Source organism: Oncorhynchus mykiss, chromosome 5 (genome assembly GCF_013265735.2).
Source record: "Oncorhynchus mykiss isolate Arlee chromosome 5, USDA_OmykA_1.1, whole genome shotgun sequence".
In the NCBI taxonomy this organism is placed as follows: domain Eukaryota; kingdom Metazoa; phylum Chordata; class Actinopteri; order Salmoniformes; family Salmonidae; genus Oncorhynchus; species Oncorhynchus mykiss.
Window position 1 is genome coordinate 58151684 of NC_048569.1, and position 72089 is coordinate 58223772.

The 72089-nt window shown below is 40.9% G+C and overlaps 3 protein-coding genes across 3 annotated transcripts; 2 read left to right on the plus strand and 1 right to left on the minus strand.

Annotated features, from left to right (window-relative positions):
- Positions 1-6837: 6837 nt before the first annotated feature.
- LOC110524140 (transcription factor jun-D) lies at positions 6838-8451 on the plus strand. The gene has a single exon (XM_021603503.2). The coding sequence runs from the start codon at positions 7143-7145 to the stop codon at positions 7962-7964; it is 822 nt and encodes a 273-aa protein (XP_021459178.1). The 5' UTR covers positions 6838-7142; the 3' UTR covers positions 7965-8451.
- Positions 8452-12234: 3783 nt separating this feature from the next.
- Positions 12235-35366, minus strand: LOC110524141 (ras-related protein Rab-3A). Its single transcript, XM_021603504.2, has 5 exons — positions 35283-35366; positions 20636-20860; positions 16398-16516; positions 13466-13590; positions 12235-13047 (listed from the first exon to the last, which is right to left on the minus strand). Exons 2-5 carry the CDS (start codon positions 20858-20860, stop codon positions 12857-12859), a joined length of 660 nt encoding a protein of 219 aa, XP_021459179.1. The 5' UTR covers positions 35283-35366; the 3' UTR covers positions 12235-12856.
- A 12337-nt stretch (positions 35367-47703) lies between these two features.
- On the plus strand, positions 47704-53687 carry LOC110524142 (nuclear pore complex protein DDB_G0274915). Its single transcript, XM_021603505.2, has 4 exons — positions 47704-47985; positions 51216-51599; positions 51845-52005; positions 52349-53687. Exons 1-4 carry the CDS (start codon positions 47925-47927, stop codon positions 52400-52402), a joined length of 660 nt encoding a protein of 219 aa, XP_021459180.2. The 5' UTR covers positions 47704-47924; the 3' UTR covers positions 52403-53687.
- Positions 53688-72089: the final 18402 nt, after the last annotated feature.

Here is a 72089-nt window from a genome sequence, read left to right on the forward strand (position 1 = left end):
AGAATAGATGCCAGGCGGTATCTGAAAAAGCCCCCAAAAATTGACCAAGACTCCAGCCATCTGAGACATGGACTGTTTTCAATGCTGCCGTCCAACAAGCAGTACCAGTGCATCAAGGCTCAGACAAAGAGACAGCTTCTATCCCCTGGCCATAAGACTAACAACTACTGCTCTCCCTCTCCCACAGACTATCCACACTGACTATATGCCCATTTACAAGTTTCTACCCACTCAGACAACTCAGACACAACCTACGTTGCTGCTAAAATGATTGATTTTCTGTCTTACTCCATTACACTACTGTCCATTGATTATTGATTGCCATTACATTGGTATTGATACAGTGCCTTGCGAAAGTATTCGGCCCCCTTGAACTTTGCGACCTTTTGCCACATTTCAGGCTTCAAACATAAAGATATAAAACTGTATTTTTTTGGTGAAGAATCAACAACAAGTGGGACAGAATCATGAAGTGGAACGACATTTATTGGATATTTCAAACTTTTTTAACAAATCAAAAACGGAAAAATTGGGCGTGCAAAATTATTCAGCCCCCTTAAGTTAATACTTTGTAGCGCCACCTTTTGCTGCGATTACAGCTGTAAGTCGCTTGGGGTATGTCTCTATCAGTTTTGCACATCGAGAGACTGAAATTCTTTCCCATTCCTCCTTGCAAAACAGCTCGAGCTCAGTGAGGTTGGATGGAGAGCATTTGTGAACAGCAGTTTTCAGTTCTTTCCACAGATTCTCGATTGGATTCAGGTCTGGACTTTGACTTGGCCATTCTAACACCTGGATATGTTTATTTTTGAACCATTCTATTGTAGATTTTGCTTTATGTTTTGGATCATTGTCTTGTTGGAAGACAAATCTCCGTCCCAGTCTCAGGTCTTTTGCAGACTCCATCAGGTTTTCTTCCAGAATGGTCCTGAATTTGGCTCCATCCATCTTCCCATCAATTTTAACCATCTTCCCTGTCCCTGCTGAAGAAAAGCAGGCCCAAACCATGATGCTGCCACCACCATGTTTGACAGTGGGGATGGTGTGTTCAGGGTGTTGCTTTTACGCCAAACATAACGTTTTGCATTGTTGCCAAAAAGTTCAATTTTGGTTTCATCTGACCAGAGCACCTTCTTCCGCATGTTTGGTGTGTCTCCCAGGTGGCTTGTGGCAAACTTTAAACGCCACATTTATGGATATCTTTAAGAAATGGCTTTCTTCTTGCCACTCTTCCATAAAGGCCAGATTTGTGCAATATACGACTGATTGTTGTCCTATGGACAGAGTCTCCCACCTCAGCTGTAGATCTCTGCAGTTCATCCAGAGTGATCATGGGCCTCTTGGCTGCATCTCTGATCAGTCTTCTCCTTGTATGAGTTGAAAGTTTAGAGGGACGGCCAGGTCTTGGTAGATTTGCAGTGGTCTGATACTCCTTCCATTTCAATATTATCGCTTGCACAGTGCTCCTTGGGATGTTTAAAGCTTGGGAAATCTTTTTGTATCCAAATCCGGCTTTAAACTTCTTCACAACAGTATCTCGGACCTGCCTGGTGTGTCCCTTGTTCTTCATGATGCTCTCTGCGCTTTTAACGGACCTCTGAGACTATCACAGTGCAGGTGCATTTATTCGGAGACTTGATTACACACAGGTGGATTGTATTTATCATCATTAGTCATTTAGGTCAACATTGGATCATTCAGAGATCCTCACTGAACTTCTGGAGAGAGTTTGCTGCACTGAAAGTAAAGGGGCTGAATAATTTTGCACGCCCAATTTTTGATATGTTAAAAAAGTTTGAAATATCCAATAAATGTTGTTCCACTTCATGATTGTGTCCCACTTGTTGTTGATTCTTCACAAAAAAATACAGTTTTATATCTTTATGTTTGAAGCCTGAAATGTGGCAAAAGGTCGCAAAGTTCAAGGGGGCCGAATACTTTCGCAAGGCACTGTATATGTATCCTGCTACTGGTCACTATAACTCTTGTTTACATGTATATACAGTACCAGTCAAAAATTTGGACACTTAAAAAAAAATCACCTTTACTTAACCAGGTAGGCCAGTTGAGAACAAGTTCTCATTTACAACTGCGACCTGGCCAAGATAAAGCAAAGCAGTGCGACACAAAAACACAGAGTTACACATGGGATAAACAAACGTACAGTCAATAACACAATAGAAAAATCTATATACAGTGTGTGCAAATATAGTAAGATTAGGGAGGTAAGGCAATAAATAGGCCATAGTGGCGACATAATTACAATTTAGCAATTAACACTGGAGTGATAGATGTGCAGAAGATGAATGTGCAAGTAGAGATACTGGAGCGCAAAGGAACAACAAAAATAAAACAATATGGGGATGAGGTAGTTGGGTGGGCTATTGACAGATGGGCTGTGTACAGGTGCAATGATCGGTAAGCTGCTCTGACAGCTGATGCTTAAAGTTAGAGAGGGAGATAAGACTCCAGCTTCAGTGGGGGGGGGGTTCAATTTGTTCCAGTCATTGGCAGCAGAGAACTGGAAGGAAAGGCAGCCAAAGGAGAAGTTGGCTTTGGGGATGACCAGTGAAATATACCTGCTGGAGCGAGTGCTACGGGTGGGTGCTGCTATGGTGACCAGTGAGCTGAGATAAGGTGGGGCTTTACCTAGCAAATACTTATAGGTGACCTGGAGCCAGTGGGTTTGTGACGAATATGACGCGAGAGCCAGCCAACGAGAGCATACAGGTCGCAGTGGTGGGTAGGGAGTTTTTCCTAGCCACCGTGCTTGTACACCTGCATTGCTTGCTATTTGGGGTTTTAGGCTGGGTTTCTGTACAGCACTGTGTGACATCAGCTGATGTAAGAAGGGCTTTATAAATACATTTTATCGATTGATTTGATAGTATATGGCGTTTTGGTGACAAAACGGATCGACTACATCCAATTTTCTGAGTAGAGTGTTGGAGGCTATTTTGTAAATGACATTGCCGAAGTCGAGGATTGGTAGGATAGTCAGCTTTACGAGGGTATGTTCAGCAGCATGAGTGAAGGATGCTTTGTTGTGAAATAGGAAGCCAATTCTAGATTTAATTTTAGATTGGAGATGCTTAATGTGAGTCTGGAAGGAGAGTTTACAGTCTAACCAGACACCTAGGTATTTGTAGTTGTCCACATATTCTAAGTCAGAATCGTCCAGAGTAGTGATGCTAGACGGGTGGGCGGGTGCGGGCAACGATCGGTTGAAGAGCATGCATTTAGTTTTACTTACATTTAGTTTTACTTACATTTAAGAGCAGTTGGAGGCCACAGAAGGAGTGTTGTATGGCATTGAAGCTCGTCTGGAGGTTTGTTAACACTGTGTCCAAAGAAGGGCCAGAAGTATACAGACACAACTACTCATTCAAGGATTTTTCTTTATTTTTTACTATTTTCTACATTGTAGAATAATAGTGAAGACATCAAATATATGAAATAACACATATGGAACCATGTAGTGACCAAAACATTTTTAAACAAATAAATATATGTTTTTGATTTTAGATTCTTCAATGTAGCCACCCTTTGCCTTGATGGCAGCTTTGCACACTCTTGGCATTATCTCAATCAGCTTCACCTTGAATGCTTTTTCAACAGTCTTGGAGTTTGCACATATGCTTAGCACTTGTTGGCTGCTTTTCCTTCACTCTGTGGTCAAACTCATCCCAAACCATCTCAATTGGGTTGGGGTCAGGTGATCTGATGCAACACTCCATCACTCTCCTTCTTGGTCAAATAGCCCTTACACAGTCTGGAGGTGTGTTGAACCAAAAATCTCAAATTTGGACTCATAAGATCAAAGAACAGATTTCCACCGGTCTAATGTCCATTGCTCGTGTTTCTTGCCCCAAGCAAGTCTCTTCTAATTGGTGTCCTTTAGTAGTGTGTTTCTTTGCAGCAATTCAACCATAAAGGCCTGATTAATGAATTCTCCTCTGAACAGTAGATGTTGAGATGTGTTTGTTACTTGAACTCTGGTGAAGCATTTATTTGGGCTGCAGTCTAAGGTGTGGTTAACTCTAATGAACTAATCCTCTGAAGCAGAGGTAATTCTGGGTCTGCGTTTCCTGTGGCGGTCCTCATGAGAGCCAGTTTCATCATAGCACCTGATGGGTTTTGCGACTGCACTTGAAGAAACTTTCAATGGTCTTGAAATTTTCCGAATTGACTTACCTTCATGTCTTAAAGTAATGATGGACTGTCGTTTCTCTTTGCTTATTTAAGCTATTGTTGCCATAATATGGACTTATCCCTATTTGGTAAATACCATCTTCTGTATACCACCCCTACCTTGTCACCAGGGTTGGGGAGTAACGGATAACGTAATCCGTTACATGTAAATTATTATAATAAAAATGTAACTGTAATCTGTTACCAGCAAAAATATTGGAATCAGATTACAGATACTTTTTTAAAAACTAGATGATTACTTTGAGGATTACTTTTAAATTCAGAAAGGATGTTTGCGGAAAATAAATAAATATTTTTTCAATGCATTCAAATCAGCATTGAATAAAGGCACACTTTTAAATGTGTACAACGTGAGCGAGTCTGTCCACAGGTCTGAGACCACTATGATGACACACCAAATGTGTTTGATGGATCGCAGGAAATAGGCTTTTGGAATAGGCTTTTGTAGGCTACAATCCAAGCTATATCTTCCAATGATGTGATTGCTGTTGGCATCCAAAGATTATCCAACTAAAATAAACGCTTGGAGGTAAGGATGACAGCAGTGGTGTTGTCTTCGGCGATATGGTTTTCACTTATTATTGATATCTACAGTGCCTTGCGAAAGTATTCGGCCCCCTTGAACTTTGCGACCTTTTGCCACATTTCAGGCTTCAAACATAAAGATATAAAACTGTATTTTTTTGTGAAGAATCAACAACAAGTGGGACACAATCATGAAGTGGAACGACATTTATTGGATATTTCAAACTTTTTTAACAAATCAAAAACTGAAAAATTGGGCGTGCAAAATTATTCAGCCCCTTTACTTTCAGTGCAGCAAACTCTCTCCAGAAGTTCAGTGAGGATCTCTGAATGATCCAATGTTGACCTAAATGACTAATGATGATAAATACAATCCACCTGTGTGTAATCAAGTCTCCGTATAAATGCACCTGCACTGTGATAGTCTCAGAGGTCCGTTAAAAGCGCAGAGAGCATCATGAAGAACAAGGAACACACCAGGCAGGTCCGAGATACTGTTGTGAAGAAGTTTAAAGCCGGATTTGGATACAAAAAGATTTCCCAAGCTTTAAACATCCCAAGGAGCACTGTGCAAGCGATAATATTGAAATGGAAGGAGTATCAGACCACTGCAAATCTACCAAGACCTGGCCGTCCCTCTAAACTTTCAGCTCATACAAGGAGAAGACTGATCAGAGATGCAGCCAAGAGGCCCATGATCACTCTGGATGAACTGCAGAGATCTACAGCTAAGGTGGGAGACTCTGTCCATAGGACAACAATCAGTCGTATATTGCACAAATCTGGCCTTTATGGAAGAGTGGCAAGAAGAAAGCCATTTCTTAAAGATATCCATAAAAAGTGTTGTTTAAAGTTTGCCACAAGCCACCTGGGAGACACACCAAACATGTGGAAGAAGGTGCTCTGGTCAGATGAAACCAAAATTGAACTTTTTGGCAACAACGCAAAACGTTATGTTTGGCGTAAAAGCAACACAGCTGAACACACCATCCTCACTGTCAAACATGGTGGTGGCAGCATCATGGTTTGGGCCTGCTTTTCTTCAGCAGGGACAGGGAAGATGGTTAAAATTGATGGGAAGATGGATGGAGCCAAATACAGGACCATTCTGGAAGAAAACCTGATGGAGTCTGCAAAAGACCTAAGACTGGGACGGAGATTTGTCTTCCAACAAGACAATGATCCAAAACATAAAGCAAAATCTACAATGGAATGGTTCAAAAATAAACATATCCAGGTGTTAGAATGGCCAAGTCAAAGTCCAGACCTGAATCCAATCGAGAATCTGTGGAAAGAACTGAAAACTGCTGTTCACAAATGCTCTCCATCCAACCTCACTGAGCTCGAGCTGTTTTGCAAGGAGGAATGGGAAAAAAATTCAGTCTCTCGATGTGCAAAACTGATAGAGACATACCCCAAGCGACTTACAGCTGTAATCGCAGCAAAAGGTGGCGCTACAAAGTATTACCTTAAGGGGGCTGAATAATTTTGCACGCCCAATTTTTCAGTTTTTGATTTGTTAAAAAAGTTTGAAATATCCAATAAATGTCGTTCCACTTCATGATTGTGTCCCACTTGTTGTTGATTCTTCACAAAAAAATACAGTTTTATATCTTTATGTTTGAAGCCTGAAATGTGGCAAAAGGTCGCAAAGTTCAAGGGGGCCGAATACTTTCGCAAGGCACTGTATATATCATGTGTTTTTATAAAGCTCATTCTAAAAACCACACTCTTAGTCCTAGTATCTTCTCCATTTGCTATTTTCTTCTTACACCACACTTTTTGGACAAGGTAAAAATAATGTTATAGGGTATTTAGTGCAAAAACATTTGTCAAACAGAACTCAATGACTTGTTTTACTGTGCAAAAGCAATAGAACAGGGAAGAAAACAAGCCTTGACCAACCCCCACGCCTCCATCCAAGATTTGCTATGACATCAAACCACAATGCACCGCAGTGTTTGCAGTTTACCCGCCTTCTCCATGGCAATGGGGCTAGTACGTCCCCTTATTCAAATAAAATACGAAAAAAACGTGATTTCTGTCCAATCTGCGCGCTCTGAAGTGACATAATGGAATTTACGAGGATAGAAAAGGTAGCGGCAGCATGCGATCGCACACATTGGAACTTCTACCCCTCTAGTCGGGAGATTAACCATCGACTGTTTCTTATCAATTGTTTATTAACAAGGGAAAAAACGACAACATTTGAGGCAAAAGGTGATTTGTACCCTGAACTTGGAGAAGGGGTAGGGCAACTTTAAAAGAGCATTTGATTTAATGTGCAAATTACGCATCTTTTCCTCGACAGCAACTGAGAGGTTATGGGAACTCCTCTTTCTGTCGTAAGGCTCTGCTGACTTTTTACAGCTGCTGTCATCTTAGATTTTGTCTTTTACCAAAATATGATGAAGAATGACATTCATTTAAACCTTGTAGATGCCACTAATCTAAAGCCCCATCTCCGCGACGGCGAGAGCATTCTCAACTCCCCGGACCTTGGGCTGCTGAAACTGGCTTCCCCGGAGCTGGAGAGACTCCTCATTCAGTCCAACGGAATGGTCGTAACAACACCGACCTCTCAGTTCCTCTACCCCAAGTCAGTAACTGACGAACAGGAGTTTGCAGAGGGATTCGTCAAGGCTCTGGAGGACTTACACAAACAGAACCAGCTGAACGGGGGGACTTGCGCTCAAATGAACAGTCTCGACCTAAGTACCAACGTGGCTCCTGTCACTGTACACATGGACTTACCCGTCTATACGAACTTGAACAGTTATGGTAATGGACCTTTGGGTACCACTGTCAATTACTCCACAGACACTGTACCCTTCCCACCTCCTCCCTCTCACCATTTAGGTGGCACACAGCAGCAACAAGCACATTCCCGGTTGCAATCCTTGAAGGATGAGCCGCAGACAGTCCCTGACTTGCACAGCTTCGGCGACAGTCCACCACTGTCACCTATCAACATGGACACACAGGAGCGCATTAAAGCCGAGAGGAAAAAGCTGCGGAATAGAATTGCTGCGTCCAAGTGCCGAAAGAGGAAACTGGAGAGGATATCCAGACTCGAAGACAAAGTCAATAACCTAAAAACTCAAAACACTGACCTAGCCTCAACGGCAAGTGTACTCCGGGATCAAGTGGCTCAGCTAAAACAAAATGTTTTGAATCATGTGAACAGCGGATGCCAATTGTTGCCACATCAAGTTCAAGTGTACTAATCGCAGGACGACATTGGTCAACCAGCATAAATAAGCTCAATATCTGTTCTCTTGTTGGCTCTCAAATATCTCAATTATGCACGTAGAGCCATCGACTTTACAGACTAAAAGGACTTCGCTAATGTACATTTTCTGTTTACACATTCTTTATCATGTGTGTAAGACTGGATCAAACCAGTTCATCATTATTGTATTACTATATCATAGCCTTATACTGAATAAATACATATTTGCATGTTTATTGACAAACTCGAATGTTACCTAAGAGGGTGTCATTGGGTGCAAGTAATTTTTTTTTTTTTTTACCCCTTTTAACGTTTACAAGCAAACACCTGTACATTTTATATTCAATGCTCCAGTGTCTTATTTCAGTGTTATCTTAATGTGAAACTGTTGTCACCTTTTTGTTGCACTGAATATTTCCCTTCACATTCCTATTTTACTTGGATTCAGTTATCAAATAAACCTTGCTTGGTAATTCAAGGCACGTGTTTTGCTGTCTGTTGGTTCAGTTTTCTGATTCATTTAGAAGCAACAAAACAAGATCCTACACACCAATGTCTTCACAAGCGACAGTAAGCCTTTATGCTAGTTGCGTTTTCACAATAGGATAAATGATTGGGTGGGGCACACAAGGATATTGCTCAATACATATTTGGAAAGTCCAATAAATGATGACTTGGGTCCAACCCACCATTACAATGTATTTGATATAAATACACTTTTTAGTACAATATTCCCATGGGACACTTTTCCACTTATTTATGTGAATTTGACAAGTTTGCATATTAGCCAACTTTATTAGGCCTAAATTGACTCCTAACTCTGGCATCACGTCCGGAGAATGGATTCCATCGTGACATTGTAGCATTTAGCATATTGGATACAAACGTATCCATTCCTCGCAGGATGTCCGTTTGCTGTGATATGTCCGCGAATTGTGTATCAACATGGTGTGTTGTGCCCTCTGCTGGTGTAATACGATAGGCCTATTGCAGAAAGTTTACAGTTTACTATTACAGTTTTTTTATTTTTTTATTTCACCTTTATTTAACCAGTTAGGCTAGTTGAGAACAAGTTCTCATCTGCAACTGCGACCTGGCCAAGATTAATCAAAGCAGTTGGACACATACAACAACACAGAGTTACACGTGGAATAAACAAACATACAATCAATAATACAGTAGGAAAATCTATATACAGCATGTGCAAATGAGGTAGGATAAGAAATTGTGCTGTAGATGAGTTCATGTATTGATTAAGTATATGAAATGTCATCTAATTAGTTGTATTGTGCTGGTAGGTCTACGTATGATCATTTAGTCCAAAGCAAAAATTAAGACTACTTTTAGTTACTTTATACAGTATGAAAATGTTTGCATATGACCAAGTTGTGGTAGCACAGTTGACTGTTGGTGTTGTTTTTGTAAGTCAAACCTGTAATAATGCTTCATGGATAATTTTATGACAAGGTCATCTCCGGTATAAACACCTTAGTGTAGACAGCCTGACACCTATGAAACAGATGGTCCCAGCTTGCTTTGAACGCAGCCTCAGAGACCACTCTATAGATACCGTAGCCAGACACCTATGAGACAGTGAATAACAGATGGTCCCAGCTTGCTTTGAATTTGCAGCATCAGTACCAGGGCTATAAAAGATGTGATGTTGCAGGGGCTGGCAGGCTCCTGGAAGCAATGTTTACGAGCCAAATGAGATGGTGCAACTGCTGTGTTTGTGAGTGTGTGTCTTCTGTATTTCTATGTGAGACGCACACTACATAATGATAGTGGTGAACATGCATCAATGAGGAAAACTGCAATATTACAACAGGCCAAACTTTTATTTTTGTCATTGAATTCCACAACATGTACAGCAGATTTGGTAATGTTCACATTTTAACATTTTGACACCATATTCCCTTATTATTATAACATTAGTTGTTGTATTCCCACAATAGAAGTACAAAGTAAAAATCTATGTAAACCAAGTCAACAGTACTTTGCAGAACAGTATTCGGTGGATGCACAATAAAAATAAAAACACAAAAAAAACTATGAAATAAATTCCAAAAACAAGCAACACTTTGGATCTTTTGAAAAATTGCAATACCTTCCTGACAGCGCAAACCTTATTGGATGCCTTGAAGGTTGCCTTCGTAGCAAAGCAATGGAATAAAAACATAATCTGAAATACTCTTATTGTACTCTTCTAAATTTACACTCATGTCAAATGTTTCTTTTTCTCACAAGCTTTGGTGACATCCAAGATCCTAACAACATCTCTCACTATAAATCCACAAATTATTCCCTCTTTTTACATCTTTCCAGATTCAGTTCTATACTACCTAGGAATAGCAGCAAGGTAAAACTTACCCGACACCCTTGGTTTATTTGAGGGGGGGGGGGGGGGTATAGTACTTTATATAGTAGATCTACTGTCAGCAAGCTCTACTGTTACAGATGCTGTTCAGTAGTACTGCATATTGCTTTTTATTAAAGGAAGTGACACATTCATTCTCAAGCAGGCCTAGAACTAATGCAGATAAAATATGAGTTTCAGATTTTGTCCTTTTTTTGCAAACCTGGAGTCAATACAACACACAATCCACGCATGAAACATATGACTAAAATGCATTTACAGTTTGTTTCATAGAAATGAAGACGGCATCGGCGAGGAGGAGGACTGTTTACAGAGGGGGGTGGGGGTGTCTCTGGATACTACTGAGATGGCAGACTCACAGCCATAATATAGTAGAGCAAAATTATGTTGAAAATGTATGCTGGATTGCAATATGATCAAATATTGTTGTTATTGTATCTACAGTAGTATTATTCTAATATTATTGTTACACATTGTCATTATTGTCCCACATCAAAACTTTGGTATGACTCAGCGAAGTATACATTTGACAGTTTCATCAATTGAGGATGCTTGAATGACTGATCTATTTGTATGATTATTTCGCACTCATTCACTCTAGTAAAGACAGCCATTTATCAACAACATAGAAAAGTTCACTCGTAAACATCACAAAGGTCTTAAGGGTGGTTTCGATCGCTTGCAATGAGTAATAATATATTCTCTAATTTCAATGGAAACTTGCCTGGATTGAGACCTTGGACTGAATATCAATTCAAAGACCAGAGGCAAAAGGCCATTCAGGTTTTTCTTTCCTAAATTAAACGGTTGACTAAATTTGCGCTCAAACAGTCTCAAGGGTTAGCGTTTAATTTTACACATATTTTACTGCAAATTGTTCCAATCACATACACACTACAAACCCATAAACTCTTTGTTACATAAGACTACGCTTGTGTGCATTAAAGGTAGACTCAGCAAAATGACATTGCCACGAGCAGCATCGCAGATATTGCGATGAGTGAGATGCAAGACTTCCCCCCCACACAGTATCTGCGCATGGGTTCGGGTCAAGCTGTTTGAGCATGGTAGGTACGGGACCAAAACAGCAGAAGTTTACCGTCGCTCTTTAATGCTCTTAGTTATTGTGGATATTGGCCCTGGTTTACTTGTGCACCTACGTCATATCTACCTTTAAGTACTTACAAGCTGTGGGACAAAAACAGCCGTTGCCAAAACTGAGCAAAACATATTTTTTTAACCTGTTATTGTACAGGACACAGTATGATTTCTATATTATTTAACCTCACTTGTGCAGTCTCTTGTATCCTATTTCAAGTCATAAGGAGCCAAGTATTGCCTCTGATATAACATGCACATTGTAATTCATTATTTCTCACAAAAATACAAAATAAGATAATTGAAATGGATGTAAAAGGTGAGCGATGCTGATATACTTCAGCTATGCTCTGGTTCCGTGGCTTCAGCCTCTTTCCATGCAAACTAGCATTAATCTTAACAGCTCTTAGTGAGTGTATTTGCAAGTACCTGAGAGCGGTAGTAGGAGCAAAGATGTTTCGTGTAAATGGGCATAGGGGGATGACAATGAGATTAATTAAACCATAAATAAATTGATTCAGAGAAAATCTACAGCATTGACCTCTCATATCTTCATAGATCGTTTCTTTATGCTTTAAAAAAAAAATTTAAACATTTTTTCTAATGGATCCCTTAGATATTATATTATGCACATTATTTACATACACATTTAAACCAAACATATACAGTACCAGTAAAAAATGCCAAGAGTGTGCAAAGCTGTCATCAAGGTAAAAGGTGGCTACTTTTAAGAATCTCAAATATAACATATATTTGGATTTGTTTAACACTTTTTTGGTTACTACATGATTCCATAGTTGTTATTTCATAGTTTAAGTCTTCACTATTATTCTACAATGTAGAAAATAGTAAAAAATAAAGAAAAACCCTGGAATGAGTAGGTGTGTCCAAACTTTTGACTGGTACTGTATAAAGAATGTCTCTGTTTCTTTTTACCTCTCTATAATTTGTTTGTATTTTCCTTACTGTTTTTTTTATACGCGAAAAGCTTTACAAAGGAAAGTGGTACCAGTATACAAAACATAAGGTACATAAAACAAAAGGCTGATTGGACAAAAATTTGAGACAGGAAATTATGTTATACCAGTGACTGATGCAATCCAATATATGTTTTCTTGTATTTCACACAGACAGGGGACTTAGACAGTATATTTGCACTCGGCTTGAATATCTCTGTTTCCAAAGTATTGACCTCTTTATGACAACACATACTTTAATATGGAATTCCATCCGTCTCTAACAAAGGCTTTTATCAGAAAACCATTAGTCTGAGAAAATAAGGTAAACAATGATGAAGATTTGGGGCAGACTCTGGATAGAGAATTTAAGACCAGTGAGGACCCGAGTAAAGGAAACAGGTGTGAGGGGACCTGAGGATGAGTTGATGGTGTGTGTGGGGGGTTCGCTCAGCTTTAGCATGCACAGTCCTGTTGGGGGGGTGCGGGCTGCTCGGTGAGCTGGGGCCCCTGTTTAGCCCCTGTAACTGCCGGGTCAGCGGCATCCAAGCTCTCAGACATCTTTTCGCAGATTATGTCCACCAGCCGCTCGAACGTCTGTTTCACATTGATGTTATCTTTGGCACTGGCCTCAAAGAACTCGAACCCTGGAACATGGTGTTATAATGGTGTTGGATTTAAATGTTTACCAAACTAGCCATACGTGATCAGTAATCTTGCCCATTGGTTTCTGAAGCTATTGTGAGCAAACTTCGTGTTTTGTCATTCCTGTATGACATGATATTTGGTGGTAGCTGGGAGATCTGTGTTCAACAGCCAATTCGGCACAATTCTTTTTATGTTTGCTTATGATGCTGTTCTACCTCCTAATCGCATTTACTCTGGATAAGAACTTCTACCAAGCGATTGCAATCAAATTATACATGTTATTGTTGCTGACAACTCAGATGATAAAATCAAATCATCAGATAAGAAGTACCATTAACATCAGCAGTATCATTGAATTGTATAGCTCATGTAGTTATGGTGGGCACTGTGAGCTGGTGTTGTGTGACTTGAACTCACCCATGTGTTCAGAAAGCTGCCTGCCCCTGTCTCCTGCCACCACCCTTTCGTCCTCCATGTCACACTTGTTGCCTACTAGCAGGACCTGGGCGTTGTCCCACGAGTACGTCTTAATCTGGGTCGACCTATGGCAGCCATACAGAAAGGTTCAGTATTGGAAAAGATTACACACACACACACGCATCCAGTGGTTTTGAGCAGGTGCTTGAGGTCAAAGAGACACAATGATGATCTGAGGATCGAAACATTGTTTCAATAAACCACTCTTACTAAGAACATAGGTTGTAGTGTGCAGTCTGCAGAGACATGGTCCACTGCAGAGCCATTGAAAGCTTAGGTGACATTTTCACTGCACTTATCCAACACTCAAGGGTCATCTAAAATGAGTTTGGAATAATGCAGCTTGCGATACGATTAACGTTTATTTGGGGTTATTGTGAGTAATAGTATTTGGTTACACGCAAACTTCACCGGCTACATTATGTAAGCAAGCGTTGAAAATACATTTACACATACATGTTATTCAATCATTTTACCCACGTGAACAAGCGCCTGCTTAGCCAAACGTTAAAATAGAACTTAGTTTTATTTGAGACGCTCCTTATTGGATATCAGGAAGATACAAATCCAAGTCCCCTCCTTATTGGATATCAGGAAGATACAAACCCACGTCCCCTCCTTATTGGATATCAGGAAGATGCAAATCCAAGTCCCCTCCTTATTGGATATCAGGAAGATACAAATCCAAGTCCCCTCCTTATTGGATATCAGGAAGATACAAACCCACGTCCCCTCCTTATTGGATATCAGGAAGATACACACCCAAGTCCCCTCCTTATTGGATATCAGGAAGATACAAACCCACGTCCCCTCCTTATTGGATATCAGGAAGATACACACCCAAGTCCCCTCCTTATTGGATATCAGGAAGATACAAACCCAAGTCCCCTCCTTATTGGATATCAGGAAGATACAAACCCAAGTCCCCTCCTTATTGGATATCAGGAAGATACAAACCCAAGTCCCCTCCTTATTGGATATCAGGAAGATACAAACCCAAGTGGACGCTTTTTGTCTGGGGATAAATCGTTGTAATTAGAGAAACACACAATTTTGTCTGACTCCGGTTCAAAATTATATACTGAACAAAAATATAAAACTAAACATGTAAAGTGTTGAACCTTCATTTCATTAACTGAAATATAACATCCCAGAAATGTTCCATACGCACAAAAAGCTTATTTACTTCTACTTTTGTGTACACATTTGTTTACATCCCTGTTAGTGAGCATTTCTTCTTTGCCACGATAATCCATCCACCTGACAGGTGTGGCATATCAAGAAGCTGATTTAACGGCATGATCATTACACAGGTACACCTTGAGCTAGGGACAATAAAATGTCACTCTAAAATATGCAGTTTTGTCACAACGTAATGCCACAGATGTCTCAAGTTGAGGGAACGTGCAATTGGCATGTTGATTGCAGGAAAGTTGACCAGAGTTGTTGTCAGAACATTGAATGTTCATGTCACTACCATAAGCCACCTCCAACGTTGTTTTAGAGAATTTGGTAGAAGCGAGGTCCAACCAACAAGAGCGTACAGGTCGCAATGGTGGGTAGTGTATGGGGCTTTGGTGACAAAACGGATGGCACTGTGATAGACTGCATCCAGTTTGTTGAGTAGAATGTTTGAGACTATTTTACCAGAGGAACCAGGTGTTGTCAACTATACAACTGCCCTTGCTTCATACTCATCGCCAAACCCACTGGCTACAGGTTATCTACAAGTCTCTGCTAGGTAAAGCCCCGCCTTATCTCAGCTCACTGGTCACCATAGCAGCACCCACTTGTAGCACGCGCTCCAGCAGGCATATCTCACTGGTCACCCCCAAAGCCAATTCCTCCTTTGGTCATCTTTCCTTCCAGTTCTCTGCTGACAATGACTGGAACGAACTGCAATCATCTCTGAAGCTGGAGACTCATATCTCCCTCACTAGCTTTAAGCACCAGCTGTCAGAGCAGCTCACAGATAACCGCACCTGTACATAGCCCATCTGTAAACAGCCCATCTATCTACCTACCTACCTCATCCCCATATTGTATTTATTTATTTATTTTGCTCCTTTGCACCCCAGTATCTCTACTTACACAACTATACAGGTAACTGCCAAAATTAAGGAAACAGCGACATAGAGTCTTAATTGGGCATTGGGCCACCACAAGCCAGAACAGCTTCAATACACCTTGGCATAGATTCTACAAGTGTCTGGAACTCTATTGGAGGGATGTGACACCATTCTTCCACACGAAATTCCATCACTTGGTGGTTGATGGTGGTGGAAATCGCTGTCTCAAGAGCCACTCAAAACTCTCCCATAAGTGTTCAGTTGGGTTGAGATCTGGTGACTGAGACGGCCTAGACATATGGCTTACATATTGTTTTCATGCTCATCAAACTGTTCAGTGACCACTCGTGCCCTGTGGATGCTGGCATTGTCATCCTATGAGGGCATAGCCATGGTAGCCAAAACAATGACCAAAATAATGGCCTGCCCAGCATTTTTATAAATGACCCTAAGCATGATGGGAGGTTAGTTGCTTTATTAACTCACGAACCACACCTGTGTGGAGCCCCTGGCTTTCAATATACTTTGTATCCCCCATTTACTCAAGTGTTTCCTTTATTTTGGTAGTTACCTGTACATATAGTATATGTGTCTCAAGTCCAATGGTCTTTATTTAGAAAAGGTCAACAAATCACTTCGTAGGCCTTTCTGAAGAAAAGGTCAACAAACCTTTGGTGCCAATTGGACCTCCTCTAGTCAGGCCTGTACTGTATCAAGGAACACTGGTCTGTGTTTGTCCTCTGTTTTACTACTATTTGCCATATGGTCACATGACCACACCACATTCCTGAGCAATCACTTACCAGTCCTGCACAGCATTAAAGGACTCCTCATTGGTGATGTCATACATGAGGATGAAGCCCATGGCACCGCGGTAGTAAGCCGTGGTGATAGTCCTGTATCTCTCCTGCCCTGCCGTATCCTAGAAATATGACACACACACACACACACATACACACGGAGGTTGCATGAAAACGAGCACCACAGCCAAATTGACATGCACCACAGTCAAATTGACATTGACAGCGATCGTCCCACGCACACCAATAACGACAGAACATTAAAACCCTCCGGTGATTTCAAACAGTCTACCCGCAGACTGCTTTTGCTGCCAACAGATGATGATGGGGTATCAGTAGCTTTTACAGCTCCTGACGCATTTCCACTGTGACTTGCCAAATTTCGCCTCCCTTCCTTGGTTGGCAAGCCGGGGGGTGGAGGGGGCAGATTGAGTTACGGCCTAAGCTCTAATGAATGCTCAGGGAATGAGGCCTCCCTGACAACCCAATACTGCATCTCTCTAAACTGTGGAGCAACATCAGCCCCAATCCCCATTACACACAACACTATGCTGGTCAGGCTTTATTTTAGGGTAGTAGTCAAATTGTTGCATTTTGTATGATGTCTAGCATGCATAATGAATCCAAATACACATGTAAATATGTAAATTGGGTGAAATATGTACATTATATGGTGTGTAACAAATGTGCTTGTTTATGTTTTAGGTCATATTTGAATTATCAGCATTCACAGCTTTTTCAATTTTACTACACTTGAGTGCATGCGAAGCTGACTGTATGTTGTACTGGGAGGTGGGGGATGGGGAGCAGTGTGTGTATACGTGGTGGTGTTGGTCGGGGGGGTATAGTCATTGTCCTGGGAAAAGGCTGACCACAGATCAAGCCTTTCCTCAACACACATACACGTATCCTCTTTCACCAGCCCCCAGTGTTTAATGCACAATATGGATGTCCAGTAGAGACTGCAGTGCCCCACTGCACAAACTGGTTGAATCAACATTGATTCAACATACTTTGTCAATGTATTGTGATGTGGAATCTATGTGGGAAATACATTGGATTTGAAAAAAAGGGATCAACATAAACTGTTGTTTTGAGGGTGAAATTTCAACCACAGCTATGTCACCATGGTAACCACATTTCAACATAAACCTCCTAGAAAATATGTTGAATTTGTACCTTTAAAAATGTCAGCTTTTCAACATTATATCCACTATCAGAATTTGTTTTTAAATAGTCTGGGCATCACCTCCTACTGGAGAATTGATCTATCGACAGACCCTTTGGTCTTCCATCCAAGGTTTTAACCAAGGCCCAGCCCTGCTTAGCTATGAAATTTGTCATTGATTATTAACAATGTGCTATCATGAGAATGATTGTTGAGAGTGCCCCACTTGAAAATGAAATAGATTCACTATTAAAATCATTCCAAAGGGTAGGTTTAACTTAGCAAATTAAACGTGACCATACTTTATCAATCATCAATGATGCTATTTAGGACTATATAGCATTTGCAAAGTCATCAACAGCAACTGTTTGAGTTCAACCCAGAATTCAACTAAAAATAGAATACAATAGGCCAAATATCAACATTTGAAGGAGAAGTATTATCTACTTGGATAGTTCCACCTTTGCCACTGACTTAGTCTGGCTTTAATTCACATCTCCATCTCAAACAAAAATCATAGTTAAATAAAATGAATCAATCAAATCAAACTTTATTTAAAGTTTGATTTGATTTTTAACACATCAATTATTAATTTGTAGACAAACTGGAATTAAAGCCAGACTAAGTCAGTGTTACAGATGGAACTATCCAAACAGAAGATAAATATTCTTAAAATGTTGATATCTGGTTGCATTGACAACTAAACACAATTCCTATGTGGCCCAGCTGGTGGAACATTGCAATTGTAATGCCAGGGTTATGGGTTCGATTCCCATGTGGGACTAGTATTAAAATGTATGCCGTCACTCTGGATAAGGGTGTCCGCTAAATGTAACTCAATATTACTTTTGAAATACAATAAATAACTTATTAACATGTCTACATGTTAACCAAAAAAAAGTAGATACATCTCTTTTCTATGTTGATATTTGGTTGCATTGTCAACCAAACACAATTCAACACACACCTAAAGTTAAAGGAGATATGTGAAATATTTGTGAATTTTAATTTCATTGGAATCATAGTGTTGCACAATGTTTTAAAAAATAACGATTTTGGGCCCAGACGAAGCCTTCCTATTGGTCAACAAAAGCCAGACTGGCTCGATGTCAAATTGGCAGGCTGCACCCCCCTCTCTTCCATCAACGTCTCTCAGAGACGTGGTTAGCATCTCACAAGCAGAATCATCAATGGCAGAAATCTCCTTGCCATTACCTGGTTGTTAAAATTCTATAATGTTGGCCTCCCGAGAGGTGCAGCGGTCTAAGGCACTACAGATCCGGGTTTGATCCCAGGAGACACATGAGGCGGTGCACAACTGGCCCAGCATCGTCTGGGTTAGGGGAGGGTTTGGTATTTTATCAGGATCCCCATTAGCTGTTGCAAAAGTAGCAGCTACTATTCCTGGAGTCTGCACAAAACATGACATAATACATAACATTAATAGACAAGAACAGCTCAAGGACAGAACTACATTTATTTTGGCCGGCTGGGTTGTCCTTGTCCCATCGCTCTCTAGCGACTCCTTGTGGCGGTCTGGCGCATGCACACTAACTTTGGTTGCCAGCTGTACGGCGTTTCCTCCTACACATTGGTGCGGCTGGCTTCCGGGTTAAGTGGGCAGTGTGTCAAGAAGCAGTGTGGCTGGGCGGGGTTGTGTTTCAGAGGACGCATGGCTCTTGACCTTCGCCGCTCCCGAGTCCGTAAGGGTGTTGCAGTGATGGGACAAAACTGTGACTACCAATTGGATGTCACGAAAAAGGGGTAAAAAGTACAAAAGTAATAATAAAATTTAAAGATTCTGTTCATGTGACAAAACAAGCAATTTATAGTGTAAAGAATAATTTCACCATCTAAAGCGCTGTGAAATATATTTTCAATTACAAAAAAGATCGTACTTTCAGCTGTTTGAAAGTGATGTACAAAACCGAAAGTAAAGAGACACAGAAATGCAGCATCACATTCGTGGAAACCAAGACTGTTCTCAGGGCAGGTCTGGTTTTATCTAGATACTGTATGTTCAAGTCGCGTCTGGGATAATTTTTGCATTTAATTATCCTAACATGCCACGTTAATGATCCTAACCTGCTACAAAAAGTTGCTTTTGCTAGTCAAAACTGGCAGACCTGCCATGAGATTAGTCTTAGTTTCCACTAATGCCATACAGCCACAGAAACCACCATGCCATTACCTGGTTGCTAAAATTAAATTGTTCACCTAATTTCATTTTATGTGACAATACAAGCAATTCATAGTAAACAGAATCATTGCACCATCTAAATCGCTGTGAAATATCTTGTTTTCAGCTGTTTAAAGCTGGTGGACAAAACTGAAAGTGAAATGCTCAAGCGTGAGTGGTTTCCACTAGATTCCACAGACACAAAGTCTCCAACATGTTGCAGGGAAATGGGATGTAGAGGAGGAAGTAGAGTTGTTTGTATTCAACCTAAGTGTTGTTGCAATTCACCTAGCTTCCACATGTGTGTACGTAGCACCTTTAAGGCTATCATACAAACTAATGTTACATTCAACCTAAATTGACTAACATATCCATGGACACATTTTGAGGTTACTGTAACTATGCATTCCTTCTTATGTAATCATATAAAGCGTGCTTGTTCAAGATAGCATGCATAGTTTATCGCAGGTCTACCTATTGCTATAATAATCTACGCAGAATCTCGAACGGCATTAATCACTTGCACTATGTACTTTTAATGTAATCTCAACTGCAGTCCAGGTCATTTGGTTCTGCTATTAGATGAATCACAATGATCACATTAATCTGTTGTATAAATAAACAAAATATCTGACATTGTATTCCCATTTGAACTTTGCTGTGCTTTTAAATGGTTGAAAGCCCAGTGATAAACATTTGGGTGAGAACTAAACCAAAAATCTGAAATTGTTTTCCAATTGGAATTTGGTTGTTTTTTTAGATGGTTGAAAGTGTAGTGATAACACATTGGAAGTTCAACTAACTTTAGGCTGTGTTTTTGAGCGCGTGAATACAGGGACAGAATTCTTCGTTACAGGGACATATCAACCATATGAAAGGGTCTCCAAATCTCACCCAGATCTGTAACTTGATCCTCTTGTCGTTCCTGTAGATGGTCTTCACCTTGAAGTCGATGCCCACCGTGCTGACGAAGGCGGGCGTAAAAGAGTCATCTGCGTAGCGGAACAGGAAGCTGGTCTTGCCCACACTGCTGTTTCCAATGATGAGGATCTTGAACATGTAGTCAAAGTTCTGGTCTGAGGACTCCTTCTGTCCATAGGTAGCTGTAGCTGAAGCCATCTGAAAGATTAGAGAGAGAGAGAGAGTTTGTCAGCCGCCTGAAAATATCCCTTGTATTTGGAAGTATCATGGAAAGAGTTCCAATACTGATTCTTGGCGGATCACAGGGCAGTACTATTATTACATTGTGTTTCTATAAATGGCCTCCAACACTTCAGAAATACCTACTTCAAAGGTAAAGCCTAGGATAAGCAGTGGAGGCCATGTTCTAAGTACAGACAAAACTAGACAGAACCCAACGTGCCAAATATCCACACAGGGCCTGCAACCCCTTGTCAAACACACCTAGTACAAAAGGTGAGCAACCTCATCCATCACAGTGCAGTTCATCAGTGTTCACCAAGGCCAAGTAGTGGTAGTACTCAATATAAGACACTAAGTTCTGAAACATCGATATACCAGAGGCACAAGAAGACAAGGCATTGCATCAAGAGACATTTAAAATCGGTTCCCTTCAGCGTGACAAGATATCAGTGGGCGAGGAAATTGTCCCCTGACGGCTTCTCTTGCACCTGACAGGAATCAAAGCTTTTCGCACAAAGTGGAAAATTCTGAACCGCCTGATACTTACAACACCTCTTTAATTATGGGTTGCTGGTTTTACAGACCAATCATTCTGTCTCTCAAAAGATGTGAGCCATTGTGTACATATTTAGTCAGCTCTCAACAGTGCATTCTTGAAAGATAGAGCAGCCTACGCCACATGCCACAAAAAGGACTTCAAGTGGATTGCTCGTCCTCTCAGGACATCTGCCCCCGTGATAGAACAGTATAGTTGTGTTGTAAAGTGATTGATCGCATTTGCAGGGATCATGTTGAACTTGTGGCGGGAATCGTATCTATTCTTTAGGGCAACACTGACTTCACTTCAGCCCATCAGGATTCAAGGTCTCTTAAGGCTCCATCTATAGCACAAACATGTGCTTTTTGGTCTTAATTTAAGGTTTGAATTCAGCATTATTGTTAAGGCTAGGGTTAAGGTTAGGGTTAGGTTTAAAATCAGATTTTATGACTTTGTGGCTGTGCCAGCTAGTGACCACTCTGCAGAGATGCCTCCAGAACTAGATTCATGATGAAAAACGCTAACCTGTGTGGAGTACATAGTGCATCTTTGACCTTAGTGCAACTGTACCCATAGCGCTGTTCATAGATTTTCAACACAGGACTCTGGCAAAGAGTAGAGAAGGAAGTGCAAATAAGGTCAATAGAAAAAGCATGCCAGAAATTGATATGCAACCGGATCAATACTGCAAACTCTAAATATATTCTAAATAAGTCTTGACAAAATAAACTGACAAAACAGACTATGCATCCTTCAATATAATACATCACAAATGTCCAGAACCTGAATCATACAGGTTCTGGTTTAGGTGTATTCATGACATGTCAAAATATCAGAGTGAAATTCAAAGTATTTTCTAACGTGTCTGCTTCTAGTCATGATGACTAAGATTTCTCTAAGCTTCCTCTGATGATAGATAGTCATATGACTCTGCCTTACTTGCTGTCCAGTGCTACTAGAAAAATACAGTTTGTCTCAAAGAACACTCTTAGCTTTGAACACTCAGGTTATGAGTGAAATAAGCTTGCTTGTGGGCCTGATAATTAATGTCCCCAATATTCAAAGCCATGTTATTTTGGCTATTGTTTCTGAAGAACATCATTTAGATGATAGGCCTAGACCTACCAGTACATAATTGCTAGACCTTACAAAGAGCTTATAGAGTGGTGAGAAGGAGTTTACTGTGCCCGGAAGCGAATTCACCATTCATTCTCTGTATTATGGGTTCACTCAAACATCATTTTAATCTTTGCTTTACTGTGAAAAGTTACAGCTGATTTTGGGATTGTATATCGATTCTCTCTCCTTAAATATAAACCATCTGATTTATTTGTTTCAGTCTTTGAATTGTTTAACTTTTCGCAAACAGCTCCTGATAATATCAGGGCATAAGAACTCTAATCTGTCTCCTGCATTAGCCTAGTGTGCCCAGCTGGCGCACATGCGCACAAGGCCCAAGCTCATTTTCCCCCGATTTTCCCTGGCTAAACTAAATTCAGTAAAAAAAGAAACGGCCCTTTTACAGGACCCTGACTTTCAAAGATAATTCATAAAAATGCAAATAACTTCACAGATCTTCATTGTAAAGGGTTTAAACACTGTTTGCCTTGCTTGTTCAATGAACCATAAACAATTAATGAACATGCACCCGTGGAACGGTCATTAAGACACTAACAGCTTACAGAAGGTAGGCAATTAAGGTCACAGTTATCAAAACTTAGGACACTAAAGAGGCCTTTCTACTGACTCTGAAAAACACCAAAAGAAAGATGCCCAGGGTCCCTGCTCATCTGCGTGAATGTGCCTTAGGCATGCTGCAAGGAGGCATGAGGACTGCAGATCTGGCTAGGACAATAAATTACAATGTCCGTACTGTGAGATGCCTAAGATAGCGCTACAGGGTGACAGGACGGACAGCTGATCGTCCTCGCAGTGGCAGACCACGTGTAACAACACCTGCACAGGATCGGTACATCCAAACATCACACCTGCGGGACAGGTACAGGATGGCAACAACACCTGCCCGAGTTACACCAGGAACGCACAATCCCTCCATCAGTGCTTAGACTGTGCGCAATAGGCTGAGAGAGGCTGGACTGAGGGCTTGTAGGCCTGTTGTAAGGCAGGTCCTCACCAGACATCACTGGCAACAACGTCGCCTATGGGCACAAACCCACCGTTGCTGGACCAGACAGGACTGGCAAAAAGTGCTCTTCACTGACGAGTCGCGGTTTTGTCTCACCAGGGATGACAGTCGGATTCGCATTTATCGTCGAAGGAATGAGTGTCACACCGAGGCCTGTACCCCGGAGCGGCATCGATTTGGAGGTGGAGGGTCCGTTATAGTCTGGGGCGGTGTGTCACAGCATCATCGGAATGAGCTTGTTGTTATTGCAGGCAATCTCAACGCTGTGCGTTACAGGGAAGACATCCTCCTCCCTCATGTGGTACCCTTACTTCAGGCTCATCCTGACATGATCCTCCAGCATGACAGTGCCACCAGCCATACTGCTTGTTCTGTGCGTGATTTCCTGCAAGACAGGAATGTCAGTGTTCTACCATGGCCAGCGAAGAGCCCGGATCTCAATCCCATTGAGCACGTCTGGGACCTGTTGGATCGGAGAGTGAGGGCTAGAGCCATTCCCCCCAGAAATGTCCAGGAACTTGCAGGTGCCTTGGTGGAAGAGTGGTGTAACATCTCACAGCAATAACTGGCAAATCTGGTGCAGTCCATGAGGAGGAGATGCACTGCAGTACTTAATGCAGCTGGTGGCCACACCAGATACTAACTGTTACTTTTGATTTTGACCCCCCCCCCCCCCCCCTTTGTTCAGGAACACATTATTCCAGTTCTGTTAGTCACATGTCTGTGGAACTTGTTCAGTTTTTGTCTCATTTGTTGAATCTTGTTATGTTCATACAAGTATTTACACATGTGAAGTTTGCTGAAAATAAACGCAGTTGACAGTGAGAGGATGTTTCTTTTTTTGCAGAGTTTAGATGGCTAACTGAAGTAAGCTAGTTTTCGTCCTCATTGCCAAACTTCATAAATACTGCACCCTCAACTTCAAAACTCCTTTGCTAGTTATGCAATCATGTAACTAAGACATTTTCTGGAAAGAAACTTCCATTTTGTTTTATTATTTTGTTGAATGGTCATGACTGGTTTGAGATATCTGCCTTATGACGACAGTGGTGAAGGATATCATTGCTACTTAATGGGGATCCAACTTCAGTTTTGAGATCCACTGGCGTCATTAGCGTAGAGTTATAGCTGGATGTTTCGACTACTCTTAGAACTGTGACAACAGGCAACCTCGATGGAATATGTAGTCATTTTGCCAATACAGCTGGATATGTACACAAAATAGCAACTCAAGAAAATATGATACAATGAATGGCTAAATTACTTCTGGACACTTAAGGGTCCGCAGAGCTCCTCCTCCCACTTACTATTGGAAACCCAATCATCGTTATTGACACCTCCCTTTCAAGAGATTTGTGCAATTTATCTAAATCTTATAAAAAAAATGCATTCTATTCAACTATTGACCGAAATATGCTTCTTGCAATGTAATGACAGGACTTGATGGTCCCTAGACTCCTTATGTCTTTCTAACGACACAAGTCTGGCTGGCCAGGTGAACTAATCCCACAACTTGGGCAAAGAAAGATGACATGAGTCTTAACTAGAGGTCGATCGATTATGATTTTTCAACGCCGATAACGATTATTGGAGGACCAAAAAAAGCCGATACCAATTAATCGGACAATTTTTTTTGTTTTTTTTTGTAATAATGACAATTACAACAATACTGAATGAACACTTTTATTTTTATTTAATATAATGGCTCAAATAAATAATGAAACATGTTCAATTTGGTTTAAATAATGCAAAAACAAAGTGTTGGAGAAGAAAGTAAAAGTGCAGTATGTGCCGTGTAAAAAAAAGCTAATGTTTAAGTTCCTTGCTCAGAACATGAGAACATATGAAAGCTGGTGGTTCCTTTTAACATGAGTCTTCAATATTCCCAGGTAAGAAGTTTTAGGTTGCAGTTATTATAGGAATTATAGGACAATTTCTCTCTATACCATTTGTATTTCATATACCTTTGACTATTGGATGTTCTTATAGGCACTTTAGTATTGCCAGTGTAACAGTATAGCTTCCGTCCCTCTCCTCGCCCCTGCCTGGGCTCGAACCAGGAACACATCGACAACAGCCACCCTCGAAGCATCGTTACCCATCGCTCCACCAAAGCCGCGGCCCTTGCAGAGCAAGGGGAACAACTACTTCAAGGTCTCAGAGCAAGTTACGTCACCGATTGAAATGCTATTAGCGTGCACCCCGCTAACTAGCTAGCCATTTCACATCGGTAACCCCAGCCTAATCTCGGGAGTTGATAAGCTTGAAGTCATAAACAGCTCAATGCTTGAAGCACAGCTAAGAGCTGCTGGCAAACACACGAAAGTGATGTTTGAATGAATACTTACGAGCCTGCTGCTGCCTACCACTGCACAGAACGCAAGAGAAGTGACACAATTTCCCTAGTTAAAAGAGATTCATGTTAGCCGGCAATATTACAGTAACTAAATATGCAGGTTTAAAAATATATACTTGTGTATTGATTTTAAGAAAGGCGTTGATGTTTTTGGTTAGGTACACATTGGTGCAACGACAGTGCTTTTTTCCGCGAATGCGCTTGTTAAATAACCGTTTGGCGAAGTAGGCTATGATTCAATGATAAATTAACAGGCACCGCATCGATTATATGCAACGCAGGACAAGCTAGATAAACTACTAATATCATCAACCATGTGTTGTTAACTAGTGATTATGTTAAGATTGATTGTTTTTTTTATAAGATATGTTTAATGCTAGCTAGCACCTTACTTTGGCTCCTTGCTACACTCGCATAACAGGTAGTCAGCCTGCCACGCAGTCTCCTTGTGGAGTGCAATGTAATTGGCTATGATCGGTGTCCAAAAATGCTGATTACTGATTGTTATGAAAACTTGAAATCGGCCCTAATTAATCAGCCATTCCGATTAATCGGTCAACCTCTAGTCTTGACCATATGTTAAACGAGAGATGAAGACTCAAAATAATTCCAATCAATGTGATTTACCATAAACTTTTCAACCTCTCCCAACTGAGGAAAGTATCTGTGGCATCAACCTGTGCGTCTGTGGCATCAACCTGTGCATCTGTGGCATCAACCTGTGAATCTGTGGCATCAACCTGTGAATCTGTGGCATCAACCTGTGAATCTGTGGCATCAACCTGTGAATCTGTGGCACCAACCGGTGAATCTGTTGCACCAACCGGTGAATCTGTTGCACCAACCTGTGAATCTGTGGCACCAACCTGTGAAACTGTAGCACCAACCTACTGTAGCACCAACCTGTGAATCTGTGGCACCAACCTGTGAACCTGTGGCATAAACATGTGTTGGCTCTTCTTTTCAGCCTAAAGAGATTGACACCTTAACAACAGATGTGTGATGTCAGCCGGTCCTAAACTGTGTTGGTGCACTATGAGTCAGACAGTTTTGATCAGTCTTTTGAATGGGTTCCCACTGGCATCTTGTTAATCCTGTTTTAGTCCAGGATGATCCCAGAAAGCCTGAGAGTCAGACCTGATCCAAACACCCTGGTATTAGGCAAGCTAATGAGAAAGACAATGATAGTCTGCCAATGGAGCTGAAGTATACCTCAGCTTAATCTGGCTCATATAAAACAAAACCAACATTTTGTTAAAGCAAATTGGGCAGCGCTATACATTACATAGGCATTATTCCAGGGTAACTACAAGGGAATAACTTTAGTGAGTTAGTCAAGTTAAGTCCAGGCTGTTACCTAGCTAGTAATTATTATCTTACAAGACAATACAAAAATGCTATTGAAATGTGCCATAACTTAATAGCATATTACTATGTAATTACTACGGTTATTTATTGAAGTGAGATACTTGAATTTATATTCCCAGCTAAGCAGTCTGAAGAAGCCATTGTGCTTCTTCATAAAACATTTTATTTTCCAAACCCATATCAAACATTTACATTTAAGCAGACGCTCTTATCCAGATGGACTTACAGGAGCAATTTGGGTTAAGTGCCTTGCTCAAGGTTACATTAGTGTACGTTTCACCTCATTGGCTCAGGGATTCAAACCAGCAACCTTTCAGTTACTTGCCCAACGCTCTGAACCGCTAGGCTACATGCCAACCCCAGGTAACACAAGTTCATGAAAGATATAAAGAGTTGCTTGGGTGATCTAATTAGGAACACATTGTAGCTATCCTCTTTCGTCAAATGAAGTGGCCGACAGTATTAATTCAAGAGCAAAGATTAAATTTACTTAGCGAATATGAATTTCTCGTCTAGACATCACAGAACTGAATGTACTGAGGCACTAAAAGGCCCTCTACAGTAAAGTAACTTTGCCCAGTAAAATAAACATCTGTCAACACATTGCTAAAACTGAGAAATTATACTCCACAGCAGACACACCCATTTCCAAGACAACTCCCTGCATTCTCTTTCAAGGATAGGTTGAATTCATTTAACAAAAAGTGATGATTCATTACTTGGGTAGTGGCAAAACATAAAAGGGAAATAAACGTTTTTGACAGTTTGACAATTGACAGTGGACCGAATTGGACTGAATCAAATCACATGAAAATTCATAGTGAGACATTAACCAAAGAACTGTAAGGTACCAAAACATCCAGAAGGTTGCCTAATATGGCATTTTCCCCCATCCAATCACATTTTCCATTTTCTAAGAAGACAAATGCAGATCAGAAGGAGCTAAATATAGAATTTCCTCCCTCTTTATAGAGCAGAAGATGCCATGAACCTGCTAGTATCACAATGGAAGCCTGCAATTAAGAGAGTGGAGTTTTTGTTTTCATAGTATGGGGGGAAACAAAAAGTGCCCTGTAATCTAATATAATATTGTAGGGCAGGCAATAGCAGCCCTTATTTAACCATTAAACATTAATACTTTTTCTGTGATGCATTTCCCCCAGAGAATCCAGCAATAACATTGGAGTATGATCTCTTTCAAGTATATTTAAGGTAAATGCACACACACACATTTAGACGATGTCTGTATATAGTATTGCCATGGGACTCAATCGATCATATTTGCAACAATATAGTCCTTCTGAAACATTGAATAGGCCAGCCACATCCTATCTGTGATTAAATTGGTTTAGTAGGCCAAGTAGCTTAAGGGACAGTTTGAAATGTATTGACCACAAATAACAAATGTGGCAACCCTTTGTTTGTAAACGTGGATATCTACTTTGCCACTTCAGCATGCTTTTGTGGCACAGTTGATGCCACGCTGGGCTACGGACCAGAAGGTTGAGCGTTCGACCGACCACCATGAATGAACTCACTTTCCCTGCCTGTTTCATTAGTCCTACACTATGATCAGAGTTGGCTGCAGACAATGATCAGCTAGGAGGAAATCTGATTTTGATTTTGATGCCATATTTATAATTATATCAAATGTGCATTCGGAAAGTATTCAGACCGTTTGTCTTTTTCCACATTTTGTTAAGTTACCGCATTATTCTAAAATGCATTAAAATCCTCAGCAATCTACCCCATAATGACAAAGTGAAATCATCCTTGAGACGTTTCTACAACTTGACTGGAGTCTATCTGGAGTCTGTGGTAAATGAAATTGATTGGACATGATTTGGAAAGGCACACATCTGTCTATATAATGTCCCACAGTTGACAGTGCATGTCACAGCAAAAACCAAGCCATGAGGTCGAAGGAATTGTTTGTAGAGCTCCGCGAAAGGATTGTGACGAGGCACAGATCTGGGGAAGGGTAACAAAAAAATATTGCAATATAATTGCAGCATTGAAGGTCATTCATTAAATTAAATCATTCTTAAAATGTAAGAATTTTGGAACCACCAAGACTCTTCCTAGAGCTGGCCGCCCAGCCAAACTGAACAATCGGGGGAGAAGCGTATTGGTCAGGGAGGTGACCAACAACCCGAAGGTCATTCTGACAGAGCTCTAGAGTTCCTCTGTGGAGATGGGAGAACATTCCAGAAGGACAACCATCAATCAGGCCTTTATGGTAGAGTGGCCAGACAGAAACCACACCTCAGGAAAAGGCACATGAGAGCCCACTTGGAGTTTGCCAAAAGGCACCTAATGACTCTCAGACCATGAGAAACAAGATTCTCTGGTCTGATGAAACCAAGATTAAACTCTATGGCCTGAATGCCAAGCGTCACATCTAGAGAAAACCTGGCACCATCCCTACGGTGAAGCATGGTGGTGGCAGCATCATGCTGTGGGGATGCTTTTCAGCAGCAGGGACTGGGAGAATAGTCAGGTGAGGCAAAGATGAATGGAGCAAAGTACAGAGAGATGCTTGATGAAAACCTGCTCCAGAGCGCTCAGGACCTCAGACTCGGGTGAATGTTCACCTTCCAACAGGACAACAACCCTAAGCACACAGCCAGGACATGCAGTAGTGGCTTCGGGACAAGTCTCACAATGTCCTTGAGTGGCCCTGCCAGAGCCCGGACTTGAACCCGATCGAACATCTCTGGAGAGACCTGAAAAAGCTGTGCAGCCATGCTTCCCATCCAACCTTATAGAGCTTGAGAGGATCTGTAGAGAAGAATGGGAGAAACTCCCCAAATACAGGTGTACCAAGATTGTAGCTTCATACCCAAGAAGACTCGAGGCTGTAATAGCTGTCAAAGGTGCTTCAACAAAGTACTCAGTTAAGGGTCTGAATATTTTTTACATTTGCTAAAATAAACAAAAAAACGTTTTTGCTTTGTCATTATGGATTATTGTGTGTAGATTGATAAGGGAAATACTATTTAATCAATTTTAGAATAGGCTGTAACATAACAAAATGTGGAAAAAGTCAAGGGTTCTGAATACTTCCAAAGGCACTGTATGTAAAAGCTTTTCCGCCAACAGGTTTCTGTGCCAATACACCGCACAACTAATAAACAAAGCATGCCGACTTTGTGCGCTTCAATATCATGCCTTGTGTTTTAACGCCACAATAAATACATCACAAAATACATCCCTCCCGACCTTGTAGGCCTACCCAGTATTGAAGGCTTGGCTTGACCATCCCTGAATGTCATTAAACTTTTTGGTGTTTTTTAACAGATGTCTCTTTCCATTCATCAAATGGCAGCTGCACAGTATGGATAGATTGATTTTATGTCAATAGAAAAAAATACATATATACAGAGCACAAAGAATTTTTTACAAGTGACGAGGATTGCACAATATAGTCAGGGACTTATTTTCATTGTGGTCCCTATTTCTTTCATAAATACATACAATTAAATACACTGACTGACCAGGTGAATCCAGGTGGAAGCTATGATCCCTTATTGATGTCACTTGTTAAATCCATTTAAATCAGTGTAGATAAAGGGGAGGTTAAAGAAAGATTTTTAAGCCTTGAGACATGGATTGTGTATGTGTGACATTCAGAAGGTGAATGGGCAAGACAAGATATTTAAGTGCCTTTGAACAGGGTATGGTAGTAGGTGCCAGGCGCACCAGTATGTGTCAAGAATTGCAAGACTGCTGTTTTGTTTTTATCCTCAACAATTTCCAATGTGTTTCAAGAATGGTCCACTTCCCAAGGACATCCAGCCAACTTGACACAACTATGGGAAGCATTGGAGTCAACATGGGCCAGCATCCCTGTGAAATGCTTTATATTTAAAACAGTGAATATTAGTCTCTCGTGCTGTGGCAGCAGGGTAGCCTAGTGGTTAGAACGTTGGACTTGTAAACCGAAAGGTTGGAAGTTCAAATCCCTGAGCTGACAAGGTACAAGTCTGTCATTCTGGCCCTGTACAGGCAGTTAACCCACTGTTCCTAGGCTGTCATTGAAAATAATTTTAGGTCAGTTAAGATCACCACTTTATTTTTAAGAATGTGAAATATCAGAATAATAGTAGAGAGAATGATTTATTTCAGCTTTTATTTCTTTCATCACATTCCCAGTGGGTCAGAAGTTTACATACACTCAATTCGTATTTGGGAGCATTGCCTTTAAATTGTTTAATTGGCTCATTCCTCCTGACAGAGCTGGTGTAACTGAGTCAGGTTTGTAGGCCTCCTTGCTCGCACACACTTTTTCAGTTCTGCCTACAAATTTTCTATAGGCTTGAGGTCAGGGCTTTGTGATGGCCACTCCAATACCTTGACTTTGTTGTCCTTAAGCCATTTTGCCACAACAGTGTAAATACACTTGGGGTCATTGTCCATTTGGAAGACCCATTTGCGACCAAGCTTTAACTTCCTGACTGGTGTCTGGAGATGTTGCTTCAATATATCCACATAATTTTCCGCCTCATGATGCCATCTATTTTGTGAAGTGCACCAGTCACTCCTGCAGCAAAGCACCGCCAAACTTACCGCCAAACTTAACGATGGTCATTATGGCCATTATGACAGTTCTGTTTTTGTTTCATCAGACCAGAGGACATTTCTCCAAAAAGTATGATCCTTGTCCCCATGTGCAGTTGCAAAGTCTGGCTTTTTTATGGCGGTTTTGGTGCAGTGGCTTATTCCTTGCTGAGTGGCCTTTCGGGTTATGTCGATATTGGACTCATTTTACTGTGGATATAGATATTTTTGTGCCTGTTTCCTCCAGCATCTTCACAAGGTCCGTTGCTGTTGTTCTGGGATTGATTTGCACTTTTCGCACCAAAGTACGTTCATCTCTAGGAGACAGAACGCGTCTCCTTCATGAGCGGTATGACGGCTGCATGGTCCCATGGTGTTTATACTTGCATACTATTGTCTGTACAGATGAACGGGGTACCTTCAGGCGTTTGGAAATTCCTCCCAAGGATATACAAGACTGAGGTCTTGGCTGATTTCATTTGATTTTCCCATGATGTCAAGAAAAGAGTCACTGGGTTTGAAGGTAGCCCTTGAAATACATCCATAGGAACACCTCCAATTGACTCAAATGATGTCAATTAGAATATCAGAAGCTTCTAAAGCCATGACATCATTTTCTGGAACTTTCCAAGCTGTTTAAAGGCACACTGAACATAGTGTATGTAAACTTCTGACCCACTGGAATTGTGATACAGTGAATTATAAGTTAAATAATCTGTCTGTAAGCAATTGTTGGAAAAATGACTTGTGTCATGCACAAAATAGATGTCCCAACCGACTTGCCAAAACTATAGTTTGTTAACAACAAATTTGTGGAGTGATTGAAAAACAAGTTTTAATGACTTCAACCTAAGTGTATGTAAACTTCCGACTTTAACTGTACCTGGGGGCTGAGTCCGTGAGAATTCTGTCATCCAGACCAAGTTTAATTAATACAACTCTTTTTTCCACAGATAGCTAACTTAGCTGCTTAAAATGCTCGACCTCCAGATGAGTAGGAGGGAGGAGTTTAAGTATAATTCTTACAAGCTTGTTTTGGCTTGTCTGTACCTTATTCTTTAGACATTTGGGGCTGCTGGTGAACCATGTATTGCAGGCATAATCAAAGTGACACCAGACTAGCGCACTTGCCAGACTCTTTAGGGTGTCAATAGCTAGGTTTCCATCCAATTGGCGACAGATTTTCATGTAAATATTCCAAAATCTGAATAAAAACAATATGCACATTTTCCCATCAGAGTTGTGTTTCCATCAAATGTACTTGTTGCGGATAAAAGTTTGCGTAAATACGTAGTGCACATTAAAATAACTTTTGCAGTTACATTCCCATGTACCAAATAAAAGATACAAGTTGAATGGGTTTCCATTGCAGTCAAGGCCTACTGCTGGTTTTGTCACAAAAAAAATATTGCATAGGTATTGTGAATATACCCACTCTGGTATTGGCACGTGCACTCTAGCCAGCAGCTCGCAGATACAGTGTGGGTATAGCCTACATGATGAGATTATTATGGACAAAAGTGAGAGATTATTGTTATTTGTCAAACAGCAGCCAAGCATCGATCATCATGTCACCAGAACAAGACCCTCGATCTTTATTGAAAGGAGCATCAAGCTCCTCACTCCGCACTTTCACCACCCTGTGAAGTTTATCGTAATTTAATAAACTGCATGCTTTCCCATGATGTGACATTTTTTTATCCGACATGTACTTTACTCGCATGAAAAGGTTGGGTGGAAACCTGGTTAATGTCAAGCCATTTTGATGATGCTGGAATTATATTTTGAACGGAAGTGTGCATGCCTACGGGAGATTTTTGAAGAAGCCTAATAAGATTAAAACATTGTGAATGGTTGCGTTTATGTCACATATAAAAGGTAATACATTTTAAAAGTTAAATAACAAATATTTAGCTATATTGAGGTTCTAGGTGTGTGAGGAATAGCCACTTGGATTAGAGAGGAGGCAGAGCGTGCACTAAGCTTTCCTGAATAACTAGGCCTGCCGGAAGCATATGTGGGCACATTATTATAGTACGATTTGGGAGAATGATGATCTGCAACAGACAGCGCATCTCAGTATAGGTAAAAAGACAGCCAGAATGGCCTGCTACTGTGCCTTTCTAGACTTTATAAAATATCTAGAGTGGACCCACAACTGATCCAAATGGAATGAAACATTCAAATCACAGGGCTTTTGCGCTGTTATTCAAATTAGATTTTCACTGCAGCCTAGAGTAGAATTTAGTACTCATTTGAAAACAATAATGAAATTATTCATTGCGTTGTGGTGTTGTTGGCTAGTCTAGGTAGGATAATAGTTTTTTCCCTAAACATGTTCAATAGGGGAGCTTTTTGAGTGTCTCGGTGTCTTCAGTGTTCATTCATGCGCAATGACGCAACTGGCCTCTCCACTGCCTATCAGCTATTCCTATTTGTTCTTGTGGATTCATATTGAAAATTGATCCAGCCTATTTTGGACCACCCCCCACCCCAGTAAATTTCGAACTGTCCTAACCCCCTACAATTTCCTTTATAGCATAGAATATCTACTTTCTTGCATTCAAATTATGATTATTTCAAATGGTCCCAATCTAACATGCAAAAATGCTCAAGTAGCTTTTTTAAAATGAGTATTTATTATTAGTTATCCAATTTAACATAGCCTGCTTTGCTATTTTGACCATTAATATAACGATGTATAACTACCTAAAATGAGAAAATGTGGGTGAGTGTCCTAAAACTGTGCGGTGTAAACTATCCTGAGATTACAATCAGTAGGTAACTAGAGTCCCCTACCCCTGCTTGCTGATGTGGTCCCATTCAGACACACAGCATTACGATTCTCTGTGATAGGTTTTGTGCTGTCAAAGCAGTGGTTTTATGAAGACATCGAGGATTTAAATAGCCTACAGAACAGTGTAAAGTCAATCAGCCTTTACGAGCATGTTCGTTCCCTTGTCTTTGAGAGCACAGAGCGACCCGTGCACCTATCTACAGCGCATTGGATTTCCATATGGCAGGCCTGATATTAATTCACGACAATTATACATTGCTTAATTGATTTAAGAATTATCTCGCACTACAAATGAAGGATACACATGCGGTATCGCGAACCAGATAGGCTACTGTAACCGATGAGCTATTTTAGGAATTTCGACAGGTCATTCTTCTCCCGCTGATGCTGTGGTTATTCGAGGCTTGACATGTCATACATTACGGCATAATTGTAACCAACCCCATATGAAATACTATATTTACGAGCTACTGCACTTACATGTATCTGTAAAAAGCAAGCATCGAATGTCAAATGATGGTTATTGTTTCTCCTTTATTCTATTTTGTTGGCGCATAGAAACTTCTAAACAAATGTAACTCTACACCAGCTATGGTATAGTGTAAATGAAGAATATAATAATTATATCCTTACCTTTAAGTGTATTTTCTGCTCCTATTACGCAACACACCACCGCGTCAAGCACCTGCAGAAACACTAACGTCATATGACTGACAGTTGACTACTGAGGTGGGCGGGCCCTCAATGTTGGTGGGGTTTGATTGATATTTCAAGCCACTAATCCTGGACCACGTACACTGAAACGTCCTAAAATATTCAAGATGCGTTAAACCTATCCCTATTTATTATTTATCCTTCTAGCTCGTGCTTCTTTATAATTTATTACAAAAGAGTGTCAGGAAATTATTAATCGAATGACCATACATAGCCCTGCTCTTCAACATCAGTTGATAATAATAATAATTATCTTATCTTTCAATCTTTCAGTTTCTTTAAATAATGATGTCCCTGGTGTAAATAATTATTAGATCTAGTTTGGGACTTATTATTACTTATCATTTACTTGAATCATGTAGAGTCTACCACAGATTGCAATAATTAATTGTAGCCTACACTGTTTATTTCATTTGAATGGATATGGTGATGAGGGGGAGGACGATAGGCGCAGTGATGAGTAGAGACCGGCGGTGCAGTATTTCTGGTCCCATAACTCTTCTGAACAATGATAGCAAGCATTGGGAGAGTGTCTGCCATTTTGAATGGATGAGGAGCAGAGGGAAGGACAGCCACCCTTGGCCACCCAGCTTTGTCTCCTGACTGCTTCTATCTTGTAAGACCCTCTTATACTTCAGCCAGCAGGGCTGGATTCAATTGATTTAAACTCACACATCTGGGAGCAAATAAATAATGGAATTGCTGAATTGTAGAAATGCAATAGACCCCAAACCCTTCCAGACTGGGATTAAACCATAGGATTAACCCCAAGGATAGCAGGTAATGGAATTTACATTGCAGAATGTTGCCCTTTACTATTACAACCCTCTGGGCTCACGTCAAATAGAACACACTAAATGAGGATGTGAACCCCTATAGGCACGAGCACTACATCTAATGAAATATAATCGGTTCATACGATTTTCTCATGACCCCATTTTTTCAATAAGATACCCCATATGGAGAACAAGATGGCCTGTTACATTTCAGACAGAATGACATTACTGGTGACAGCCACTGGTTGCCACAGCCTACAGCAGCAATATAATAGTTGATTTGTAGCTTCCCCAGGATGACATGCAGAGAGAACACTATCTACTTCATAAGATGGTTACTGTGCATTCAGTAGACCTTAGTGTACTGTACAGTAAGTAAAGATAATAGACAGATGTAAAATATACTCCATAATATTGTATCGTTGAGGTGATCACTTGCACTAGCTGCAAGTGCTGCAGGGTCTAACTAAACATTTTACAGCCAGCACTAGGTGGCAGTAGCTGTGGCTTTTGTGTGATTTCAGGACTCTTTATATCAGCCAGGAAGACAGGGAAACTCCTACCTGTGTTGATGAGGAAGTAAGTCAGTTGTAATTAAGATAAGTCACGTTTTATTGACTATTTTAACGCATCTAATGTGTCTTTGTCAGCTAAATTGCCACATCAAATGTGGTCGACTTCTATACTTCCAAAAAATATATTGATTAACCGTGAAGGTGGGCAACCTTTGCCAGTCAGGCATGAGCATTAGTTAGCTAGCTAGCTACGGCTTTGTAGATGACTTGTCCTCTGCAAATCAAGCTTGATGATTGCTCATATTAACATAAGACCTCCGCTGAGAGTGTATGTTGTCTCTGGGAGATATCATACAGCAAATCAGGGAGACAAGGAAAGATCATGATATAATTTAACTAACTAATTTAACTAATAATTTGTGACTGGAGTCGCAGAGGTGAGAATATCCAATGGCAAATTGATGCAGCGAAATACATAAATATATACAAAAGTATGTGGACACACCTTCAAATTAGTGGATTTGGCTAGTAAAGCCACACCCGTTGCTGACAGGTGTATAAAATCGAGCACACAGCCATATAATCTCAATAGACAAACATTGGAAGTAGAATGACCTTACTGAAGAGCTCAGTGACTTTCAACATGGAACCATCATAGGATGCCACCTTTCCGACAAGCCAATTCCATGACCAAGCAGCCGTACACAAGCCTAAGATCACCATGCGCAATGGCAAATGTCGGCTGGAGTGGTGTAAAGCTCGCCGCCATTGGACTCTGAAGCAGTGGAAACACGTTCTCTGGAGTGATGAATCACGCTTCACCATCTGGCAGTCTGACGGACGAATGTGGGGTTGGCAGATGCCAGGAGAATGCTATCTGTACAAATGCATAGTGCCAACTGTTAAGTTTGGCAGAGGAGGAATAATGGTCTGGGGCTGTTTTTCATGGTTTGGGCTAGGCCCCTTAGTTCCAGTGAAGGGAAATCAGGAGGCTGAAGAAATTCGGCTTGTCACCAAAAGCACTCACAAACTTCTACAGATGCACAATCGAGAGCATCCTGTCGGGCTGTATCACCGCCTGGTACGGCAACTGCTCCGCCCACAACCGTAAGGCTCTCCAGAGGGTAGTGAGGTCTGCACAACGCATCACCGGGTGCAAACTACCTGCCCTCCAGGACACCTACACCACCCGATGTCACAGGAAGGCCATAAAGATCATCAAGGACAACAACCACCCAAGCCACTGCCTGTTCACCCCGCTATCCAGAAGGCGAGTTCAGTACAGGTGCATCAAAGCTGGGACCGAGAGACTGAAAAACAGCTTCTGTCGCAAGGCCATCAGACTGTTAAACAGCCACCACTAACATTGAGTGGCTGCTGCCAACACACTGACTCAACTCCAGACATTTTAATAATGGGAATTGATGGAAATTGATGTAAAATATATAACCAGCCACTTTAAACAATGCTACTTAATATAATTTTTACATACCCATCTCATATGTATACGTATATACTGTACTCTATATCATCTACTGCATCTTTATGTAATACATGTATCACTAGCCACTTTAAACTATGCCACTTTGTTTACATACCCTACATTACTCATCTCATATGTATATACTGTACTCGATACCATCTACTGCATCTTGCCTATGCCGCTCTGTACCATCACTCATTCATATATCTTTATGTACATATTCTTTATCCCTTTACACTTGTGTGTATAAGGTAGTAGTTTTGGAATTGTTAGTTAGATTACTCGTTGGTTATTACTGCATTGTCGGAACTAGAAGCACAATCATTTCGCTACACTCGCATTAACATCTGCTAACCATGTGTATGTGACAAATACATTTGATTTGATTTAATGCTACAGCATACAATGACATTCCAGACAATTCTGTGCTTCCAACTTTGTGGCAACAGTTTGGGGAAGGCCCTTTCCTGGTTCAGCATGTCAATGCCCCCTTGCACAAAGCGAGGTCCATACAGAAATGGTTTGTCGAGATCAGTGTGAAAGAACTTGATTGGCCTGCACAGAGCACTGACCTCAACCCCATCGAACACCTTTGGGATGATTTGGAACGCCGACTGCGAGCCAGGCCTAATTGCCCAGCATCAGTGTCCAACCTCACTAATGCTGTTGTGGCTGGATGGAAGCAAGTTGTGTGACTTTCCTTGTGTATCAGTGTTTTGGTACTTGTTTTGTGTTTTTTTGTAGACCCAGGAAGAGTAGCTACTGCCTCGGCAGAAGCTAATGGGGATCCAAATTAAAACCAAGAGGACTGCATTCAAATATAATTACAGTAGGCTCTATAGGCCTATTTCAATCATATTGAAATACCTTTCATGTTCAATAAATTGAGTTATATTTTGCAACTTGTAGGCTGTCTAATTTGTCTCAATATATTTAATGATGTGTAGTCTTAAGGTAAGCATTAGAATAAGCCGCCTCAATATTTGCATATCTACTGTTTGATGCAAATTTGCCGCAAACTAACTATCAATATGCAAATTAGATCATGTTTGTGGTTAATGTGTGTTAAAACATTTCAATTATGTTATATACATAAACCAAATCACATATGACTTTAAATGAACTTCTCAGAGAAAAAACAAAACACACAAAATGTTGTAAATATATTAAACACGTATTCAATGTCTTAACAGATCAAATAAATCCAAGACAACTTGAAATCATCATCATGGTAAGTAAGAAAAGAGCAAAGACGGGATATTTCCCAAATAAATTGTTTAATCTTTATGAAGCTACACCATTTTACATGAAAGAAATGTGAACACTATGGGGATGTTGACCTTAGGATGTTTAAAGGGACAACTACAGAGTTATTTACATGAGACGAGTGATAGATGAGCAATAGATTTCAACCAATGGAAGTTTAAAAGATAACTAACAAATGTGTAATAATTCAAACAAAAACTCAAGCAAACCCAGTTCAGAACTATTGCCTGAAACAATCAGAAAACACACAAAATTTGGATACTGATAACATTTTGGGTAATTTTGACAGCCCAGCACTGGGTCAAGATTGGCAAAACAAAGAATTGGGTTAAATCAACCCAGCTGGGTTATTTTCAGTGTAATCCTAATTTCAATTTTGCTTATATATTTTTGATTTCTCTACCATCCCACCCTGTTCCTTTTCCTACACACAATCAAGATACAATGTTAATTCATTTGTATTGCCTGACTTTCAGAACATACATCACGTCAGAGAATTGTACATAGAAATTAAAACATGTATAGCAAATTGAAACAAAGCCCTATTGGCCTAGTATGTTATTTCATAAGATAGGATTGATTATTAAAATTAATTTATATTTTTTCATGAACCAAACAGTCCAAACATCAGACTAAAGCCTCAGCTGAACTTGATGTGCAAAGCATGCGTGCGTGAGACAGTCTGTCTTAAGTGGTACCGGGGCCTCCCACTCCTTTCTATTCTGCTTAGAGCCAATTTGTGTTGTTCTGTGAAGGGAGTAGTACACAGCATTGTACGAGATCTTCAGTTTCTTGGCAATTTCTCGCATGGAATAGCCTTCATTTCTCAGAACAAGAATAGACTGACGAGTTTCAGAAGAAAGTCTGTTTCTGGCCATTTTGAGGCTGTAATCGAACCCACAAATGCTGATGCTCCAGATACTCAACTGGTCTAAAGAAGGTCTGTTTTATTGCTTCTTTATTCAGAACAACAGTTTTCAGCTGTGCTAACATAATTGCAAAAGGGTTTTCTAATGATCAATTAGCCTTTTAAAATGGTAAACTTGGATTAGCTGACACAACGTGGCATTGGAACACAGAAGTGATGGTTGCTGATAATGGGCCTCTGTACGCCTATGTAGATATTCCATAAAAAATCTGCCTTTTCCAGCTACAGTAGTAATTTACAACATTAACAATGTCTACACTGTATTTCTGATTAATTTGATGTTATTTTAATGGGGGAAAAAAGTGTTTTTCTTTCAAAAATCATAGTCGCACACCTTATGTAGCCTAGCCCATAGGCCTATATGTTTTGATAAGGTTTGTATCACAACTAAAGTTGCAAAATAAATTCTTAGAATTAAGCACATTAATCCACATTACACTGGGTTTAGAGCCTAACTGGCATACATAAGTAGCGCATTAGTTTCAAGTTTGGGGAAGATAATTCTCACCATAAAAATGCACCTTATATAATAAAAGCATTAAATGCATAATTGCATTTGCTGTAACCTTTGATTATGGTGTTTTCCTGCTAATGGAACATTTGCGCTTATGTGCGCATTGCTGCACTTATAATTTGAAGAAGTAGTTTAGCAACATTTTAAGCTAAATGTTATGATCAGTTGCGTCAGCCATGTTGCGTAAAAAAGTTTAATGCTAGTGGTTGTATTAATTTGGGATCTATTGCACCCCACAACTGTCCCAGACTGTTTGGAATATTTATTTCTCGTACAGAATAGAATAGGTCGACTTTTGTACAATGGGGGATCGTAAATTGACATAGGCTAGTGCTTCTGCTGTTTGTTAGGCCTACTCATCTTGTTGGCTGTCGAAAGTAAACCTGGACAGTTCTTCCAATATCTTCAATATCCACCTAGGTATTGGATAAGGACACGCATAGTCTTCACTTGTAGCCTGTGAGAAAGACCTGATCACGTGATGAAGAGCCATGCGAGTGAGAGGCAGCACTCAGGGAGAAGGGCATAATGCAACAATCCGGGCCAGGAGCACAACGGCCACTGGCCGCAAAAGGCATGGATTTTTTTTAGGGTGCATTACAGTGACAAAGGGGATGCAGTCGGGAAATTCGAGGCATTATCAAGTGCTTGTCAAATTGTGAATGAGAGACTAATGGAGTGTGTACAGCCTGGGAAGAAAAAAGCTGAGCTCATGCCTTTCAAGCGGCATTTTTCAAATCATCATTACAGTTGCATCATACAGCCTTACAATGTATTACAAATCAAAACAAAACATATAGCCCAAGGTTTGTAGAACAACTAAAGTTACATGAATAACTCTAAATTAAACCAATAGGATTAGCTATTTATTTGTTAACCTCTCAACACAGAATAGCTGCATGTGCGCACTCCCTCAAATCCTTTGGAGAAAATATTTATACTATATTCTTCATACTATAAAATACTATAAAATAATGCCATGGGATTCTAAGCAAATCTTGTCTGCTAAATTAACTAATGTAGCCCGCAGCCATTTGGCAAAGCCAGATCAGGACCTAACATAAGGACAACAGAGTATGCTATTCTGTTCTTCTGAAATAGATTAAATTTCCTCATTTCATGCTTCTTTAGACCGGTCTAAAATAAATAATGGATTTATTGGGAAGGTGTAGGTTATATTACATGGATTTATTAGACTTTTTAAAATGTAGATGTTCCAAAGGTCTGCATCAGAGGCTTGTAGCGTGTGTGGAAACCAGGAGATACTAAATGTGTTTATGTTAATTAACAGTAAATTACTGTGAGTCCGACAGTTACTGCATTTGGTTGACAATCAAATCTGACAAAATTTTGTGACAACCACAGCCCTAGGCTCAGCATCCGCATTTGCCGGGTGGAAGCTGGCATCCAGCCAGAACGGGGAGGGGGGGGCAGCTATGCGGTCGAGACCACCAGTGCGCCTCCACGGCCCTGTGTATCTGGTGCCTCGGCCAAGGAAGAGGCCGCCTGTATGTCTCCCCAGCCTGGTGAGTCCTGTGCCTGCTCCCAGAACCAAGTCTCCCTCCAGTCCGGATCTGCCAGAGTCTCCCTCCAGTCCGGAGCTGCCAGAACCGCCCTCCTGTCCGGATCTGCCAGAGTCTCCCTCCAGTCCGGAGCTGCCAGAGCTGCCCTCCTGTCCGGAGCTGCCAGAACCGCCCTCCTGTCCGGAGCTGCCGGAACCGCCCTCCTGTCCGGAGCCGCCCTCCTGTCCGGAGCTACCGGAGCCGCCCGTCTGTCCGGAGATGCCGGAGCCGCCCGTCTGTCCGGAGCTGCCGGAGCCGCCCGTCTGTCCGGAGATGCCGGAGCCGCCCATCTGTCCGGAGCTGCCGGAGCCGCCCGTCTGTCCGGAGATGCCGGAGCCGCCCGTCTGTCCGGAGATGCCGGAGCCGCCCGTCTGTCCGGAGCTACCGGAGCCGCCCGTCTGTCCGGAGATGCCGGAGCCGCCCGTCTGTCCGGAGATGCCGGAGCCGCCCATCTGTCCGGAGCTGCCGGAGCCGCCCGTCAGTCCGGAGCTGCCGGAATCTCCGCCCCTCAGTCCAGAAGCGCCCCTCAGTCCAGTGGCGCCCCCTGAGGGTCTTCAGTCCGGGGCCCGCTGCCGAGCCGCCGCCGTAAAGAAGGCCCACCCGGACCCTCCCCTTTAGAGTCAGGTCCGCACCTTTGGGGGGGGTACTGTCAAAACCAAACGAGGGTGGTCTATGGTGATGGGTGAGATGGGCTGAGAGTGGCTGAGGGGTGAGATGAAGGAGCTTATGTTCAGTAATGTATTATTGTTATGTGATTGTGGTATATAAAAGTACCATGTATGTAAAATGTGTATGTAAAATGTATATGTATGTAACAGAAAAGCTGTAAAAAAATATCTAAAAAAATATGTGTCCTCCAAAGAGGGGGGGTGATAGATGGATTATTAAAAAAATAAATACAAAAATAGAGAGTTGCCACGTCTTCACACTTGCTCACATTCTGGAGGACTTCACGAGCTGGTGGCGGGAGAATTAACGCATTGGCTCGGTTAAATATCAGGAACACAACTTTAATAACCCAGCACCAACAACCCAAACTTGCTGTTTTTACAGAAAACAACCAAACTATTGACCCAATGCCTGCAACTCAGCAACTGGGTCATCCAAACAACCAAGCATTTTTTTTTATGTAACTTCAATTTTAAAGCCATGCATACATATTTCTCTGTCCTCAGTTAGATTTGAGGCCTCAATCTGTATTTTTGCCTTGTAACTGATTTGATTCTAAAAAGAGATAAGGAACAATACATTATCAAAATGTGCTAGCTACTAGTTTAAATACATGAAAGATCTAATTGAATGTATGGGCTACATTTATGAGAATTATACATGCATTTGCTTACCTTATCAATGTTGAAGACGATAAACTAATTTATCACTCAAAAAAAAGTGTTATGAGTGAGTGCACCGCAAATATATTTCAAGTGTGTTGTGCAAAAATATGATTGCTAACATGAGCTAGCTAAGCGCGAGCCAGTCAGTGGCACTGACAGATTGAAATTGGTATCAACAAAATGTTTCACTCTCTCATAAAACATGACATTGCTAACTAGGCATAATTTAGCTAATAAAATTTTCAAGTTTATTAGCATGTTTAATTAATGAGTTAGACACTCACTGAACAACTTTTGTAGGTAACTAGCTTGGTTTCCATTTTTCTAATCCCCATGATTGGTCATCAACTGTTACTGGTCTTGGAACTCGTGTTCACCAGAAACAACTTCTGGTAAACTGTTTTGTAAGGAATCTCTCTAGGAGCTGATGTTATTATGCGACTGGTGTTTTGGGAAACACGTTACATCTTCGGCCATTGTAGGGAAGATGACTCCTTTAAACACTCATAAGCCTGAGTTCCATCGCAATCGGGAAACCTGGCACTGAATGTGAAAACGCCTTGTGCATGTTTACCTTACGTGTGTGTGTGTGTGTGGAGTCAAAGTTCAATTCCTTCAAGACACTAGTGAGGTAAGAAAAGGGTTTGTGTACGTCAAAACTAGACATTAAAGATTCAGTCAAAGGTTACCTTGGCTTTATGACAAATGGCATACTATGGTGATAGGATGTCATCTGTATGTGTTCCATTGTTATACTTACTATGTACTGTTAAGTCTTTTAGTAGACATCCCAGACTTTGACACAGTAAATGCACCAATCCGTCCCCTTTGCTGATTGCAGGCATGGGAGTAATGGAAGGACACAGTCTATCCAAAGGCACACAGGAATTCAAAGACAAGTTCTGTGAGTTCTATAAGCTAAGTACAGTATTGTATGATGTGTAGAATGTGTTTGTTGTTTAATTATTTAACATTCAGTTATTTAGATTGCTTATGTTTATAAGAACTGAGGTCAGGGCGTTCGTATACTTTAGTTTAACTTTACTCAGAAGTATGCTGGCATTACATAGTTCACATATCATATCCCTCCCACCGTCTGGCTGCTGTAAAACATGGAACTGGAATCCCACAGTACAAATACATGGACTGGATTATGGCATAAAGTTCACTACATTACAAATTATACCACTTTATATGTTATATTGTATCTGATGACAGAGAATGTAGAGGGTTGATTTGACTGAGATTGTGACATTTGGAACCCTAGGGTCTGATTGTAACCGTTTGTTTGTTATGTCTAACTATAGGCTGATTGGTGTGGTCTGATTGCCCTAGTACTGAACTCCAAAGAGTTGAATATCAATGTTTCATTCTTGGAACAGTTGTCTCTTGCACACTGCAGGGTGTATAATTTAAATGTGTGTATGATTATATGTGCATTTTTATGTATTGCAGAACTTTTCTGGTGTAATATTCACATAATGGTATCCTACTGGTTAAGATATCAATCATGCCATTGACCCGTCATTCAGCGCCTCAGCTGTTTTAAGCCCCACATTTTTGACTTGCCTGATTTGCATGTTATTTTGGCATTAATATGCCACATATCAGTTTGCAAACAATGTAATATATATATATATATATATATATATATATATATATCGTTGAGTTAATAAAGAATACAAGATGGTCTCTTTGTTTTCTTGACTAAGGCAGCTCCAAAATCCAGTTGTTTCAGCCTAGCTCAGTGCTTTCTGTGGTGTTGGGGCAAGCCAACAGAAAATATAGAGCACTGCGCCGTGATTGGCTCAGTGTTCTGTCGCTCATAGGGACACTACGTCACCGCCAAGTCTTAGGTTAGACCTCAAAAATTCTAGCCCCTTGGGTGCTGCCATAGAGTTAAATTAGAAGTGCCCATCCAATAAGGCTCAAGGTCATTGGCCACAGATAATATGACGTCAAATCACGTTATATGTACAGTAGCTTTGATTGGACTGATCATGTCAACATCATACTTTCAAAATCTTAGCTAGCAGTCATCATCATGAATCAAGTCGACAATCTACTGGCAAATCCTTGTTAATCCTTGTCATATGAAGAGAAATAATGAAGAGAAATTATAGATAAAACATATCGGCTCATCGGCCATTGGATATTACACAACAATTTGGAAATTGCAAATTCAACAATGAGTGGCTTGGAAGGAATCAGTGATAGTGGCTGTGTGGTCCAAAATCTGGGATTAAGGGGCTCTTTTCCAAGTTTAAAATGATAAACAATCAACATTGGCCATGCTGTCAATGAAGCATGATTTGTGCCACGCTCAAAACAACTGTCAGGTAGATATGTATACTGTAGCTAAGAAACTGTATGTTGTGCAGTAAAATGTTAGTAGCCCATGTGCCTCACCCTAATAATTTGATATATTTACCCCTCTTAATTTCACCTATTGTCCTGACTTGGTGGTGCACATGTAGCCTATAACCTGATTTAGAGAAATGTAATCATTGAATATTGTAAGAGCTTTCATTGTCTGCTTATAAGCCCCATTTATTTATCCTATGGTTCTAACTTGGTGTACAGGGAAAACGGCCCATGTTCTGAATTCTGTCACTGTACATTTCAAAACTGCTAAACAAATAGTCATATAGACTACGTCCGTCCTAGCTCGCTCTTTCAATGTCTTAAATCGAAATTACGGATTGCCTCTTATCCACTTGTCGTCCCCTTATGCCATAGTTTGTATATCTCAATTGTCATTAAAAACCACATTTGTTTAAGCAAGTCAACAATATCAGCTATGTTTTTTTAAAGGCAGTAAATGAGGCTGAATGAACTGTTTCACTGCCAGACAAGGCTCCGCTGATAACCAGGTGTAGCAGTGGTAAGATGTTGGGACTGCTGTTGGGACAGCTTTATGTAGGCCTTAACAGTTTGTGTGCACCGTTTGTCACCGTTATTGTGCAATTCATGTATTGTTTAGTGTTGTGTAGTGGCTTTGCTGGCATGCATTACACTTTTTTTTTCCCCCACCAAGATTTACCTGTTAAAATCGACACTGAAAAGGATTTACAGAACCAAAAGTTAATGGAGGAATGTGATGTAGTTATTACATAGTTGGTCATTTATGGCAAATGTGTTGAAGAATGGAAATTATAGATTATGCACAGTCCGTCTATAATACATATAATTTGATGATCTTGTATTAGCGTAGGCACATGGAAAAAGTTCAAGTTAAATGCTGTAATTAACACTTGAAACATGAATAACATGTCATGTTATTTTTGGGAGAAAATACAACATTTTAAAAATATATGTGAAGTTGTCGTACCTTCATAACACATTGCACTTCTACTTATATGAATTTGTATGAAAGGGATCAAAGGGCGATGTGGCACAGATTTAAAAACCCACATTTTTGGTATGACCGGGGGTTATAGATTCAGGTATTATAACATTTAATCCATAAACACCCTTGTGCATTGAGGAATTCCTCCGCCTGTTGACTAAGAATCCTAAGACAACGTTCAACTTCCTTATCCACTAAACTAGTGTATTTCAAACAGGAAGGACCCGAGAAGCCTGTGAAATCCTATGCAAGTAGTTTCTCTGATTACTCAATCATTTACTTTTGTCAATGTTCTACTAATCTACGTACACTGTTGTGGGATGGGCAGAATAAATGTAATCAGGAAGAAGGGACAGCAAATTATGTTTCAAGGGTCCTCATGTTCAACTGTGATTATCTTCTCAGACAATGCAATGCTGCTTTATTTTTGTGTTTTACTTGTATTTTTAGGAAATCAAGTGGCTTTATGTTTTTTCTAATCATTTTAAAAACAGTAGATATTAAATAATAGGTGACAGAACTAAATATGCATTAAGAAAGTTATCCTGTGAATGTGTGTTTGAAGGATATGAATTGTTTTGTGGAAAAATGTATCCCACTTTAATGCCTCTTGACTGTAGACTGCCATTCAACTCCCTCAGCTCTAAGGGTGGTTAGTTTCATTATTGAGCAAACATACTTGTTCAAACAGTGACTCGCCAGCTCCAGGCATTGAATATGCACGGAATAAAAGATGCAGATCTCCCTGGCCATTCACCAACATCCTGCTTTCAAGGATGTATTAATGTGGGCATGCTGTCAAGTTGACCATCACGTCTATACCTCTAGGGAAACATGGCGGGAGCAACGAGTGTCACTTTATTTCTACCTTTTGTTTTGGTAGCCGTCACTCTAGGTAAGTCAATATTTAAAATCTTCTTCGTAAAACCTATTCCCTTAGATAATAATTTACCTAAACTGTATGGAGAGCTCCGTTGTGCCTGCAAAATTATGCAACACAGGGAGGTTATGGTCACACCGTAAAACAACCATGACCAGGAAATATGTATACAGGACATTGTGGTTTCAAGTCAAGTGAAATAGATTTATTTCTGTATATTGCACATACAAGCAGCTACAAAGTATTATATAAAAGATCTGAATTTAACCAATGGATTTTCTTACGCCATAGAACATTAGGTCACTAATGAAGAAAGTTGCAACAAAAACTAAAGGGCCAGTGGTGTGTGTCCAAGCAAATATGAGTTTGGGATGAGTTGAATCGATGGTTGTCTGTTAAAGTCCTGCTCTAGAACTTTGGTAATCACTAAGTTTTTTTTTAAACATCTTACCATTTTAAATCAAATCAAATGTAATTTGTCACATGCGCCGATAACAACAGGTGTAGACCTTATAATGAAAGGCTTACTTGCAAGCCCTTAACCAACAATGCAGTTAAGAAAAATAAGTGTTCAAGTATTTACTCAAATAAACTGAAGTAAAAAACAATACAAAATTGAAAAATAAATAATTAAAGAGGAACAATAAAATAACAGTAGTGAGGCTATATACGGGGGGTACCGCTACAGAGTCAAGGTGCGGGGGCACAGGCTAGTCAAGGTAATTGAGGAAATATGTACACGTAGGTAGAGGTAAAGTAACTATGCATAGACAATAAACAGAGAGTAGCAGCAGTGTAAAAATGGGGGTGGGGGGGGTCTCCTGAGGGGGAATAATCATTTTTGTGCCCTCTTTACTACTGTCTTGGTGTGTTTCGACCACGATAGTTCGTTGATGTGGACACCAAGGAACTTGAAGCTCTCAACCTTCTCCACTACAGCCCCGTCGATGAGAATGGGTGTGTGCTCGGTCCTCCTTTTCCTGTAGTCCACAATCATCTCCTTTGTCTTGATCACGTTGAGAGAGAGATTGTTATCCTGCCACCACAGGTCTCTGAAGTCTGTCTCATCGTTGTCGGTAATCAGGCCTACCACTGTTGTGTTTTCTGCAAACTTAATGATGTTGTTGGAGTTGTGCTTGGCCATGCAGTCATGGGTGAACAGGAAGTACATGAGTGGACTGAGCATGCACCCCTGAGGGGCCCCGTGTTGAGGATCAGTGTGGCAGATGTGTTGTTACCTTCCCTTACCACCTGGGGGCGGCCCGTCAGCAAGTCCAAGGATCTAGTTGGAGAGGGAGGTGTTTAGTCTCAGGATCCTTAGCTTAGTGATGAGCTTTGAGGGCACTATGGTGTTGAACGCTGAGCTGTAGTCAATGAATAGCATTCTCACATAGGTGTTCCTTTGGTCCAGGTGGGAAAGGGCAGTGTGGAGGGCAATAGAGATTGCATTATCTGTGGACCTGTTGGGGCGTTATGCAAAAAATATGTCTGGCCCTGCGGCCTTGTGAATGTTGACCTGTTTAAAGGTCTTACTCACATTGGCTACGGAAAGTGAGTCTATGGTTTCTGGGATAATGGTGGTGATGTGATCCATGACCAGCCTGCAGACGTGAGTGCTATGGGTCAATAGTAATTTAGGCAGGTTACCTTGGTGTTCTTGGGCATTGGTACTATGGTGGTCTGCTTGAAACATGTTGGTATTACAGACTCGGTCAGGGACAGGTTGAAAATGTCAGTGAAGACACTTGCCAGTTGGTCAGCGCATGCTCGGAGTACACATCCTGGTAATATGTCTGGCCCTGCGGCCTTGTGAATGTTGACCTGTTTAAAGGTCTTACTCACATTGGCTACGGAAAGTGTGGTCACACAGTCGTCTGGAACAGCTGATGTGCTCATGCATGCTTCAGTGTTGCTTGCCTTGAAGCGAGCATAGAAGTAATTTCACTCATCTGGTAGGCTTGTGTCACTGGGCAGCTCGCGGATGTGCTTCCCTTTGTAGTCCGTAATAGTTTGCAAGCCGTGCCACATCCGACGAGCGTCGGAGCCGGTGTAGTACAATTCGATCTTAGTCTTGTATTGACGCTTTGCCTGTCGGAGGACATAGCGGGATTTCTTATAAGCGTCCGGGTTAGAGTCCCGCTCCTTGAAAGCGGCAGCTCTCCCCTTTAGCTCCATGCGGATGTTGCCTGTAATTCATGGCTTCTGGTTGGGGTATGTACGTACAGTCACTGTGGGGATGATGTCACCGATGCACTTATTGATGAAGCTAGTGACTGATGTGGTGTACTCCTCAATGCCATAGTAATTTAGTTTTAGCTTGTAAGCAGGAATCAGGAGGATAGAGTTATGGTCAGATTTGCCAAATGGAGGGCAAGCTTTTTCGCTTCTCTGTGAGTGGAATAAAGGTGGTCTGGAGTTTTTTTCTCCTCTGGTTGCACATGTAACATGCTGGTAGAAATTATGTAAAAATTCCTTGGTAAATAGTGTGGTCTACAGCTTATCATGAGATACTCTACCTCAGGTGAGCAAAACCTTAAGAGCTCCTTAATACTAGATTTCATGGAACACCTGTTATTTACAAATAGACATAGATCCTTTGTCTTACTGGAGGCAGCTGTTCTATCTTGCTGATGCACCAAAAACCTAGCCAGCTGTATGTTATACATGTTGTCGTTCAGCCATGACTCAGTGAAACATAAGATATTACAGTATTTAATGTCCCGTTGGTAGGATAGTCTTGATCGGACCTCATCCATTTTATTATCCAATGATTGCATGTTGGCTAACAGGACTGATGGTAGAGTCGGATTACTTACACTCGCCGTCGGATCCTTACAAGGCACCCCGTCATCTCCGTATCTTCTTCAATGCAAATGACGGGGAAATTACTTTCATTATATGCAAATGTGAAGTGTTGTTTTTCATTAGAAAAACAGAAGGGAACTAGACTTTTCCACATTACATTTATTTTTGACACCCCAGATCGACCAAGTACAGAACCAAATGTTGCTTGTGCGCTGGCCAGTAACAGTCTATCACGAGAGACTACCCGAATGCATACCAGGTTGTCTCAATGTGTTTAACAACAAAAAAATTGTCTCAAAACATTGAACTCCGATACTGATTGGTTAACAGGGCACCCCGACATCTCCAGTTACAGAGCATAACTAAATATGATAAATATATGTATGCATGCCTAGTTTGTAAATGTGAAATGATTCAATAAAAACTATCTTTTAATGCAGGGTCCACTGGAGCCCCAAACTTGTCTTCATCGAAGGCTACCAACAAGTCTACCCCAACATTGTCTAGCATCACCACAGTGGTCCCTGCCTCAAAAGCCAGTATAACAAGTCTCATAGTCAGTAAAACACTTGATTCAGCTCCTACTGGTAACACTGAAGTCCCATTGGAATCATCACCGACAACTGAGCGCTCCCAATCCTCTCAGACACTGACTCCATCAAAAGCATCCGATGGTAGCACCACCTCTACAGGTTTTACAGCTGACACTTCTACAAATCAGACCCAAACTGGAACAACTTCTCATGACTCCACATCCTCAAACTTCTCGTCAACTTTGTCACCAAACTCTGATTTTACCACAGGGAACATGAGCTCAAGCACAGGTGTGTGTTTCAGATTCAAATAGTATATTATTGAATTCATGAAATGAATCCCTGCAGACAGTGAGTCTTAGCGGTAAAGCTGTTACCAATGGGCACCTAGGTTCTATTATAATTACGTTTTCAAGATAACAGTATTTTCATGTTTTGTAAATGCCACAGAATTAATCAATACAGTTGACGACTTTTAAGACAACTGATTCATATATTTGCGTAACTATACTTTTTCACTGTAATTTATTCTTTAGCTTTACAAAGTGATGGGAGCCATGACTTATCAAGGAGTCCGGGTCTTGTAGCAGTCCTATGCATATTTTGCATCTGTCTGGGTCTTCTACTGGCTGTTGGGATTGCAAAGTTCATTAATTCCAGAGGTTCAAAGTTTGAGAGGCTCGAAGATGTGCCAATGGTGAGTAGATTTTTCTGTGAGGATAGCATACGACAGATATTGCATGCAAAAGAGCTTTCCGTTGAATGTACAGGACATTCAGATATGGAAGTGATATAGAAGAAATGCTGTGTAACGCACAGGAAACCAAACCAAAATGGATGTTAACATATGAGAATTAGGAGAATTTATCAGATAAATTAAATTGACTATTAATTCTATGCAAAGATGGTTTCCTTTTCTATATGTTGTGCTTTAAGCACTTTTTATGCTCCAGTCCTTTTTCTCTCTCATACAATGTGTTCAAAAGGTAGAAATCTTTGAATCCAAATTAATTCAAACTCCTTTTTATTCCTGTTTTCAGGGCAAGATGAATGAAGAGTCTCCATTTGCCCGTTCTCCAACAAAACAATTCTGAAAGATAACACATCATGAGACAAAGCCATTGACCCAGAACTGATAGAATGTAAATCAGTCTTTTGTTTGGGTTCAGATGGTGCCGTTCATGACATGTCATCCACCATCATGTTTTTTTCCTGTCTTTGTTTGTTTTGTCTGGCTGCTGGAAAGTGACAAATGTTTGAAAGAAATCAGTATAGCCCAAGGCTACAATCAACCCTGTGATGTAGTACAGAATATCTACTCTGAGGTTGGTCAGCAGCATACTAAAGTTGATCATTGGCCCAAGGTGAAGTACTATTCATTCACAGATGGATGGATGCGTCAAGAACCATAATGTAGAAGATGCACAGACAATGGCTGCGCTTACACAGGCAGCCCAATTCTGCACTTTTGTCCAATTATTGCAAAAAGATCTGATCTGATCTGATTGGTCAAAAGCCCAATTATTGGCAAATGTACAGAATTGGGTTATCTGGAATTCTACGTCTGGTAGAAATGTGTTTGGATAAGGAAAGTTTCCTGAGAGAAACTCAAAAATGTTTATTGCCTATTGCACATTGTTTATTGCATATTGCCCGATGATCTTCTGAACTTCCCAATACCTTTTTGATGCATTTCAGTCACTTCAAACCATACTTCCATCACATTTGAATAATGTCAAAAGTACTGTCCAACTGATTTGTAATAGACTGTCATAGCTCCAATTTAAAAAGTAAACATTAGCTGTTGATTACATCACTTTTTTTTATCTAATGGGGTTAGCAGCCTAAAAACTTTGGGAAACCATACTCTACCCGCTGTTGGTTCTTTTGACTTTAGGAATGCCAGACAATATATCCGCAGGAAAGTATAATCCAATAAAGTTACCAAAGCACTGGTAGTGCGTTCCGATTTCTATCACCTGAAGCATGCACCGAACTATGTAAACGCGTGCATGAGCTTGGCAAGTATCATGCCTGTATTTGCATCTTGTGGCATGCTTCAAGTGATTATAGAATACTTAACGCTCTACCAGCGCTTTGAAACGTTTATTTAATTATACTTTACTGTGGATGTCTCACAGTCCTACCTGCAAAAAGATGCATGGACAACCGGTAAAGTATTTAAAAATAAACCGTTTACTCCAAACAGAAGACGCAAACGATAGTTTCTATTGGACAATTCGGGTATTCGTTTCGTTCCTTTTGCACTGTTTGCTTCCGTTTTGTTTTAAATGTTAAACTGTTTCTATAATGAATACGCCCCTGTGTAAATGCAGCCAATGTGTCAGGTATCATTAGAAATAAAGCTGCTCCAAATTCTCTGCTTCTTGAAAATACTCAATGACCAATATGCCTAATTTTTGTATGGTTTGAATTAAATAAACCATTGAATTATGTTTTCTGTTCTCCAGACGTGTTATATATATATATATATATATATATATATATATATATATATATATATATATATATATATATTATGGGGTAGGGTTATATAAATTGTTATTCTAAGACACATTTTTTTTAAGTGACCCACAAACAGCTAGTCAATAGCACAATTTTTTTTTATTTACCTGTGTTAACTAAAGTAATGCTATGACAACAACCGGGAAAATTGACAATAGTAGGTCACTTTCTCAATAAACTCCAGGCTTGTTGTCATTGACAAGACGGTGACAAGAGCGGAAAAAAACGATTTGGCTTCTCACTGTTCAGCTTCCAGCCTCCCATAATTTGACTGAACTGCGTGTCCTGCTCGGTTGCACGCGAACATTGTTTACAGCCACAAACATTTCCTGGCATGTGACTGAACGCCATTCGCAACGAAAGCAGCACGGACAGAGTTTCAAGTCTAAAAAGCAATAATAAAAAAAGTACGGTGATAAAGACAACGAACTTCAATGAAGAAACAGAACTACATTTTCCTTCATAACCTGCAGTTGTGGTGTATTTCTTATCTGAAATACTAAAGTCGACCAAAGGTAGGAAAGTGAAACTTTTCAAATAACGTTACATGTTGACGGCAGGAGACTTTTAAAAAGGAACACTACATTTCGAAAACAGTGAAATGTGGGATTTACATTTGTCAAGGAATTAAACAAAGTATGTTTTGATTGTAATTGGATATAGCCTAGAAATGCAGGGGGAATAACTCAATAATGGCTCTCTTAAACTCTTTTAATTTCCAAAATGTGTCTTCCACTAACTGGAAATCTTAAAGTTTAGCCTACGTGCCTTACTCAATTCTGGCAGGTGTGTCATTTGTGTCTTGTCTTTATCCAGTTTATACAGGGTTGGGAGAGTTACTTTCTGAACACAATCCATTTGTTACTAGTTACCTGTCCAAAATTGTAATCCCTTGTGGAAAAAGTCCCCAAATGTCATACTTCAGTAAAAGTAAAGATACCTTAATAAAAAATGACTCAAGTAAAAGTGAAATTCACCCAGAAAATACTACTTGAGTAAATGTCTAAAAGTATTTGGTTTTAAATATACTTAAGTATCAAAAGTAAATGTAATTGCTAAAAAATACTGAAGTATAAAATGTAAAAGTATTATTATTTCATATTCCTTAAATTAAGCAAACCAGATGGCACAATTGTCTTGTTTTTATTTATTTATGCATAGCCTGGGGCACACTCCAACACTCAGACATAATTTACAAATGAAGCATTTGTGTTTATTGAGTCCGGAAGATCAGACCCAGTAGGGATGACATCTTGATAAGTGTGTGAATTTCACAATTTCTGTCCTGCTAAGCATTCAAATTGTAACAAGTACTTTTGGGTGGCAGAGAAAATGTTAGGAGTAAAAAGTACATTATTTTCTTTAGGAATGTAGTGGAGTAAAAGTGAACGTTGTCAACAATATAAATAGTAAAGTACAGATACCCCAAAAACTACTTAAGTAGTACTTTAAAGTATGTTTACTTAAGTATTTTGCGCCACTGGTAATCAGTGAAGTAAATGTTGGATTACCCAAACTCAGTAACGTAATCAGATTATTTTCAGTTACTTGTGGATTAATTTATTCTTAAGGCATTAGAAGAAGACAAAGGATCCATCAGACACATTTGGTGTGTCATCATAGTGGTCCCTGACTTGTGGTCAGACTCGCTCAGGTGGACCATACTTGTGCTTTTTTTTTTAGCAAACATCCTTTCTGAATTTAAACATAATCATCTAGTTTGTCAAAAGTATCTGTAATCTGATTACAATATTTTTGCTTGTAATTTAACTGATTACAGTTCATTTTCATGTAATCAGAATACTCCACAAACTTGTTTGTCAATATTCTCTTGGTATTTTAATAGGGTTGTAATATAGACCTATCTATTGGTCCAATAATTGTATTTTTATTTCTAGGTCATCTTGTTCTATTATTTATGTAGCCTACATGGTGTAGGCCTAGCTAGAAATGAATTAGGCATCAGTGTAACTGATCATATATTAATTGTAGCTCGCGAAATTAACACATTTCGAAACGAGTTGTTCAGGAAACTTCTGAAGACTTTTTCTGAAATATCCTTTCGTATCTGTTCCTTCATTGTAACTTGGGCCACATTGTTCAGGCTATTCCAATTTACAGATTTTGCTAAGAAGTTCAGAGACTAGATTGTGCAAGCATGATTATTATATTTGGCAAAGAAGACTGTTTACATTATGAGTACTGATACTAAAACATTCAGACGTTTTTATGAACAGCGCTTAATGGCTGTTTGGAAGGCCATCATTACCATATGAATTTAGAATGAATTTCCCAGAAAATATTTATACAATCTTGCCCTCCTCTCTTTATCTTCCCCTCTTCCTGTTCAACTAATTTATCTCTCCGTCCCTCTCTCACACACTCACTCACTCACTCATGCTATCAAACTTACTGCTGATTGAGTATAAATAGAAGGTCCTCAGCCTCTGCTGGAGTTTGCATGCAGTGCCAAGGAACTAAGCTAACAATTGTAAATCTGTATCCCATTCAGACATTCATAGTAGCTCTTCTGCTCAGTCAGTCATGGGTAGGCAGTGTGGGACAGCATGGTCTGTGGTATGACAAAAATGTGTCCCTTCGCATCCTGTACAAACATTTCACATGGGGTCACATACATATGTAGTTAACAACAATTTACTGTTTCACAGACATAATCCCCCTGTCTGGTCCGTATACTGTCTGTATGTTATTGTAGTACCTTTTGAATGGGGAAACGTTTAACAGCTTAGATGGCAGCTTATTATTTGGATCTTTGAGCACTATGTTGACAAGCGCTTTACAAATAAAGTAGATTATTTTTACAGGAGTAGCCTATACGCATTACTTAATGATTGTGAGGGGCAGTAACTAGAATGCACAGTGTATGGTAGTCTTCTGATAAAGATTACTTTTTGTGTCCTGTAGATGGAGTACTACTGCTTTTCAACAGATTTTTCCAATTGCCATGGAACAAAATATGCAATCTGAGCTTGACTGACGCTTAGAAAATATTTACAAAACTGATGCCCAAATATGCAGTGTTTGTAGTTTGGCAGCCTGTGTGACAAGCTGTATAATGAAGATAAACATTTATTTGGTTTCACCATCATTGGATATGTCAGATTCAGTTTGCATACACTACTTGGCAATTGATGTCAATCACAACAGCAGGCTTTAATTTGATACAGAGATGTAATGTGGGAAAATAAACCACAATATAAATGCACGGTATGACAAAACTGTATTTTCCGTAACTTGGGTTACTTACGGTGGGATAGTGCAGAGGGCACTGTTTAGGTCCAAGAGGCTTCTAAAACAGCTTCTACTCCCAAGCTATAGGACTCCTGAACATCTAATCAAATGGTTACCCAAATGGCTACCCAGACCCCCCCTCTTTTACACCGCTGCTACTCTCTGTTGTTATCATCACTTTAATAACCCTACCTACATGTACATATTACCTCAATCACCTCGACAAACCAGTGCCCCCGCACATTGACTCTTTGCTGGTACCCCCCTGTGTATAGTCTCACTATTGTTATTTTACTGTTGCTCTTTAATTACTTGTTACTTTTGTCTTATTCATTTATTACTTTTTTAACTGCATTGTTGGTTAGGTGCTCGTAAGTAAGCATTTCACTAAGGTCTGTTGTACCTGTTGAACATGTTCTATTCAGTGCATGTGACCAATAAGATTTGATCATTGTCGTTTCAGTGCCAATCTTAGGGTGTTGTGCTTATCTTTTCTTATCACTATCTTTCTCAGCCCAAACTTTGATACACATGCGTCTTTTGCTTAAGGCTAATTCTATTTGACTTTAAACCTTATTAATAATGGAATTGGCTTGGCTAAGTTAACTTAATTTAACAAACATTTGAATCTATCCTTAGGAGTCATACAGTATCCAAAGAGTGTGAATGCTTGTCCTGCTTATAATTCAAGACATTTGGGCGTGTTTTTCTGTTCTTATCACCTTCCAAAGGTTTCATAATTTACATGCAAAAGTTAGCCATCTTAGGATTCCACGAGCATTACTGCTATGAAACCGTAGTGTGCGTCACTATGCAGAGAACTTCAAGAGGTCCTGTGTGTATTTTTATGACTCTGCACTTAACTATATTATGAGCCTCACTGAAGTGACACAGATGTATGTAATAACTGTCTGTTCTGGTTCATTAACCTTTTTTTTTCTTGGAGAAAAAGGCCCCCAGTGAGAAATAGGCCCACTATTCACTAGTGTACTTATTCCCTAGAATCCATTGTGAAAGTTTGTTGAACAGAGTAGCTCATCCTGAGCTATTTTGAGGTTCTTGTGGAATAATGATATATTCTGCACTGGTAGAATATGTATTTTCTTCAGCTGTATAAGTAAGATCTGAAAAAATCAGGGTAGAAAAGTGATGACAAGGTATCTCAACCCAACTCTCTGTTTGCCTCCCTCAGCTGCGGTCTTGCCACACCGGGTGAAGGCGTCCCAGAGCTTCTGTGTCAATGTCTTGGCTGTTGGCTGAGGTAATTAAGATTCAAAGCTGTGTTCCCTCCCACCACACCCTCACCACTTCCTTACCTTATCGCCCCAAAAGGTATGGCTGTGACGGTCATGGAATTTTGGAGGATGCTTATTGGTCAGCTTAATGACCACCTCACCAAAATAACCCAGCTAACATTTCCATGTGGGGCCTATATGGTTAATGGAGGGCTGTTTCACGGGCCCCATGAGGGAAACACAACAGGGACCCACAAGGTTTTGTCCTCAGTATCCACATTTGCCCCACGTGGTTGCCATGTTGGGCTTCATAAGTTGCCCTAGTGGTTTACCCAAATGGGTTACAGTGCATTTGGAAATTATTCAGACCCCTAAGACTTCTACATTTTTTTCTTATGTTATAGCCTCATTCTAAAATGGATTCAATTGTTTTTTTCCCTCATCAATCTATACACAATACCCCATAATGATAAAGCAAAAAAGTAATTATCACATTTACATAAGTAGTAGACCCTTTACTCAGTACTTTGTTGAAGCACACTAGGCAGCGATTACAGCCTTGATTCTTCTTTGGTATGACTAGTGTTGCAAAGGGTCGGAAACTTTCCGGTAAATTTACGGAATTGTTCCGGAAATTTTCCATGGGAAATTAAGCCCCGGAATTTTGCTTAAATTCATTTTAAAAAGTAAGCTAATAAGTGAACCTTTTTTGTGGGATACACAAGGCAATTCTAGGTCTTGTGGCATATTTTGGTTAAACTATCCCCAATTGCATGCAAGGTGCATTCTTCCATCACATGAACAGCTGAGTCTCAAGATCTTGCACACTAATGAGATGCTATTGAGCCCACACTACTACACTGTCTGAGCCAAAGACTACATGCTTTCTGGTAAGTTTTGATTACAATACTGGATGGGGTGAATATATTGTATATGACATACATGATTTTTTGTTATTTAGTAAATAATTAGCAGTCGCCAATGACCTTGAACCTCAGAAGGTATTTGCACTGGTGACAGACAATACTTAGAACATGAAGGCTGCTTGGTCTAAAGTGGAGGAGTCCTACCCTCACATCACACCCATTGGCTGTGCTGCTCATGCATTGAATCTGCTCTTCAAGGACATCATGGCACTGAAAACAATGCATACACCCTACAAGAGAGCCAAGGAAATTGTTAGGTATGTGAAGGGTCATCAAGTTAAAGCAGCAATCTACCTCACCAAGCAAAGTGAGCAGAATAAGAGCACCACATTGAAGCTGCCCAGCAAAACCCGTTGGGGTGGTGTTGTCATGTTTGACAGTCTCCTGGAGGGGAAGGAGTCTCTCCAAGAAATGGCCATATCACAGTCTGCTGATATGGACAGCCCCATCAAGAGGATCCTCCTAGATTATGTATTGAGAGAGCATGGTAAGCAGCCTAAAACTCCTGAAACATATAGCAGTAGCCATTGCACAGATTTAGGGAGACAATGCCATCCTGTCTGATGTTCAGACTCTGCTTGCAGATGTAAGATAAGAAATCCATACTGCCCTGCCCACTTCACTGTTGCTCCAAGCAGGGGCAACTGCAGTTCTGAAATACATCAAAAAGCGTGAAGACCATACACGCCACAGGGTACATGTTGAACCCCAAGTATGCTGGCAAGAGCATCCTGTCTGGTGCAGAGATCAACAAGGCCAATAGTGTCATCACTACCATGTCTCACTACCTTGGCCTGGATGAGTGCAATGTTCTTGGCAGTCTGGCGAAGTACACTTCCGAGATGGAAATTATATATGGCAGTCGTGCCAACATATCTCATCAGCCACCTGGTGGACAGGACTTTGTGGATCTGAGGCTCTCACCTGATGCCTCCATCATCCTCCAAATCACACCAGCATCCTCCTCAGAGCGCAACTGGTCCTTGTTTTGGAACACACACACCAAAGCATGCAACAAACTGACCAATACAAGAGTTGAAAAATTGGTGGCCATCTGGGCAAATTTGAGTCTTTTTTCACCTGGCAACGAGTCATCCTCAACAAGGTTGGAAAGTGACAGTGAATATGAGGCCCAGAGTCTGATGTTCAAGAGGTGGACATTGAGGTGGTCCAGAGAGAAGAAATGGAAGCCTGAGAGGAAGACCACCAAAGCCTTAGTTTCTAGACCATCATTTTACAGATGTATGTTGAAAACGGTTTTGGGAGATGTGATGGATCATTGGGGATCATTCAATATTCCCTTTCTTTTGTTGTTCAGTGAAATCATCCCAGCTGAAGTCAACTAATTTAACTAAATTGGAAGGATTGAATCATTTGCAAATAAAGTCTACTTATGATAAGGTAAAAGGTTTATGTTTCAGTCTCTGTATGATATGGTAAATATATCCAATGCAAAAAAAACATCTACATTTAAATGGTATTAATATTAGTTTGCATATATTCCAGTTAATTCCCATATATTCCCACAGAAAGTTTCCACCTCTGAATATTACTCAAAATGTGCAACCTTAGGTACGATGCTACAAGCGTGCCCACCTATATTTGGGGAGTTCCTCCCATTCTTCTCTGCAGATCCTCTCAAGGATTGAATGGGGAGCGTCGCTGCATAGCAATTTTCAGGTCTCTCCAGAGATGTTAGATCGGGTTCAGGCCTGAGCTCTTGCTGGGCCACTTAAGGACATTCAGAGACTTGTCCCAAAGCCACTCCTGCATTTTCTTGGCTGTGTGCTTAAGGTCATTGTTCCGTTGGAAGGTGAACCTTCGCACCATTCTGAGGTCCTGAGCGCTCTGGGGCATGTTTTCATCAATGATCCCTCTGTACTTTGCTCCATTCATCTCTCACTCGAACTTGACTAGTCTCGCATTTCTTGCCGCTGAAACAAATCCCCACAGCAGGATGTTGCCACCACCATGCTTCACAGTAGGGATGGTACCAGGTTTCCTCCAGACGTGACACTTGGCATTCAGGGCAAAGAGTTCGATCTTGGTTTCATCAGACCAGAGAATCTTGTTTCTCATGGTCAGAGTCCTTTAGGTGCTTTTTGGCAAACTCCAAGCGGGCTGTCATGTGCCTTTTTACTGAGGAGTGGCTTCTGTCTGGCTGCAGTGCTGCAGAGATGGTTGTCCTTGTGGAAGGTTCTCCCATCTCCTCAGAGGAACTCTGGAGCTCTGTCAGAATGACCATCTGGTTATTGGTCACTTCCCTGACCAAGGCCCTTTTCCCCCGATTGCTTAGTTTGTCAATGCTGCGGTAATTTTTTTGGTACCCTTCCCGACCTCATGACTTGGTTTTTGTTTTGACATGCACTATCAACAGGTGGGACCTTTTCTATAGACCTGTGTGTGCCATTCCAAATCATGTCCAATCAATTGAATTTACTACAGGTGGACTCCATCCAAGTTGAAAAACATCTCGAGGCTGATCAATGGAAACTGGATGCAGCTGAGCTCAATTTCAAGTCTCATAGCAAATGGTCTGAATACCTACATACACCTTAGCCAAATACATTTTAAACTCAGTTTTTCACTATTCCTGACATTTAATCCCAGTAAAAATTCCCTGTTTTAGGTCAGTTAGGATCACCAATTTATTTTAAGAATGTGAAATGTCAGAATAATATTAGAGAGAATGATTTCAGCTTTTATTTCTTTCATCACATTCTCAGTGGGTCAGAAGTTCACATACACTCAATTAGTAATTGGTAGCATTGCCTTTAAATTGTTTAACTTGGGTCAAACATTTTGGGTAGCCTTCCATAAGCTTCCCACAATAAGTTGGGTGAATTTTGGCCCATTCCTCCTGACAAAGCTGGTGTAACTGAGTCAGGCTTGTAGGCCTTCTTGCTCGCACACACTTTTTCAGTTCTGCCCACAAATGTTCTATGGGATTGAGGGGCTTTGTGATGGCCACTCCAATACCTTGATTTGTTGTCCTTAAGCCATTTTGCCACAGCTTTGGAAGTATGCTTGAGATCATTGTCCATTTGGAAGACCCATGTGCAACCAAGCTTAAACTTCCTGACTGATTTCTTGAGATGTTGCTTCAATATATCCACATAATTGTCCTCCTCATGACGCCATCTATTTTGTGAAGTGCACCAGTCCTTCCTGCAGCAAAGCACCCCCACAACATGATACTGCCATCCCCGTGCTTCACGGTTGGGATGGTCTTCTTCAGCTTGCAAGCCTCCCCCTTTTTCCTCCAAACATAACGATGGTCATTATAGCCAAACAGTTCTATTTTTGTTTCATCAGATCAGAGGACATTTCTCCAAAAGGTACGATCTTTGTCCCTGTGTGCAGTTTCAAACCGTAGTCAGGCTTTTTTATTGGCAGTACTGGAGCAGTGGCTTCATCTTTGCTGAGCGGCCTTTCAGGTTATGTCGATATAGGACTCATTTTACTGTAGATATAGATATTTTTGTACCTGTTTACTCCAGCATCTTCACAAGGTCCTTTTGTTGTTGTTCTGAGATTGATTTGCACTTTTCGCACCGAATTACGTTCATCTCTAGGAGACCAAATGCTTCTCTTTCCTGAGCGGTATGACGGCTGCGTGGTCCCATGGTGTTTATACTTACTTACTGCGTACTATTGTTTGTACAGATAAACGTGGTACCTTCAGGCATTTGGGAATTGCTCCCAAGGATGAACCAGACTTGTGGAGGTCTACAATTTTTTTTCTGATGTCTTGGCTGATTTCTTTTGATTTTCCCATGATGTCAAGCAAAGAGGCACTGCATTTGAAGGTAGGCCTTGAAATACATCCACAGGTACATCTCCAATTGACTCAAATGATGTCAATTATCCTATCAGAAGCTTCTAAAGCCATGACATCATTTTCTGGAATTTTCCAAGCTGTTTAAAGGCACAGTCAACTTAGTGTATGTAAACTTCTCACCCACTGGAATTGTGATACAGTGAAATAATCTGTCTGTAAACAATTGTTGGAAAAATGATTTGTGTCATGCTCAAAGTAGATGTCCTAACCGACTTGCCAGAACTATAGTTTGTTAACAAAACATTTGTGGAGTGTTTGAAAAACGAGTTTTAATGACTCCAACCTAAAGTGTATGTAAACTTCCGACTTCAACTGTATGAAATAAGATATTTTATTTTTTTATTTTTAATAAATGTACATTTATATAAACCTGTTTTCGCGTTCTCATTATGGGGTATTGTGTGTACATTGATGATTTTTAAAATGTATTTAATCCATTTTAGAGTAAGGCTGTAACGTGAATGCACTGTACATCTGGGAAAAGGATGGGTGTATAGTGAGACCTATATGGGCAATAACTAGGCTGTGAATGTGATTTTCAATTAGGTTTGTCCCAGGTGGGCCATGTTTGTTCTCCGTCTTCATGCGGTCCACCGATTCTGATTGGCCCTGCGTCGTCCGAGTTTGGCCAGTATAGGCCGTCATTGTAAACAAGAATTTGTTCTTAATTGACTTGCCTAGTTAAATAAAGTGCAGTAAATGTGGTTGGGAAACTGATGGACAGCACTATTCAAACTTTATTTCCGATTTTTCAAGCAGTTTTCAGTCAGGGCTTAGACAGGACCACTCACAAACACTCAACACCTCTTGGAAAGCCATTCTGGTGTGTCTTTGGCATTAAAATGTGTGTAATTGTAATCCAGATGAAAAAGGAAACTATCCCAGGGTTAGGTATTCAGAGGACTGAGGCCGGTTTCAAAATAAATATGAAAGGAGCAAAGCCCAGCCTAAGTTTTCTGAATATATATATTTTTTAAATGTAATTTTAAATCAGCAGATGTGAAGACTGCCATCAGAAAGTATTCATACCCCGTGTTACAGCCTGAATTAAAAAAGATGAAATTGTTTTCTTTCTCAACCATATACACATAATACCCCATAATGACAAAGTGGAAAATGTATTGAAAATGGAATGCAGAAATATCAAATTTACATAAGTATTCTCACCCCTGAGTCAATACATGTTAGAATCACCTTTGGCAGTGTTTACAGCTCTGTCTTTCTGGGTAAGTCTATAAGAGCTTTGTACACCTGGATTGTACAAAATGTGCACATTATTTTCCATGTTCTTCAAGCTCTGTCAAGTTGGATGTTAATCCTCGCTAGACAGCCATTTAAGTCTTGCCATAGATTTCCAAGACAATTTAAGTCAAAACATTAACTAGGCAACTCCAGTGTATATTTGCTGTTGTGTTTTAGGTTACTGTGGTTTTGCCTGTGCTTAGCTCTGTTCTTTATTTTAATCCTAAAAACACTCCCTAGTCCTTGCCGATGACAAGCATACAGTACCCATAACATGATGCAGCCACCACCATGCTTGAAAATATGAAGAGTGGTACTCGGTGATGTGTTTTGTTAGATTTGCCCCAAACATAACACTTTGTATTCAGGACATGAAGTTAATAATTTTTAATTTAGTGACTTATTTCAAACAGGATGCATGTTTTCTATGTATCACTAGCCACTTTATACTATGCCACTTTGTTTACATACTCATCTCATTTGTACATACTGTACTCGATACCATCTACTGTATCTTGCCTTTGCTGCTCTGTACCATCACTCATTCATATATCCTTATGTACATATTCTTTATCCCCTTACACTGTGTACAAGACAGTAGTTTTGGAATTGTTAGTTAGATTACTTGTTATTACTGCATTGTTGGAACTAGAAGCACAAGCATTTCGCTACACTCGCATTAACATCTGCTAACCATGTGTATGTGACAAATAAAATTTGATTTGATTTGTTTTGGAATATTTGTTATTCTGTACAGGCTTCCTTCTTTTCACTCTTGTCATTTAGGTTAGTACCATGAAGTACAGTGCCTTGGGAAAGTATTCGCCCCCCTTGAACTTTGCGACCTTTTGCCACATTTCAGGCTTCAAACATAAAGATATAAAACTGTATTTTTTTGTGAAGAATCAACAACAAGTGGGACACAATCATGAAGTGGAACGACATTTATTGGATATTTCAAACTTTTTTAACAAGTCAAAAACTGAAAAATTGGGCGTGCAAAATTATTCAGCCCCTTTACTTTCAGTGCAGCACACTCTCTCCAGAAGTTCAGTGAGGATCTCTGAATGATCCAATGTTGACCTAAATGACTAATGATGATAAATACAATCCACCTGTGTGTAATCAAGTCTCCGTATAAATGCACCTGCACTGTGATAGTCTCAGAGGTCCGTTAAAAGCGCAGAGAGCATCATGAAGAACAAGGAACACACCAGGCAGGTCCGAGATACTGTTGTGAAGAAGTTTAAAGCCGGATTTGGATACAAAAAGATTTCCCAAGCTTTAAACATCCCAAGGAGCACTGTGCAAGCGATAATATTGAAATGGAAGGAGTATCAGACCACTGCAAATCTACCAAGACCTGGCCGTCCCTCTAAACTTTCAGCTCATACAAGGAGAAGACTGATCAGAGATGCAGCCAAGAGGCCCATGATCACTCTGGATGAACTGCAGAGATCTACAGCTGAGGTGGGAGACTCTGTCCATAGGACAACAATCAGTCGTATATTGCACAAATCTGGCCTTTATGGAAGAGTGGCAAGAAGAAAGACATTTCTTAAAGATATCCATAAAAGGTGTCATTTAAAGTTTACCACAAGCCACCTGGGAGACACACCAAACATGTGGAAGAAGGTGCTCTGGTCAGATGAAACCAAAATGGAACTTTTTGGCAACAATGCAAAACGTTATGTTTGGCGTAAAAGCAACACAGCTGAACACCCCATCCCCACTGTCAAACATGGTGGTGGCAGCATCATGGTTTGGGCCTGCTTTTCTTCAGCAGGGACAGGGAAGATGGTTAAAATTGATGGGAATATGGATGGAGCCAAATACAGGACCATTCTGGAAGAAAACCTGATGGAGTCTGCAAAAGACCTGAGACTGGGACGGAGATTTGTCTTCCAACAAGACTATGATCCAAAACATAAAGCAAAATCTACAATGGAATGGTTCAAAAATAAACATATCCAGGTGTTAGAATGGCCAAGTCAAAGTCCAGACCTGAATCCAATCGAGAATCTGTGGAAAGAACTGAAAACTGCTGTTCACAAATGCTCTCCATCCAACTTCACTGAGCTCGAGCTGTTTTGCAAGGAGGAATGGGAAAAAATTTCAGTCTCTCGATGTGCAAAACTGATAGACATACCCCAAGCGACTTACAGCTGTAATCGCAGCAAAAGGTGGCGCTACAAAGTATTACCTTAAGGGGGCTGAATAATTTTGCACGCCCAATTTTTCAGTTTTTGATTTGTTAAAAAGGTTGAAATATCCAATAAATGTCGTTCCACTTCATGATTGTGTCCCACTTGTTGTTGATTCTTCACAAAAAAATACAGTTTTATATCTTTATGTTTGAAGCCTGAAATGTGGCAAAAGGTCGCAAAGTTCAAGGGGGCCGAATACTTTCGCAAGGCACTGTAAATACGATTTTGTTGATCCATTCTCAGTTTTCTCCTATCACAGCCATTAAACTCTGTTTTAAAGTCACCATTGGCCTCATGGTGAAATCCCTGAGTGGTTTCCTTCCTCTCTGGCTACTGAGTTAGAAAGGACGTCTAGTGACTGTAGTGACTGGGTGTACTGATACACCATCCAACGTGTAATTAATCACTTCACCATGCTCAAAGGGATATTCTTTGTCTGCTTTTTTTATGTTTACCCATCTACCAATAGGTGCCCTTCTTTGCGAGGCATTGGAAAACCTCCCTGGTCTTTTGTGGTTGAATCTGTGTTTGAAATTCACTGGTCAACTGAGGGACCTTACAGATAATTGAATGTGTTGGGTACAGAGATGAGGTAGTCCTTCAAAAAAATGTTAAATACTATTGCACACAGTTAGTCCATGCAACTTATTGGGCTCTATTTTAACAAACCTATGTATTTCCTTGGAATCAACTCCCAAGTCTAATGTTAGTCTGCTATAGTTTGTTAAATGGCTTACAGATATGAAATAACAAAATGTAGACCAATATTTGCTAAATACATTAACTTGAACCCATTTGCAGTCCATATTGTTCTAAGTAATTGCATGGCTTCAGTAGCATTCACACTGATATACGGTAGTGGCTAGGCCTACTGTAAATTACATTATGGCTCAGCATGGACATGCCATACATTGTCAATAAGCTAAATTAAACATTGATAAGGCCTAAAAAGAGAATGAAGAATTCTAATAAAATTCTAAACTAAACATAACAACAACTTGTTTTAAATAGGCTATGTCACACTTACAGGCACCACCATTTCTCCCTGTGGGCATATAATATTAAAACAATGCAGACTATTGAGGGTTTTATGCGCATCCAAACTTGTCAAAAGTAGCTGGACAAAGATCCAATATAAAGAGTAAGGGAGAATGTTCACTCACCGTTATACTCTTCCCAAATTGGCCTATGTTTTATGAACATAATCGGAACCATCTCCAGAAGTTGCATTGCAAGCGCGCCAAGGACGTTGTCACCGTAATACCAGAAAGGTGAATCATTCTAATAAATTGGGTTGGAATAACATTTTAAACAACAACAAATAAGGAGTCATAAAATGGCCAGGATAAAAAAGACAGGGCAGTGTGCGTCATGGCTGGATAGGCTGCCTTTCCGCTGTCAAAAGTCATGCCATAACCAACTGCGTTACTGGTTGGTCTTAAATATCACTATCCAGCCCACTCACCACTGCCTGAAATTATCACTTTGGATCATGTTTTTAGGAATGCACCTCAAATATTTCCACCCTGCCTATCTGGGCACAAGCGAGCTGATATAAGACAGGTATATTGCTGGAAAATGCCAGTGTGACAGTTTTTGCATGATGAAATTGCAATGGCTGCTGAAACGCCAGCCGAAATTAGAGCCTATTACTTGACTTGTTAAGAACATTTTTACTTAGGCTTGCCATAACAAAGGGGTTGAATACTTATTGACTCAAAAATACATCTCAATAGATCTGTAAAAATGTCTAAAAACATAATTCCACTTTGATAATATGGGGTATTGTGTGTTTCCCAGTGACACAAAATCTAAATGTAATCCATTTGAAATTCATCCTGTAACACAACAAAATGTGGAATAAGTCATGGGTTGTGAATTCTTTCTGAAGGGCCGTGTGTATATATATTTTTTAAACAGTTAGGACCCATGCTTAATTTGACCTCTGTTTTGGACTGTTTTGTTCCGGAACCCATTTGTCAGGATATGGCACATCTCGTGACATGAAAAATATTTAGCAATGTCGAAATCCTAATAAAAACAATCACAGTTCATCCAAGTTGACTCCTCTGTAATTCACCTGGCTGCCTCCCTAAAAAAAACATACTGTGAAAATAGTGCCTAATATTCTAAGAATTGATTTGTGTTGGTCCTCATGGTTTGCGCAACATTGTAGCATATAAACCAGTGCGTGGCCATTGCAGTGGTGAGAGAGAGAAGCAAGCCTGTATCTCTCACAGAACTAGAATGACATTCTCTTTCTTTCATCTCTCTCCCCCTCTTCATAATTGATTTGATTAAATTGAGATATATTTGCCAAAGTTCTAGAATTACTGCTGTCTATTAAAAAATAAATTACATAATTCAGAATACGACACCAAGGAGTAGGCCTATAATTTAGCCACAGATGTTCAATAGGCTATTTAAAAAAAAATGTAATCTGTGGATTGTGTGTAGCCCAATCACAAGGCATGCTTCCCGTCGGGAACGGTGTGGCAAATCTGTCAGTGAACATCATGCAGCCAAAACAGGCCTTTCGTATTCTTTTAAATACAATCAAGGGAAAACAGAGGTTGGAAAGCAAATGGATCCTGCTGAAAAGAAAAGACTAATCTGTCTGTAGGCTACCAAGTTATCAACTTCTAAACAAGAAAGAGAAGCTTTTGGCACGAGTGCATCGGCCAAGTGAGCTGTGCATTATTGGGTGAGTCAGTGAAACTGGAAAGCTTTTTTTGTTTGTTGGACTAACTACCTCATCAATGTACAATATATGTGTCTCCACACATGTTGTCAGGTGCGTGAATAAGGACCCAAAAGCGAATTAACAAACAGAGTTTCTTTAATGATGAACACACGTGGGCTCAGATGGACAGGTAGATTCCGACAGGACAGGACAAGGTTGCAGCAAACACGATGATAGTCTGGTTCAGGCATGAGACACACAAACAAGAATCCGACAAAGACAGGAGCAGGAACAGAGAGAGATATAGAGACCTAATCAGAGGGAAAAAGGGAACAGGTGGGAAAAGGGGTGAACGGAGGTAGTTAGAGAAGACAAGGAACAGCTGGGGGAAAGAGGGGAAGAAAAGGTAACCTAATACGACCAGCAGAGGGAGACAGGGTGAAGAGAAAGAACAGGAACAGGACACAACATGACAATACATGACAGTACCCCCCCCACTCACCGAGCGCCTCCTGGCGCACTCGAGGACGAAACCTGGCGGCAACGGAGGAAATCCTCGATCAGCGCACGGTCCAGCACGTCCCGAGAGGGAACCCAACTCCTCTCCTCAGGACCGTACCCCTCCCAATCTACGAGGTACTGGTGACCACGGCCCCGAGGACGCATGTCCAAAATCCTACGGACCCTGTAGATGGGTGCGCCCTCGACAAGGATGGGGGGGGGGGGGGGGAAGACGAGCGGGGGCGCGAAGAACGGGCTTGATACAGGAGACATGGAAGACCGGGTGGACGCGACGAAGATATCGCGGAAGAAGAAGTCGAAATGCGACAGGATTAATGACCCGAGAAATACGGAACGGACCAATGAACCGCGGGGTCAACTTGCGAGAAGCCGTCTTAAGGGGAAGGTTCTGAGTGGAGAGCCAAACTCTCTGACCGCGACAATATCTAGGACTCTTAGTTCTACGCTTATTAGCAGCCCTCACAGTCTGCGTCCTATAACGGCAAAGTGCAGACCTGACCCTCTTCCAGGTGCGCTCGCAACGTTGGACAAAAGCCTGAGCGGAGGGGACGCTGGACTCGGCGAACTGAGATGAGAACAGCGGAGGCTGGTACCCGAGGCTACTCTGAAAAGGAGATAGCCCGGTCGCAGACGAAGGAAGCGAGTTGTGGGCGTATTCTGCCCAGGGGAGCTGTTCTGACCAAGACGCAGGGTTGCGAAAAGAAAGACTGCGTAAGATGCGACCAATAGTCTGATTGGCCCGTTCTGCTTGACCGTTAGACTGGGGGTGAAAGCCGGAAGAGAGACTGACGGAAGCCCCAATCAAACGGCAAAACTCCCTCCAAAATTGAGACGTGAATTGCGGACCTCTGTCCGAAACGACGTCTGACGGAAGGCCATGAATTCTGAAAACATTCTCGATGATGATTTGTGCCGTCTCTTTAGCAGAAGGAAGCTTAGCAAGGGGAATGAAATGAGCCGCCTTAGAGAACCTATCGACAACCGTAAGAATAACAGTCTTCCCCGCTGACAAAGGCAGTCCGGTGACAAAATCTAAGGCGATGTGAGACCACGGTCGAGAGGGAATGGGAAGCGGCCTGAGACGGCCGGCAGGAGGGGAGTTACCGGACTTAGTCTGCGCGCAGACCGAACAAGCAGCCACGAAACGACGCGTGTCATGCTCCCGGGTGGGCCACCAAAAACGCTGGCGAATGGAAGCAAGCGTACCCCGAACGCCAGGGTGGCCGGCTAACTTGGCAGAGTGAGCCCACTGAAGAACGGCCAGACGAGTAGGAACGGGAACGAAAAGAAGGTTCCTAGGACAAGCGCGCGGCGACGGAGTGTGAGTGAGCGCTTGCTTTACCTGCCTCTCAATTCCCCAGACAGTCAACCCGACAACACGCCCCTCAGGGAGAATCCCCTCGGGGTCAGTGGAGGCTACTGAAGAACTGAAGAGACGAGATAAAGCATCAGGCTTGGTGTTCTTAGAGCCCGGACGATAAGAAATCACGAACTCGAAACGAGCGAAAAACAGCGCCCAACGCGCCTGACGCGCATTAAGTCGTTTGGCAGAACGGATGTACTCAAGGTTCCTATGGTCAGTCCAAACGACAAAAGGAACGGTCGCCCCCTCCAACCACTGTCGCCATTCGCCTAGGGCTAACCGGATGGCGAGCAGTTCGCGGTTTCCCACATCATAGTTACGTTCCGACGGCGACAGGCGATGAGAAAAATACGCGCATGGGTGGACCTTGTCGTCAGAGAGGGAGCGCTGAGAAAGAATGGCTCCCACGCCCACCTCTGACGCGTCAACCTCGACAACGAACTGTCTAGAGACGTCAGGTGTAACAAGGATAGGAGCGGATGTAAAACGATTCTTGAGGAGATCAAAAGCTCCCTGGGCGGAAACGGACCACTTAAAGCACGTCTTGACAGAAGGGCTGTGAGAGGAGCTGCCACCTGACCGAAATTACGGATGAAACGACGATAGAAGTTCGCGAAGCCGAGAAAGCGCTGCAGCTCGACGCGTGACTTAGGGGCGGGCCAATCAATGACAGCTTGGACCTTAGCGGGATCCATCTTAATGCCTTCAGCGGAAATAACAGAACCGAGAAATGTGACGGAGGAGGCATGAAAAGTGCACTTCTCAGCCTTCACAAAAAGACAATTCTCTAAAAGGCGCTGGAGGACACGTCGAACGTGCTGAACATGAATCTGGAGTGACGGTGAAAAAATCAGGATATCGTCAAGGTAAACGAAAACAAAGATGTTCAGCATGTCTCTCAGGACATCATTGACTAATGCCTGAAAGACAGCTGGAGCGTTAGCGAGGCCGAAAGGAAGAACCCGGTATTCAAAGTGCCCTAAC

Coding starts and splice junctions, on each gene's coding strand:
- LOC110524140 (XM_021603503.2), top strand. CDS start 7,143: ATGATGAAGAATGACATTCATTTAAACCTTGTAGATGCCACTAATCTA.
- LOC110524141 (XM_021603504.2), bottom strand. CDS start 20,860: ATGGCTTCAGCTACAGCTACCTATGGACAGAAGGAGTCCTCAGACCAG. Junction 16,517..20,635: donor GGATCAAGTTACAGATCTGG/GTGAGATTTGGA, acceptor TCATATTTCTAG/GATACGGCAGGGCAGGAGAG. Junction 13,048..13,465: donor GCAGCTTTCTGAACACATGG/GTGAGTTCAAGT, acceptor ACCATGTTCCAG/GGTTCGAGTTCTTTGAGGCC.
- LOC110524142 (XM_021603505.2), top strand. CDS start 47,925: ATGGCGGGAGCAACGAGTGTCACTTTATTTCTACCTTTTGTTTTGGTA. Junction 47,986..51,215: donor TTTGGTAGCCGTCACTCTAG/GTAAGTCAATAT, acceptor CTTTTAATGCAG/GGTCCACTGGAGCCCCAAAC. Junction 52,006..52,348: donor GGCTCGAAGATGTGCCAATG/GTGAGTAGATTT, acceptor TCCTGTTTTCAG/GGCAAGATGAATGAAGAGTC.